The sequence below is a fragment of the Dreissena polymorpha genome, chromosome 3 (genome assembly GCF_020536995.1).
Source record: "Dreissena polymorpha isolate Duluth1 chromosome 3, UMN_Dpol_1.0, whole genome shotgun sequence".
NCBI classification, from domain to species: Eukaryota; Metazoa; Mollusca; class Bivalvia; order Myida; family Dreissenidae; genus Dreissena; species Dreissena polymorpha.
The window spans coordinates 27,940,646-28,012,734 of record NC_068357.1 but is presented as its reverse complement, the minus strand read 5'-3'; the positions used below and the strand labels follow the sequence as shown (position 1 = coordinate 28,012,734).

General features: G+C 33.6%; 2 protein-coding genes across 3 annotated transcripts; one reads left to right on the top strand and one right to left on the bottom strand.

The window, feature by feature from the left end:
* Positions 1-27,946: 27,946 nt before the first annotated feature.
* LOC127873424 (probable serine/threonine-protein kinase kinX) lies at positions 27,947-40,060 on the bottom strand. 2 transcript variants are annotated; one of them, XM_052417283.1, is made up of 6 exons: positions 39,938-40,060; positions 35,300-35,356; positions 31,317-31,376; positions 31,011-31,061; positions 30,293-30,877; positions 27,947-29,112 (listed from the first exon to the last, which is right to left on the bottom strand). In XM_052417283.1, exons 1-6 carry the CDS (start codon positions 39,950-39,952, stop codon positions 28,579-28,581), a joined length of 1,302 nt encoding a protein of 433 aa, XP_052273243.1. In that variant the 5' UTR covers positions 39,953-40,060; the 3' UTR covers positions 27,947-28,578. The 2 variants fall into 2 exon arrangements, with proteins under 2 accessions (XP_052273243.1, XP_052273244.1); XM_052417284.1 differs by lacking the exon at positions 39,938-40,060 and adding an exon at positions 35,984-36,204.
* A 7,428-nt stretch (positions 40,061-47,488) lies between these two features.
* On the top strand, positions 47,489-66,584 carry LOC127873430 (uncharacterized). Its single transcript, XM_052417295.1, has 10 exons — positions 47,489-47,696; positions 48,454-48,516; positions 48,989-49,039; positions 49,400-49,467; positions 49,823-49,873; positions 50,105-50,155; positions 50,389-50,439; positions 51,125-51,161; positions 64,723-64,804; positions 66,510-66,584. Exons 2-10 carry the CDS (start codon positions 48,469-48,471, stop codon positions 66,545-66,547), a joined length of 477 nt encoding a protein of 158 aa, XP_052273255.1. The 5' UTR covers positions 47,489-47,696; positions 48,454-48,468; the 3' UTR covers positions 66,548-66,584.
* Positions 66,585-72,089: the final 5,505 nt, after the last annotated feature.

Below are 72,089 nucleotides of genomic sequence, written 5' to 3'. Positions count from 1 at the left end.
GCCATATTGCCTTGTATTACTACTTTACTACCCAAACGGTTGTCAGTCTATTGTTATGAGGCTGTATACGATGCGCGTTGAACTAGCGCCAAACTTTTTACCGAAACTTTGATATTAAGAGCACTATAAACGTTCATTTGTGTTGCATTTTGACCTATTATCCAAGTGATTTACTTTTCACCCTATCATCCAATTTTTAAGATGAAATTACGGTGTTTACAAAACCAACCAAACCGAAAGTGAAACTAGATGCATTACGTTTCGCGATGTAAACATTAAATATTTGTTCAGTTTGAGGAAGCGAATCGATAATAGACGGTGGAATATGTTTGCAATACAGACTATCATTGCCGATTGTAGTACTGGCTAAAAAATACCTTTTATGACAGGTCATGTATAGAACGTTAAGGTTCATGTAGAGGCTTCATTTTGAAAAATGTGGGACCCCTAGCATTGAACTCAAATTTGACTAAAGGAAGAGTGCCACATTGATAATGTATACATATATGCTTTAATGGATATTTTTCCTTCAAACTGCTACCAATTTTGTACATCAACGTATCATAACATCCACAAAATCAATCAAAATACAAAGAGATTTTAACACTAAAATATACATTGTGTTCAAAAATCTGAATCATGTTTATTCCACGTATTTCGGCGGAAAATTATATAACTAGTGAATGATATCGACATTGACGAGGGCAAGTTACGCTTAAATAGTAAAAGAAGTTTGCATATCTAGAAATATCAAAACTCGAACACATGTCATTTCATCACCATGGGGGCAGCCATTTTTAAATTAATAAAATAGAAAGAAACATGCTAAAAACTCACTCATCGCCTAATTGACATTCCATACGGTTGACGATGACAAATGCATTGGATTGTAATCTTTCCGTTGATGTTTGCAAACTGCACGATCAGACCTCATAAACACTCAAAAGAATAACTATGTAAGAAGCATTTCACCAATGTTTACAATCGTTGTCGAATCACATATACTTTATTATTGCGCATAAAATAGTACGCTTACAGACTGACAGAAAGATCTAGATTACTCCGTTCAATTCATCACGGTATACTATTCTATTGATAATATATAATAATACATCGCTTTAACAATCTAAAAGTAGTAATAATTCTTTTAAACGGAGTTTTTAATAACGAAAGTGAAAACAACGGAAGTTGGTTGGATATTCTGTGAGATGCACTTCGGCTCCAGAAAAACAATACAAATTAACTAAAAAGACGTGTGGGGGACAATTTTCAGCTGGAAACTATTTCAAATAGGGTAAGTGATGATATCTCTACGCGGTCATTTCTGTTATTTAGTGCGATCTCTTGCTGATTAATGTTAATAGTTGTTTTACAAGTTGCCACCAAACTGTCAAAATAAGCATGTGTTTTCTCAGGTATGTGTATACACATACCCGGTTTTCTCACCACTGCACGTGGTTTCGACCGATTTGTTTTGCACGTTTTTCTACGGATCACAGCGATGGCCACGCTTTCAAATGGGTAGAAGGAATCGAAATATAAAATCAATCGTTTTGCCAATTTCTTTATATTCCTTTACAATTTTATATGTCGTCTGCAATCTATTTCAATTTGAGATGGTTTAAAATTTGCAATTTGGTTGAGAGGTAAATAACAAAATTGTTAAGCCTTTGAAATAGAATTGTGACTCTTATTATCCACCATACCTGGATTGTTAAAAAGTAGTTACGTTTTAGTTATTTTTAGAACTATGTTTAGGATATTTATCCAAAAAAGGCAGTTGAATAAAAACTCATTTGTTGTTTTATGACAATAATTTTCTGTGAAATGTTGCTAACTTGACCTTGTATATGTATATAGCTTTGTATTTATTCAACTTAAGGTAGTGCATATCATTCCTAACTTTAGATTGAGATTTTGTAAATAAGTGTAAAAAAGTATTGGTTTTAAACCAAAATACGAATAAAGCACACAAATATTGAATGTCAAAAATGTGTTTATGTTATTCTATCCGTCTTTAGCTTTAAAATGATATATAGTTTGACCATATTGTACCACATTCAATGAAGAAAAACCAAAGCGAAGTTTTAATGAATTTTATCCCCCCCATGAACCTTAATCAAAATATTGTCCATAAATCACTACAAATGTCTGGGTTGATCATTAATATAATTAATGCACGTTTCTGATCTAATTGCCTGTATCTAGTTGTAATTACCATGATATTGATTAAATTAAAACGTTTTTTTCATAAATTAACATTACATGTTTTATTTTTATCATTTAGGTAATATATAATTGTATCATTATCATCATTAAATATTCTGAAAATAATCTAAATTATCATGATTACTTTAAAGTAGAATTTTTAAATTTTCTCATTATTTTTTAATGAATTTCCACATTTGCTTGATTCAAAATAAAATGTATTTATAAGGGTTTCAGTTTTTAATTTTTATCCAATTTTTAGTTCGATTAAATTTAAAGTACTAACTACATACATGTATGTGAAATGCTCTTGAGTTCATTTCCTGGGCCTAGAACCAGTACTTGGGTCTCTTGGAGATTTCTTAAGAATGCTCCCATACTGGGGATCAAACCAGTGACCTCCAGATCATTAGGTGGACACCACATCCATTACACATCAGCGACCTTTAATTAGTAAATTACTTTAGTATTGCAGCATTATATAATATAATGTTGCTACATATTTTTGGAAAATGATTAATGTGCAGTACTAAATAAATCTAAATGCATACAATTTTAATTGTGTATATTGTGTGATTATTAGTTACAAATTTACTTTTTACAGGTATACTGGATTATGAAAGACTGATAAACATAAAATTGACAACTCATCTCCCCAACGATACTTTGTGTGGCTCATTCTCAGAACAAACCCATAGTCAGTGAGAAAACTACAGTGTAAAAAGACCACTTGATTGTGACAATTATGGCTGACCAAGCAAATGTTATCATTTAAAATAAAGAAAACTTCCAGTTCAATATACATTTTATACCAATTATGACATTGACCAACACAGAAAATAATTATAAGGTTGATTTGCCCAAAATTGACTGTTACAATTGGATACTGTTTTAAGCTTCACTCTACTTTGTCTGAAAATAAAAGTCCTAAATGATGTAATAGAAACATACATATTTAATTTTTAGTTTTACAAGTATATATATATATATATATATATATATATATATATATATATATATATATATATATATATATATACATATATTATTATATCTTTTTATCGATGGGCAATCAATTTAAGTTTAACTAATATATATATATATATATATATATATATATATATATATATATATATATATATATATATATATATATATATATATATATATATATATATATACATACACATTATAAACATGTGTATGCTTTGATTTTTTTCTATTGAAGCCAAATAAAAATCCCATTAGATAGATAGATAATATCACAGCAGTATTCCCAGTTTGTCTGCAAGTACTGCAGAAATCATGGATTATTATTTTACTGAGTCAGCCTTAATCTTTAGTTTATAGTTGTTAAAACAGATTAAGATGTGCATAATACAATTGAGGATGCATCAAGATTAAAAAATGGTACATGTATAAATTAATAAAGAATCAATAACAATCAGAAACTGTGCATTTTTTTCAGTATTGTGTGAAATGATATGAAGTAATTATGTGTTTTTGAAATATGATTTATGTGAATTTGAATAAATATATACAATTTAGTGATTTTCTCAGACAAAACTTTTAATTACATACCAAAGTATTCAGAATGTATTATTGTAATATTCATTCGAATTTTTTAGTACAAAAAGCACTTTTCCATGGCATTTGTATTTATAGTTATTGCATATTTTATTATTCTGACAGCATTTATAAACTGTGTTCATGCAAGCATGAACACGGTTTCATTTTTTGAGTATTTAAACAAGAGGGCCATGGTGGCCCTGTATCGCTCCACTGCTGAAAAAAAGGCTGAAACAAATTTCTCAGCATGTGCAAATTCTTAAATATAGGCCCTATTTAAGCACATGTACACTTTTGTGACCTTCTGGGCTGGGTCAAATTTAACCCCAGGGGCATAATTTGAGCAAACTTTGTAGAGGACTACTATATCTCACTTCATACAAAATGTGGTAGCCCTAGGTCCTAGAGTTAAGGACAAGAATATTTTTAAAGTTTTCACAAAATAAGCAAGATATAAGCGTATATAATGTTCAATTTTGTGACCCGCGGGTCGGGATCAAATTTGACCCAAAGGGCATAATTTGAACAAACTTGGTAGAGGACTATACGATGTTATTGCATACCAAATTTGGTAGCCATAGTCCGAATGGTTTTCGACAAGAAGATTTTTAAAGATTTCACAAAATAGGCGCTTTATAAGCGTTTATTCAGTTTTGTGACCTCCTGGGGCAGGGTCAAAGTTGACCCCAGAGGCATTATTTGAACAAATTTGGTAGAGGTTTATTAGATGTCCGTACATACCAAATTTGGTAGCCCTAGGCCCAATGGTTATGGACAACAAGATTTTTAAAGTTTTCACAAAATAGGCCCCATATAAGCGTATGTTCAGTTTTGTGACCCCGGGCAGGGTCAAATTTGACCCAAGGGGCATAATTTGAACAAACTTGGTAGAGAACTATTACATGTCACTACATACCAAATTTGGTAGCCCTATGCCTTATGGTTAAGGACAAGAAGAGTTTTAAAATTTTCACAAAATAGGCACTATATAAGCATATAATTGATTTTGTGGCCCCCGGGGCAGGGTCAAATTCGACCCCTGGGGCATAATTTGAACAAACTGAGTAGAGGACTATACAATGTCACTACATACCAAATTCTGTAGCCCTAGGCCTAATGGTTATGGACAAGAATTTTTTTTAAGTTTTCACAAAATAGGCATTATATAAGCATATGTTCAATTTTGTAACCCCCGGGGCAGGGTCAAATTTGACCCTAGGGATTAAATTTGAACAAATTTGGTAGAGGACTATTAGATGTCACTATATACCAAATTTGATAGCACTAGGCCGGATGGTTATGGACAAGAAGATTTTTGAAGTTTTCACAAAATAGGCCTTATATAAGCATATGTTCAATTTTGAACCCTCGGGGCAGGGTCAAACTTGATCCCAGGGGCATAATTTGAAAAAACTTGGTAGAGGACTATAAGATGCCACTACATACCAAATTTGGTAGCCCAATGGTTATGGACAAGAAGATTTGTAAAGTTTTCACAAAATATACCCTATATAAGCATATGTTCAATTTTGTGACCCCCGGGGCAGGGTCAAATTTGACCCCAGGGGCATAATTTGAACAAATTTGGTAGAGGACTATTAGATGTCTCTACATACCAAATTTGATAGCCCTAGGCCCAATGGTTATGGACGGGAGATTTTGAAAGTTTTCATAAAAATAGGCCTTATATAAGCAAATTTTCAATTTTGTGACCCCCGGGGCAGAGTCAAATTTGACCCCAGGGGCATAATTTGAACAAATTTGAAAGAGGTTCACCCCAGGAACATTCCTAAGAAATTTCATCAGAATTGGGCCAGTAGTTTAGGAGAAGATGTTTAAAGGAAAAGTTAATGCACGGACGCACGATGGACACAGGACCTTTGGCCAGTGGAGCTAAAAATCAAATTAAACATTTAGTTTTGATGTGAAATCAGTTTTTATATGCAAGTGTCGATTTCACTTATAAATTAAAACAGCATATTATACATTATTGAAAAGATTATTCCAAGCTTGATGTCATATTTCAACTTTGCATAGTGTAGTTAATTGAACATTGTATTTAACTGTATGGGCAGCTATATTTTTTAATTTATGTATGTTGTATTATACAAAATGCATTATTTCTACCACAAGTAGACCATATAAGGCCTACTGCTACTAAATAGGCACTGGTATGAATTTGACACTGTTTTTGATGCTCATACAAAACTTTAATTTTTACTTCACTTTAGTATATTAAATATTTTCAAGTTTTTGTTCAACATTTTTTGCAAAAGAGTGTCTTAATGCATTTGAAAATATACTTAAAACAAACTAAAAATGCATTTTAACATACCTTTTTCCTGGTAAAGTGTATTTGGGATGATAAAAAATACACTTGAAGAGTATAAATGCTGAAAAAATGCAGAAAAAATACATTTGTTTCTGTTAGAAATGTGTCTGGTCTGCATTTTTAAGTGTATTAAATGCACATCAAATGCAGATAAATACAATGCCAATACTGTTACATGTATTGTAATAGACATAAAATGCACTTGTTCTTGTAATTAAATGCTTTAGTGAATTGAAATAACCTTTTATAACGTTTTAACAATTCATAATACCTTTTTATATAAATTTTCTTTTGAAATGTGACACTTAATTGATTTTTGCACCACTAGTAAGAGATATAATTTGTGCTCATAATGCTTTATCATCACACTATATAATATCATTTGTTGTATGAACATTACCCGTAAAATTCATGTGAAAGCTCAAGAGATCAATAGCAGCGTGCTATACCCTGCTCCTTTTTACATGACTTGATGGTATTTAGTCCCCAATTCTACATGGCCAAGGGCAAATAAATGTGCAGATTTGACAAATAAGTCATAACTGGGATCCAATAGGCAGACTGTCATATTACTAGTATTTAATTTAAATCATGATCTGAATTGCTCTTTGGCAAATCTTCGTTGGTCACAGTATTCAACTGAATTTTGTTCACGTTGTAGTGATTATATTTTCAATATTTATCAGACAACATCTTTCTTCAAAAGTTTAACATGATTGCTTGGTTAATTTAGAAACAAGATCAATGCATCATAACATAAAATGAAAAAATGTGTAATAGTAAAAATGGCAGCAAAAAAGCACTATCTGCCTTAAATCTGAGACGTTATGTTGATGTATTGGAATTTCTCATAAATAATGTGTTCCATAGTTGTATAATTGTATAGTCGCATGCATGAGTGTTGTCAATGTCACAATACCAATTAAAGCCTATAATTTACTAAAACAATTTGAAGTTTGATGTGTGTTTTTTTCAAGATCTTATATATATATATATATATATATATATATATATATATATATATATATATATATATATATATATATATATATATATATTGTTGAAAAGTTAACATGCAATAAGTTTACTGTAATTAAGTGACAAATAGTTTTACTGATTTGGTTGGATGCATATATGCAGATATATCATGGTTTGTGCAGAGGACAATAGCAAAAACAAGAGCTGTCTCCGTAGGATGACATACGCCCCCGATAAACGCTTTGATAGAAGTTATGAGCATTTTTCAAAACCTAAACGCCGACCCAAAGTTCAAGGTCAAAGGGGTCAAAATTTGCGTGTGTATGGGAAGGCCTTGTCCATATACACATGCATACCAAATATGAATGTTACATCTGAAGCGACATAGAAGTTATGAGCATTTTTTCGAAACCTTAATGCAAAGTGAGACGGATAGACAGACGGACAGTGCGATCACTATATGCCCTCCTTTGGGAGCATAAAAATGTGTTTCACATTGTTTTGGTAAATAAGTAATGTAGTTAAAAGAACAGAATCATCAATTATAAAGTTATTAATTATAAAGTGTTGCTGGCATATTTGATGCATTCATCTAGCTATAAGAAGGTCCCTGTTTTATCCCCACTGGCACTGAGCGAGGGTTCTCAAAATCTTTAAACAATATGAATAAGTACATATAGGGTCGAGAAAGACTTGTTGATATGGGGGCTTAACACCTGCACCCGATTGTATAAACAGTTAAACCGGCGGTTAACCACATACCGGCGGTTAAAAGTCGGTAACATGTTGGTAACTGGTCGGTAAGCGTTTGTATAAAATTTGGCTAGTTATACCGATCGGTTAAAACCCAGTTAAAACATACCCTGCTTCCCTAGGTGGGTAAGTACAAGTAACCGAGAGGTAACTTACACAAAATGGCCGCGGCGCGCGACATTATAAAAGATAACCATCGACGACCTTCACAATTTCTACGAGTAAACAACAAATTGCAGCGACTGACACTTTATTTGACTTATTTTACAGGGCAATACGATTTCCGACTTCGGACGACGAATTTGAGGACGCACAGAACGTGTTTCTTATATTCTGTTATGGGTATGCCGTGTGTGATCCGATGCATCAATGGCGCCCATGTTAAAATCATTTCTCCGAGAACAGGGAACAACAAAAGTACAAACAAAAAACAAAACACGTTCGAACTAGTATCTAACCTTTAATAATCCTTTAAAATCCATACATAATCCATTTAATTCAATAATTGACGAGTTTGCATCTAGGGTCTTTGATAATTATTCTAGCATAGTTAAATAAAGACCCTTATGCCATCATATCATTATATTCAAACGAGAACTCAATAAACTTTCTTCTTCGTCACACGCTACGTCATGTACTCTATGTACAGTACTGCTGTTAAAATGAACCGAAGCAGTTTATCAAATGTGTCGTGTTCTGAGTAAAATGGGCATAATGCATGTGCTTAAAGTGTCGTCCCATATTAGCCTGTGCAGTTCGCACAGGCTAATCAGGGACGACTCTTTCCGCTTTTATGACATTTTTTTGTTAAAATGAAGTCCCTTCTTAGCAAAAATCAATTTTTGGCGGAAAGTGTCGTCCCTGATTAGCCTGTGCGAACTTAACAAGCTAATCTGGGACAACACTTTACGCACATGCATTATGCCCAGTTTTCTCAGAACACGACACAAATAATAGCCGTTGGTAAACTCGGTTGCATTTGCAGATTTCTTCATACAAAGATATATTTAAACTTGAACAATGTTTTATTTGTCTATGGTAAATTCCCTTATTGTACAAGAAAGTAAGTAAGTTTATTGTAAACATAAGCCAAATTAGAAGAATAGTCTAGCATGTTACGACGACCATGTATTATTTTTATGTTACATCTAAAACAACTAGAAGAATAGACGTCTTTGTAAGCACTCTCTTGCAGTTTGGAAGTACCAGGGATTCCGCTAAATGATGCAAATCCCGAAATCATTATCAATTTGTCCCTGGTCATTTTGATGAACTCATAGTTAAAATTTACACTTTATTTTATTGTGAATTCATTTGTAAATGAATTTGATAAAAAAAATACATGTCGCTATTTATAAGCGTGACACTTCGCGCGAAAATTACGTCATTAGAAAATGCATTGTGGGAATGTTTTGGTTAAAGTTACCAGTGGTTAAATTCCACTATGCGCGGTTAGGTAACTTTGCGGTATATCGTGTTTATACAATCGAGTTACCTTGAAGGTTACTATACCTGAATAACCGCAAACTTACCTAGGTTTGAATGTTACCGAGCGGTAACTTTAACCAGCGTTTATACAATCGGGTGCTGAAATCAAAGCGACCCAGGTTAAAGGCCGAGGCCAAATAAATAAACCAGAGGCCGAATGAGCCTGCTTTACTCTGAACAAGTATTGTTTCTTCTCAGAAAACTGGCTTAAGTGTCTTACTAAGCTTTAGACTTTGAGTTTCAGTGTAATCTATCTAAAATAAATTGGTTAAATTAAATAATAATTTGTAAAAATTAAACATTCTGCACAAATTCAATTATTTACTGTACCTGTGTGCATGAATCATTTCAGTCTTGATGGTTAGTGAACTATGTCAAAAGCACCATAGCTATGAAACACTTGTATTTTGAATATTGCAATGTTCCACAGAAATGATGCTGATGATAATTCTACACGATCATGACGTGAAAAATGATGAATCATTAGATATATTTCTAAATTCCATTTCCAGCAACAATTCGGTTATTCCACTACTAGTTCACATGCTTCGTACACAGTTGAAAATAACACTATTCCACTTAACAACCGTGACACATGTACTCAATTTTTCAACTTTTCGCAATTAAAATTGTCTTCTACTGTTATTGTTGTTTTTGTACTTTTGAAAGTAGTTCGAAAGATGGCGACTATTAACCCAGAGATTGATTTATGAAATAAATCGTCTGCTGATCCAGAGTGGTCCAGAATTATGCAAAGACTGACTTCTCGAAAGTTCCAGATTAGTTGATTGGCCTAAACATGTCACGTGCTAAAATTAAGAGTATTGATTGGTTGAATATAATATTTAAGTACCCGGCTAATACCCGTACTAAACCGTGACACTCACGTACAAAATAGAGAGTTGGGGAGTCAATGACATAAAAAAAATTATGTTGGCATAAAATGTTATTTATGTATTGCCCAAGGTCGGGGGAGAGATAACAGTCTAGGTCGAACTCGATTATGGGAAAAAGGGAAAACAGAAAACTATGTTTGAATTAAAACTGGGCATTTATTATAAATGCCATAAACTGACAAATACATGATTACGTAATACATAATCAAAGCAAACATATAATAAATGTTTTCCCTTATAATCTTGTTTGTAAGAAAAACATAAAGTAAAATTGAAACTTTATGTATTTAACCATATGTATGAATCTATAAGCTCTAAATTTGGTAGACTAAAAGTAACTCCACCTTCATAAGTGTTAATTCACAAGACTATTTTTACCTTGATATTGTGTGTTGCGGAATCCGCAAACTAGCCGTATGATTACAACAAAGGCGTAAACTTTAAAATTAATAAATCTGACGCTAATTATCATGTCAAAAAATAAATTAAAGTAAGCGAATTGTCGTGTAAACAACATATGTGAAATTCACACCTTCATGGTATGTAAAACTAAACCATAAACGCTCTGCGTAACATAAATTGCATTTAGGCATATAAAATAAACCATGTATCTACACGTTCCGTGTGATGTATAAAATAAAACTCATACACATGGCCAGCAAAGCTAAACCATGATAGTAAAGCGTGAGTTATGAAACTAAGCACGCATACGTGGAAGATAACACTAAACACGTGTTCGTAATTTTCGTGTGATGTGTAAACTAAATCACACAATCATAGCCAGCAAAGCTGGTCAAGCTAATCTATGATACAAAATTAAGCGTGAGCTATGAAGCTAATCACGCTTTCATGGAATATAAGACTAAACCATGTAATTATAATTTCCGTGTGATGTAAAAAATTAAATCACACAATCATAGCCAGCAAAGCTGGGCAAGCTAATCTATGAAAGAATGTTAAGCGTGAGCTATGAAAGGAAGCACGCCTACATGGAATATAACACTAGACCATGTATTTGTAATTTTCGTGTGATGTGTAAACTAAATCACACAATCATAGTCAGCAAAGCTGATCAAGGTAATCTATGATATAAAGTTAGGCGTTAGCTATGAAACTACGCCTAGATGGATTGTGAAAATAAAATATGTACAGAATTAGTGTGAAATGTAGACCAAATCACACCGTACTGACATTGTTGCTATAAGTTAGAGTGTTAACTCTTTAATAAATGAGATTCACTAATAAATTAGGACACAAACGTTACAGCAATTCTTGCATAAAATTAAAAAAGCAAGAACACTTCAAATGTAATTAAGAACATTGTAATATAGCCACATACGCTATGTATTTGTATATAGATATATATATATATAATATACATAATATAAATATAATTATATATAATGAATAGATAATTTTCTTTTGAAATTATCTATATATGAGAAAAGGAAAGATAGTATCATACGTATCTCATGAATGGCAAATAGAACCCTTCAGGGCGGCGACCACAGCAGCTCTGACATTTGTAATGAGGCGGAGCTGACCGGCACTGGACAGGTGACACTCATCGTCTGCAAAATTTTGTTGTTTGGAAGCAGGAGACCAAAACCCCTTCATACGCCATAGGTATGAACGACCATGACCAGTGCGATTGAACATCTCTATCAGATGGGAATTCAGATTGTCAACACGTGCATTGAACCAATCCACGTCGACTGGATATCTTGTATGAGATAACGGAACCTGTCTGTGTAAAACTTGTAACACTATGACTTTTCCCACTCAAATCACAAACAGAAGAGTGTCTATTTAATTCTCAATATCCCGAGCAACACTTTCCGGAGTAACATCCGAATTGTAGATGTCGATTGTCCCAATGATCAGCACAAGAATGTCTGGGCTGAAATCACTAACAACTTCCAGATGTCTCCTCAATTCCTTAACTGTAGCGCTCGGGAATCCGGAATATTGAACAAGAGCATTTCCTTGCAAGTTTAAATCGTGACGCTATGAGCTGTCATTTTGAATGTAGTCCTTTAGCCTTTTGACGAAAGAATGACCAAAAAGTTGCACTTTGAGGCCCTTGACCACAGCCATCTTTACCGGAAGTGAATGTTCTTTGTTCCGAAATTCCTTTGTTTGTGTACACCACGCCATCGTGACTGATCCAACCTTTTCCATCAAATTTTCTGTAGAAAACGGGGTCGCCGCCCCCAAAAGTTGATATGCAAAGTATTCCTTATACCAGAGTTCAAAATAATACGTAAAATTATAACCTTTTATTTGACATATTATGCCTTAAATTACAAATCTTAAATCAGTGAAAATTGACGTGAAACTTCTAACGTCCAGAATTATGCAAAGACTGGCTTCTCGAAAGTTCCAAATTAGTTGATTGGCCTAAACATGTCACGTGCTAAAAGTAAGAGTATTGATTGGTTGAATATTATATTTATGTACCCGGCTAATGCCCGTACTAAACCGTGACACTCACGTACAAAATAGAGAGTGGGGAGGTCAATGACATAAAAAAAATTATGTTGGCATAAAATTTTATATATGCTTCACTGTAAACTATCTCATGAAGTGTCTCTTTGTTTGACAAACACATATTCTTCTTGTAACTGAATACATTTCCTGGTCTGCAAAATTGTATGAACTTGAATACACGCTAGTGTATTCTATTGTTGTAATAAATTGCTCTTTGGTCTTGTGTTAGCGATGTCTCGCGAAGGCTGCTTCCAGACTGTATTGGATCGATTCGCAGATCAAACAAACACAATAACTCGTAGAATAGTTTTTAATTCTTTAGTTAATTATTTTTTGTATCTTTATGTTTACCTATCTTTTGGACTATTTGACAAAACAAGGTCGTCAATTATGATTACACAAACGGTTAAATATTATGATTATATTTTTGTATTCGTATATCAACATTGTTACTTTAAAAGCCACTCAAAATCAACGAATATTTTGTACAATATTTCGAAAAAATAAAGTTAACACATAAAAACTAAATGTTTCTTATAGGAAAAGCTAAAATTTAAATGCTAGACGTGGTCTGGTAACATAGATTAAACTCAATACAAAATATTCGTTTTTATTTGTGTGTGTCACAATTTGTGAATTTCCGGCTACGATATCCGAACATTAAGGAGCGACACGAGATTGACTTCGGAAGCACGACGTAGTTCTCATAAATACGTCGTTCTATCCGACGCTGCACGAAGCCAGTCTCGCGTTTGCACGTAAATGTTCGGATATCGTTGCGGAAAATTAACATGGAATATATTTTTTTACAAAAAATAAAAACGAGCATTTTGTATCTCGTTAAATCTCTGTACCCATACCACATATAGCGTTGAAAATTTGGCTTTTGCTATAAGGGACACATATTTTTTATTGGGTTAACTTCATTTTACGAAATATCTTGCGAAATATTCGTTGATTTTGCGTATTTATGTTAGTTTTAACCTCTTCATAACGAGACCTTACACACGCTGGTTTTATTGAAGAAGCTCTTCGGGCTTCCACAATGCTATACATGTCAGATTACTTTTTTTTTAAATTAAATTAACCAATATTGTTTGTCTAATCACAATATTTTTTAGTATTATTGCCAGTGTTGTCAGTTTCAGTGGCTCTTCACTAATATACTAATTTGCTTCACGTTATGGATTGAGATGTGATGATGTAAATTGGTTATTTAAGATGGCTGACTTTTTGCAATCTCTTGCTGTGTTGGTGGGTTTAAAGGGCGCAAACACGACAACACGCTAGAACATTTATGTGTGTCTAGTTTTGGCTATTTTCCAAGACGCCACTAGGCTAGAACGATAAAGTAACACAAATTGTGCACCCGCCAGAACGTCAACACGGGACATAAATATCTAATTCTTGCAGCGATTATAAGATGTGTTTGCCACTCTGATATGTCGTTCTGTCTGATGTGAGCCAAAACGACCAAAAACAAGAACGAAAACAACGCGCGCTGACAATTTAATTATGATATTTGTAGAGATGTTGTTTCGCCGTATTGTCGAATGTCGCTCAGCATGTGCAAACACGAAAGGACGTCAAATATAGTATATATACGCACAGACATGACCCATGAAGATTTGTATGAAGCGTATGCGTCTAGTTTCCGTTCAAACCGACCAACACGTCAGCAAAATATGGCTAAACTAAGAAACCATAGCACACAATACGATTGAGGAAAGCTTATCTCACAAATTTAGTGGTACTTGTATTACGTCCATATAAAACATGCGTCTCATAAGGATTTCCCACATTATGGGAACACTTGTTGTTGCATGGGTTCACGGACCTTTAGGTGTCAGGATCATTACTTGTCAACCATGAGTAGAATTTGAAATTACTTGGCCGATGTAATGAGCATGATGAGGCATAATGTTGGGTGTGAGCCTTAAGGATCGATTTTAAAATAACTGCGCAGTAGTGAACCTTTGTGGGAAGTAGTCTGACATTCATATACCAGGTTGCTAGGTCAAGTTAATACAGATTATAGAAAATTGTGAATAAAGAAACAACTAATGTGTTTTTCTTTTCTATTGACCATTTATAGAGTAACATGCAGTATATACAATTCACCAATTGTATTTAAATAAGAAGATAACTCGTGCTTAATGGATATTTGAATATTATTACAAGCATAAACAGCATAATTAAATCACTTGCAATTTACAAAGTCTACCATCCATTTAATTTTCACAAAATGGTCACCCTGCCCCATTTTTCAGGCCCCTTCCATTCTTTGTCTGGCTATGACCCTAATAACGTAGCACAATAAGTGTTCATATAGATAATATGCTGATAAATTCATTTTGCTCATATAATTTTCTTTACAGAAATGATTGTTAAAGCTCCATCACATAATAGAGCATAACTTTCTTGTTACCCTTTCCTCTGAATTAAAGTGAATATGGGTATATGCTATCACCATAAAACCAGAACAGCCGGCGAGTAATTGGAAGGCTGTTTAGGTTTTATTCTGTTTGCTGCTTAGTGCGCATCAGTATCGTACTCTTAGGGTTCGAAATTTAAAACTTCAATTGATAAACAAAGTTTAATTTGATTTCCTAAGGGCCTACACATTTGTCAAAGTGCGTATCTGTGTGGTAAAGGGTTAAATCTAGACATTGTTCAGGAGCATTGTGAATATCGGTTAACGCTCCACTGTTATTGTCCGGCAGGTATCAAACCGTACAAATGTTACCAATGCGCAATGAGCTTTGTTCAGCCGTTTCAGCCTGCCTCCCACATGCGCACGCACACAGGTACCAAACCATTGGTGTGGCCAATGCAGCTATGCGGCCGCGTGGAACTTTCAGCTTTAAGTCCCCGTTCATAGCTATATATATATGGGCAGAATCGTAAGAATCACTGAAAATCCGGTTGAATTCGGTTGAAAACAAACAATATAGCGATTTTTATTTTGGGTCGAGTACGGTAAAATACTAAAACAACTTAATTAATATTAATGATTCGAAAATCTAATTCAACCCTAAACAAAAAAAAAATGCGGATACGGGCGAATTTAGCGAAGAGAAGGTAAGGCCACTCCAAATTGATTTGTTGGTCTACGGATTTAAAAAAAAAAGTTGAAGAGGCAAGCGAAAAAAAAATTGTTTTTTGAAAACAGGAAAATTCTCGAGCGAGCGAAGAGCGAAGAATATAAAAAATCACATTTCGATAGAAAACTATTGCATTATCAAGAGATACAGTTTTAAACAGCTATATTTTACATTCAAATCAATGCCTATACAAAGAATATATATCGACCTCATATTTATAGGAGTAAGTTGCATATGACCTTTGACCACAAAATATACATGTAAACCATATCATTGAAGTGAGGGACACATGTTTACCTACTGCTGCTTAGATTTGTTTGAAGTTTTAAACAGTGAAAGCTGTGAAAATGTATACCATGTTTCAATAGCACTTGAAGAGGGTCAATCATCAAAATGATAATGACAAAGGTCATGCATATACTTCATTGTCGCTACCTTATTTTAAAAGGGGCCTATCGATGGCTAGTACGGTATTGTATTTTTCTGAAATAAATTTATGCATTACAAAGAACTGTTTTGATGTTTCTGAAATACACGGACCTAGCTGTTAAACATGTTCCGTCAATCATGTATTTTAAAAATTATAAAAGGTTGTCCCTGTGAAACTTTTAGAACCAGCATTGAATGAATTTATGTTTAATTATGTTCACTTAAAATTGTGTTATAGGAAAAATTTGCCTACATATAGGAAATACCGTCCATATACCCATTTAATGAAAAAAAAGTATTAAAAAAAAAACTTAAGTTATGTTTCCCGATGTTGTTTGAACACTTTTTGGTTTGATGTAATTGTTCTAAACAAAAATAAAGTTTTGGCAAAAAGTGTTGTTTCTTATTAGCCCGTGCGGACTGCACAGGCTTATCTGGGACGACACTACGCATATGCATTAAGCCCTGTTTTACCGGAAAAAGTCTAATTTAATTTAAGGGCTGTGTTAAAAAAAATTGTTTCTTACCTAATATTTTTATAAATAAAAGCCAAAAGAAACTGTACAAATCATATTTGAAATATGATTTGTACATTTTCTTTTTCTTTTTTTAAATATTATAATTGTAATGCCAGTAGAGGTGTCACCCATATATTAATCTAAGGGTTAAATTTGTACATATACATCGTTCTGTTTTGGAAATGTTTACAATTATCAAATGTTTTGTCATTATAATGTGCCTAGAAATTAGATATTGATGTTTCATAAATTTCTTTTATGTAAAGTTTTATTTTCGTAATTGGTTGTATCAGATTACAAACATCTGACGGCATGTCTGTATTTTGTTTGTAATACATCAAAGTCCTCAAAATGTAAACATATAAATTGTTTATGTCATCATAGGAGCTTTATTTCTATGCCATTGCATGTCAGTATTAAATATGAAACAATTTTCATGTTCAACACTCTTAAAGCCCCATTCATTACCAATGTTCTTGTAATTTGGTAAGAACAATTTAAATTAAATGTTGTCTATATGATATCTCGGCTAAGTTCTATACTCTTTCATGTGGGGTCAAGAGCTATGTCATAATTATAACTTGAGAATTCATAATATTTGGAAAGTCAGATTTGTTGCACATTTATCATGAAGTTTGCAATAGCTATTATTTAATTCTATTAAAATCTATGTTTTGTTTGAAAACGGTTTCAGTGGTTTAAAGCATTGCTGGCAGAGTTGGGAAGTTCTGTGTGTGTGTCTTAATTGAAACATTATGAACAAGAAACAACTCACATTTTTGCATAATCATTTTGCACCTTGATCGGAACTTTTGTTTTTATATTATCATAAATATCGCGGGAGAGTTTAAACATTTTCCCGAAATAAGTACTTGACTGCAATAAGGTAACGCCGTTTTCTTGGAATGATATGATAGTATGTGTTCCAGACTTTTTGTGGTCGCCTTTTGTCCATCATGTGTTGTCCCTCTTGCGTCGGAAACATTTATCTTGTTAACAGTCTAGAGACAACATTTATTGTCAGAACAAACACATACTCTCCTCTGAAACCTCAATGTAGACGTTAAGTATTTGGTATGTCGAATCAGGTCCTCTACCATGTTTCTCCAAATCATGCCTGTGCTATAAGATTGTCATCATCCTGTGGGTAGCATGTATCCGTTAATTCCCAACCCTTATACAGATGTTTGTTAATTGTTATGTAACATTATGTGGTGGTCATCTAACAAGTAAGTTCAACTCATGCCCCAAGGGTCTAAAATGTCCCTGGCATGGTATTTATCAAACACAAAATATAACCACCACTAGCATGGGCAGCTTTCCTTGTAGCCTATAGTATAAACTTGTAAATACTTTAAAAGTCATTGTTTTCCCAATAAAAAAAAAACTTTCTCGGAACATTTGTTCTAATGAAATCTTTACTTGTTTCTTAAATTGTCAAAATTAAGTGTTTACGACAGGAACTATTTCTTTCGTCCCTTTCTTCCTCACTAGTCTTCTTTGGCCAAGCTATATTTTGTCCCACGCACAATAAAAAACATGGTTTAGCTCACCTTATCAATACCTGCTCATGGTGAGCTTTTGTAATCACCTCTTGTCCGTCGTGCTTAGTCCGTCGTGGGTCGTCAACATTTATACTGTTAAAACTTTAGCGGCCACATTTATTGTCCAATCTTCATGAAACTTTGTCAGAACATTTGTCCCAATGGTATCTTCAGTTTTGAAACTGGGTCACATAAGTGTAAAACTAGTTCACTAGATCAAATTAAAGAAAAATATTGTTGACACTGGAAGTCACATTTATAGTCGATTCTTCATGAAACTTGGTCAGAACATTTCTTCAAATAATGTCTGAGCTGATTTCAAAAATGGCTACGATTCAACCAAAAAATGGCTACTTTGGTGCGGGTCAGTTTTCATTTTATGTCCATAATGAAACCTTAATTAACTCTAGAAGCCACATATGTACACCAATCTTCAAGAGACAAATGTTCCTATGATGTCTCAGTGGCGGAGTTTGAAAATTGTTGTGGTTTGTAAAAAAACAACATGGCCACCAGCCCCTCGTGTTTCCAGTCTCCAAATTTCCTTTCAATTTATCATTAAAGATATGTGTATTTAAAACCTCTGTTTGCTTTAAACGGTTCTACATTGTTCGGTGAATCGTAGTAGTTATAAGCTACGGCCTAATTTTCTTGTAACATCGGCTGTTCGCAAGTGAACACAAATATTAACCAATTTAACGAACGAATAATAATGACTTAAGAACCTAATTGTCAGAGAAAAAATAGAATATATCGTTATTCTAACTATTACGCACTTAAGTTACACCTGTCCATTTGAGGAGATATAAGTTCATCCCTTCACTGATGTAACGGATATAAACACGGTGAACCATAATCTTCATCAGATATTTTTACTAGAAGCACGAGGCCCTACAAGTGAACAGCACATCACAAAAACTGGCCCTTGAGTCTTGACGCAATAAAAAAATTAAGAAACTGTGGAAACCGGGCGATTCAAACTTGGATAAACCGGTTCTCTAGGTCCAGTACCTCATACTCGGCCCATATTCAGACATAAAAATATTGCGTTTGAAGAAGAAATTTAATAGGAAACATCAAAATTTAATTTCAACAATAATGATGGTCAAACGGGAAACATTGCCCGAAAAAGCTATGGGCTTACAATTTCATATCACTACAAAATATCAATTCTACATTTATAAATAATTGGTTTAACGGTGTAGAGCCGTTTCGTCTCCACGAACGGAAAACCACAGAACACGTGTTTTTTGACATTGTAACTTGGCAGACGGAAGCTCGTTAAGCTTATACGCATTTATTGTAAAATGTGTCGCAAAACGTCAACGTTATTTTCAAGTCTTTTTTAAATAAAAATTAAATAAATTGAACATGATATAATTTGACTCCATGTTATTATGAATATAGAAAAAATATATATCTTAAAATCTACAGATGTTTATTTGTTTGTTTACAATTATGTTTGTGCCTAGTTATGTGATCAAGCATCTAATACCAAACTTTCTACATATATTAGCTGAACATACACAATAACACCCGTGTAATTAATGAATAATATATAGTTGGAAGGAAGATAACACATAAAATAGTTTATGTCACTTTGAAAGTTTCTATCAATTACATTAAAACTATTAAGACAGAAATAATTTAGAAATTAAAACAAATACAATACATTTGATCTACTGACACAACTTTCGTTAACAACAATGTGCATTTTACAACACATGCATTAAAGTTTAACATACATGTATACAAATGTGAAAAAATCACCCAATTGGAGCAAAAAGGTACCATGTGCCTTCTAACTTTAATGTCACATATGACCTTTTTGCTCCAAGGGGGCGAAATGATCTCACGCATACATTCCTTCTTTTAAGATCCTGTAAACATGAAGGTTCTTTGGGTCTCAGCGAAATTCGCTGAGTAGTTTAAGAGGATTTGAGTGCACACAAAAGTCGGGGACTGTATATGTTAAAATGTCTATCATTGTGAACAATAATTAGTGGTTTAAATATGACCTAACCACTGCTGTGCTCTCATTACCCAGATTCACAAACTAATTCTCAGACTTAGCCCAAAGTATATTACGGGACCAAATATGTTACAAACGAGCTTAATGTTGGGCCTAACGTCATTTTGTATTCATCATCTTACAAGAGTATTTATTAAGAACCGTTTTGTTTATGACATATGTCGTAAATATGCCTTACATATAAAAATAAAGGTCTGAACTATTTTCTTGAGTGATTCTGTCCGACCTGCGGGTGTGTGGCTGATTACGGGTCATGGTCAATATAATACATCATAGATACATGCATTTCAAAAGGCAAACAAAACTCAAAGAATATTGCAGTTCCACACCCATGTTCGTGGTACCGTTGGTATTTTTGTTTGTTGTGGAATTGTTGTTCTGATGGCCCCTCTGAAGGCAATGTACGATCAAGCAAACTATTATTATCAGCCTTTCTCGTTTCTATTTCTACAACACAGTCTCTTTGGTATGACCCCATTGGAGGCAATCTACAGTCAAGCAAATTTTGAATCACAGCCTTTCTCATTTCACTTTCTTCAACAAAGCCATCTTTAACGTAAAGATATAACAGCGGCAGAAACTTGTAGGTACATTTGCATCGTTCAATCTGAAACACTTCGACAATACACTCTCGCTCGATCTGTCCTTCTATAACAACCTCGATGAATCTCCTGGCGAATTGTAGTGCTCTATCTGTTTTAAGACACCGAAGAAGCGCATGCAAATCATGTATTATTATCCCACGTGTTTTTGCTAACTGTTTTGCATCAATCACTGCAATACGAATACGACAGGAACGGTTGTTTAGTCTACCTTACTTAACAGCCCCTGTCAATGTCTCTGAGCATGAAATGTACTGCGATTGATGAGCATAACTACTTCTACTGCCAAACGAGACGTGTTCGGTCAAATCAATTCGCGCTTTTGGGTCTTTCGCTCAAATCCCAAACCGCACCGGGTCTTCATCTTCCCTTAGTAGTCGGAAAAAGCGAGGTATTTGTGCTTTTTTGCTAGAATTAGTGTCATAAAGCACAACAAACTAACAGACCTATGGCTTAACATTTAAATGTAGATCTAATGGACATACTTTGAATACATGTTTGAAGGCTTGTGTTACAAGGAATATCGATGGATACGTAACAATTCATACGCCGTAACTGCTTAAAATGCCCGAGAAAAGATCACGCCGTTAAATATTTACACTTTTTAATCAAATATAATAAGGTCGGTCTGCGGAAAACCCGGTCTTTATGTATGTGCGTCAAGTATCGTCCCATATTAGCCAGTGCAGTCCACAAAGGCATTCTGGGACGAAAGTTCTGCCTACTAGTAGGCTGGATTTTGTTTAGATAGACATCCATAACACAGAAAGTAAAATAAAACATTTTTATAAAATAGTGTTTTTCAAAATATGACACTTGAAGAAAATAAGCTCAAGAGTTGTAATAAAAAGGTAAAATAAGTAAATATACTCTTGATATTTCACAGACGCAGCGAAATATAGGAGAGGAAGTCACTTGATTAGTTGGTTCAATTACTTCATGTTGAAAAATGAAAATAGTATGGGGGCTGCGTACCTGTTAGGCGAACATTTTCTCTTTTTCTAATTGTAAATGTTCAGTAGTTGATTCTATGAATATTTTACGTTTTTTGTAACTTTTTTCCAATAATATGAACTTTTTTCAATTTTCGGTGTTGTCAGATGACTCATTTTGGTAGGGAAAAGGCACTATTTAAAACATGAAATACTAGTTAGAATATTCTCTAGGTCTAAGTTGTTGGTATGTGCTCTATTGATGATTATTGCTGAATGTAGAACGGTTTCAATGATTTGCTTTCTATGTATTCTGTGTTTGTTTTAAGGTTTGAGTAAGGAGAAAACTAATATGATTCTGAAAATATTCAGAATATAATTAAATTATACTATATTCTTTCACTACGATATTTTTAACAGCTTTTATCACAATAATTAATGTTTGCATGTTTTAACATGAAGCAGTAAAGAGTGTGGTAGAGAGGTGGATAAGTTGAAACATTTAAATTCCACAAAAGGGCAAGAATCAATTGTGTTGTTTATATTAATGCTTTATGTGCTATTTGATATTAATATTTAATATTGTTATATTATTTAACTTGTTTATTTTCGTGAATCAAGAATCAAGAAATGACCAAGTTTTTTTAAGTGTTACCTATTACGTCGTTGTATCATGAACTGTTATAATTAATTTTGCATTTCATTAATGACTTGACACTCAATATGTGCTATTATTTCAGATTTGTTAAAGATTATCTGTTAACCTTATTATCATTTATATGGAATATTGTAAATTTGTGTGGAATCTTTCTAAACTTTTTTTTAGTAATTATATATTCTTTTCAATATCTAATTCAGACACATAGAACCCATTACATGGTAAAAATTTGTCTCCAACGTGTTTGAATTATTTTTATTTGAACCGTCCACTCATTATTTTTTAAGGAATTCGTGTGTCATTGACACATCTAACGGTCGATCGCACCGGAAGAATAACAGTGCTTGTCCGGTGGAAGGTTGTTTACCCGGGCAGAAGGACGATTATAATGCGTTTTGAGGGTCAATTGTTTGTAAGGACGGTCACAATTACGGCCGATTTGACGGACATTTGTTCGGTCATTTGACGGGGCGCTTGGTTTGTCGTTTGGTTATACCTTCCTTTTGAGAGAGATGAAGAGAGGCGCTCATATATTCACATATATATAAATATTTAAATGTGCGAAACAAGGTATGATAGCTGGTTCATCATAACCTGTCTCGTGTCTAATTCTTTCTTTCTCCTAAGATAAGCTTGTTTTTCTTGACTATTTAAAACAAGGTCAACATTCAATTATTCATAGTATTCTACACTGATTAGACATAATAATAGATGTTCCTTTCTGACTAAACTGACCTTATGCTTAGAATATTGCTGATGACAACATACAGCTGATTTTTTAAGCCTTCGATTCAACTTTGGACCGTACTTATTTTACGAATGGAAATTATTTTATTCAGTTTATTTTATTCCAACAACTATTTTAAAAAATGCGAACACTTCTTGTATACTGTCTGAACTATATTCAAATTATCTTCATGCAGTAGCATACATTTACCAAAAAAACACATTGTCTTTCTCCGGCTCAACATTCTGTTCTATAACACTCGTCTCCTCTTGTTCTGTTAAATAAAAGTTAAAGAAATATTACAAAATGACACTCAATTAAAGGTTGAATAATTACCACGTTTATTAAACGATAACTATTTCATAAAATGTGTCAACACTTCGCATCCCCTATATTTTGGAAATATTGCACATTGCAGTTAAACAGTAAATTTTCACACGTATTGAAATTCAAATAACATCTTTTTGTTTCGTCTTACCGTTGTTCTTTGCTAGGCATCACAATATACTGTAAATTCAATAAGAAACCGTTTACTGACTTAGTCAAATAGAAAATCCATTGTTATGGTGCAGGAATCATCTCATATTAGCCTTGAACATAAAGTCATTTTTTAAACTTAGTTTGAAGAAGTTGGATTGCATAAGATTAATTCCAAAATAGATTTTAACCAAATTTAAAAAAGAACAACGCTGGACACAGAAAATACAGAAACAGAAAAAGTTTCAGGTTCAAAATTTCCGAAAATTTTGAGCTCAAATTGTGACATTAGATTTGTGGTTCTTGTGCGCAACGCACCTTCTCATCATGCTGAGCACTAATGCCACAGTTTTTTAAATCTGTCAATGCTGGAGAAAGTTTTATTCCAGGCAAACTGTTCAGGATTGATCTCCTCAATTTTACCTTAAACTTTTAATTAAAGATATTGGGTTTTCTGCAGTCATTAGATAGTTTCTGCCTTACAACCTTGCTTTTTCGATTACTTGTCACCGCGATGTGTTCGTGTTTGTTTTGCAAACTTTGTCCCTTGTAGATGTCGAGGATCATAAAATACATTAACTCGGTTTCTATTATAGCCACCGCGTGTTTGCGTTCTTCAACCATGAAGTCCCATAATTTTTCAGTTCAAAATAATACGTTCGACGGTTTTAAGGGGACTATAAGATTTTCAAAAAACGATCCCAAACATGTGGGTTTATTATGGTTATAAAGCTCGTAATGGAATTTACATTTTAAAGTAAACATTTTTAATTCCTTAATATCTTACAAAGCATTTTATCATTTCTGCAGTTATTTGATTTGACTTTATCATAATAAGCAATTGAAAATACATGTGGATCTTTATAAAGGCAAACAATTTATCTTTATAAAAATATTGGAACATGATGTGTTTTGCGAGTGTGTTCACTCTAACACCTTGTATATTTAACTTTAAAGCGAGATTATACGATTTTGTCAATTATTTATGAATTTATATCAAATTTGTAAAAAACTTTTTAAACATATATTTCCATATAAATTAAAATAAAAGTTAAGAAGAACATGTGTCGAAAAATGCGAAATTAGCCAGATGTTAAATTCTGACATCGAAAATGTCTGTACAGTCGAATTCGCCAGCATGTATATCATGCGTGTAAAATTTTGAATCGAAATTTAGTTTTAGTGCAGATTCATTCATACGACACAAACACACAATTTTGTTTTTCGGATCATTTTAATTTCCTGCAACGATATCTATCCATACAACACACGAACACTAACTCCGATCCTAATTAAAAAGACGAATGCTTCGGTTATAGTAGGAAAATATGTACGAAACATCTTTGTCGCTAATTTGTCTTTGCTGCGTTTTATGAAATTCGTCTTCAATGGATAATTTTTCTTGCCTATTTTGTGTTATTGCAACATATTTTTATCAATATATTACAATTTAACACATATAAAAACGTATAATCTTGCTTTAATATATTAAAATGTTAATGGCTATTAAAACACACATTTGATCAAGATTACCCATAATTTAAAGAGTTATCGGTTTACCATCTTCTGTTGTCATAACTTCTTTCTTTTCCACACTCTGCTTAACTTGCTTTTGCTGGATTTAAACAAACACTAATAAGAGTAAAGAAAGGATTGCGGAGATATAACGACAGATCAGTTCAAAGGATAATGGCCAAATCTTAAGTACAACTATGCTTGAAACATTTAGGAACCTATTTTCATTTCAAGAATAAACAACAGCGAAAAACAGTTTAAAACGACTGTCTTAAAGAAAAGCGATATTCTCGCTGTGATATTGTTTACATTCACGTGTGACCCTTAGCTCGAAATAGCTTTATCACATAATGCCTTCTGAACATTAACAAACGTTGATACACAATTAGACTCGATGCTTTAAATGGCATACGACGCGGTGTGACTGACTAATGCCTTCATAGCATCTTCATTTAAGCAGGTAAGCTACGTTTCATGAAACTGTATTGAAAAGAGTATACCATATGGAGCAGACAAGATAATGCTCTGGAGAAGCGAACACAATAAACTGACTTATGCTTCGTCGCAACTAAAGAACTTGATTTTTAACATAGTTTAAGCCGAAATAATAGTTTCGCAGTCTTTTCGTTGTATTATTTCCTCATATACAAGATGAAGAAATTTTATAAGCACACGCTACATTACAAAAAATATTTAGCTGCAATTTTAATTATTTTTGTGTTCTTTCTTAACTTATGCATGAGGCAAATCTAAGATGAGCGTTTTCGATTATTCATGATATAACAAACCTGTTCATAAATGACTTTATTCTGTGCCTTCTTTTACTATTAAAAATACGGAAATAAAGTACTCATCAAATGTTAAACATACATATCGAATTTTTGGAAAGATAGCACCATTTTTGCAAGAAGAAAAAACAAAGATCGAAACCAAATAATATTTCAATAACCAGTGACTGTTTTACCCATTAATGATTCAATTAAATTTTAAACGAATTCAAAATCAAATTAATCTAACTCTGGTGTAAATGATCGGAAGCCTTTTTTCAGATAAAATTTTGCCTACCAGACTCAAACATTAAAACTTAAAGTTAGACATTTACCTTGATTGGCATGACTTGCTTATGCTTCCGTACGTGGCCTCAAAATACACAACAAATGAACAAAGGTTTATGAAAATCATCGTGAAATGCGACCTTCAAGTGTAACCTTGACTTAACTAACACATGCCTTAAGAACGTCGTTAGTTAGAACTTTCGTGAAACCCCTTCTAGTGAAAAAGGTTATATGGAACAGACAAGTCTTTGTCACGAACAGAAGGCAAAATGGGTCATGGATATTTCTATAACAAACTTACGCATGTGAACTTACCGATTCTATTTTCTATCATTGGTTTTACAATATAGTTGAAGGGAACATTATACATTCTGCCTCTGCTAATACAAAAATACAAAATGGCCTTCTTAGTTTCAAGATTTTTCTAATGTTGTATCAGTTGTATGATGCACGTGACTACGATACGAACTAGACCTAACTATTGTAAAGATTAACACTCTGACCAGGTCTCGTTAAGATTGAATCATTTAAGTTGCTTCTGAAGTGATACGAAGGTTTTTCAGAGATTTGACAACTTTATTTAGTTTCTGAACGCATTTTACCAATTCTTTACAAATTTCAAAGACCTAAACTGTTTTACTTGTGTCGCAATATGGACTGTTAGATGGCGCAATTTGGTCCGTTGCATAAATGGCTTTCATGATAAAACTTTACATTAAAGTGTTTTTCTGTATTTGGTACCATAAAAGATTAACCAACCTAACAGGGTACCGCACAACTTCCTAGTAACTTGACTATAAACATAGTTTTATGGATCAGGATACATGAACAACTAAATTTATAATAATACACATATATGTTCACTATATAATCATATGTAATGTCTCCTGACTTGGTGCGAATTTTATTCGTATTGGAAAACCAGTAATCAATATTAATAATACATGGTGATACTGACATTTTGTAGCTATCATATCTGATTGTGAACGCATATTCTAACATAAAAAGGCCAATTAAACCTAAAACACGAGCTTAGGTTTTCATGCTGAGCAAATAAAAGTATCTTTATCAGGCACTTACCTTGTGTACCATTTATCCCATCATTTTCGATGTATTGTGGGTGTGTGTTTGGGGGTAACGTCGTAATGAAACTTTACAAAATGACGCCAATACACTGCGCGTGGTTGCTGTATTTAACAATGTTGAATACTCAAATTAATTATCACATTTGGAGGGATAAAAAGATCATATTGCCTATGATGGCTAAAATAATGCGAGTAAAATGAAATAAAAGATGCAGAATAACAATTCAGTAGGTAAAAAATTATAACTTAAACAAATGTACAAATCGTACTTCTTTTTTCTTAAGAAATATAATATTTTTAATTTAACACACTGAATGCGAGAATTGAAATAGTTTTAGCAGTAGGTCGTATACGTGGTGTTCACCCAACATGTGCAGCATCTGGAATCAACCGTTTCAACATTTTGTAGCTGAACTTACACAATTACACTAGTGTTATACATAGATAATAGATGGTTTGAAAGAAAATAACAAATATATTATAAGTATAAGTACTCGTGTGAAAGTTTCGATTTACATTAAAAATATTCAGACAGTAATAATTTAGAAAGTAAATCAAATACAATACATTTAATCTGCTATCGCAACTGTCATTAAAAACAAAAGGCATTTAACAACACATGCATTAAATTATACCAAGTATACACATTTTACAATTGTTCCAATCCCATTATTCCTCCTTTGAAGATCCCTAAACATTAAGGCTCTTTAGGTCTACATGTGTTAGCGAAGTTTGCTAAGTAGTTAAAAAGGATTTGAGTACACAAACGATTCGGGGACTATGTGTTACAATGTCTCCCACAGTGAGAAATAATTAGTGGTTAAAAGTGACTTAATCTGTGCGGCGCTCTAGTTTCAAAGATTCACAACTAATTCTCAGACGTAGCACAAGCAATATTCCGGAAACAAATCTGATTGAAGGGAGCTTTAATGTTGAGCCTTACAGTACTTGTTATTCACCATTTACTATCCAGTATTTTGTACAATCCATTTTGTTTATGGTATACGTCGCAGAGATGCATTACATATACTAATGCAAAAGCGTAATTCGGACTATATAAAAGGTGTGGGTCAAGTTCAATATTAAACATAATAGATACATATATTTTAAAGGAAAACGCAACTGAAAAAATATTGAAGTTCCAAGTATATGGTCCCGTTGGTATTTCCTATTGTTTTATACTTCGTTATTCTGATGACACCTTTGGAGGCAATTCACAGTTAAGCAAACTTGGAACCTTAGTCTTTCTTATTTTACTTTCATCAAAAAAGCCGTCTTTAATGTAAAGAGATACTGGCGGCTGATAGTTGCCTTTGTATCCTTCAATCTTAAACACTTCGACAATACACTCTTGCCCGATATTTCCTTCTATAACAACCTCGTCGAATCTATCTGCAAGTCGTTTTGCTCTATCTGTTTCGAGATCCTGACGCAGCGCCTTCAAATCATGTATTATTATCCCACGTGTTTTGGATAACTGTTCTGCATCAATGACTGCAATACGTTGAAGGTTGGAACGGTAGTTTAGTTTAACAAACTCAATAGCTCCTCTCAATGTCTCTGAGCAGGAAATGTACTTCGATTGGTGGTCATCACTACTACCAGACGAAACGTGTTCGGTCAAATTCACCAGCGCTTTCGGGTCTTTAGCTTGTATCCCAAACCGCATCGGATTTTCATCGTCCCTTAGTAGACGGTAATATCGAGATGTGTGTGCTTTCTAGAATAAAACGGTTGAAAATTACCATACGCATGTTTGTAAATATTTATGTAAAATTATTGTATTATCGAAGCACACAAATAAACTAGCATATGGCTGAAAATTTAAATGTAGATGTATTATACTAACTTTAATATGCATACCTTGTATGATTGATTGGGAAACAGGGATGGAGAAGGGGTGATACGTAATAATGCAAACGTCGTAACTTATAAACATGTCTGGGAATAGATCACTCTTTGAAATATTTATAAACGTTTAATTTAACATTATTGAGATGGTCTCTGCAAAAAACGGGGTTAATATGTTTGCGTAAAGTATCGTCCCAGATTAGCCTGTGCAATCCGCATAGGCATTCTTGTGAGACACTTTTCGCCTAAGCAGAACCAAGAGACATTCTTATAACGAAACATACCGTAAAACGGAAAATACTTAATCGGATTTGTTTGTGCGGACTACACGGGCAAGTCCGGGACTAGCGTTCAAAATGGTACTCGCTTTTGCCAAAGATCACGGATCGGGTCTCATATTCAGAAAATGTAAGGTACAGGGTTTCTTTGTAGACAGATTAAACAAATACGATATTTTAAATCCTTATAAGCATGATTTCCATATCACATTAAGCATTCCGAAACTTATATAAACATTTTTTATGGACAAATACATTACGAATTCCTTACACGGACGTTCTCTATTAAATATATATTGACTTCAGGCTTGAAACGACATTAAGAAGATTGTTCTCGTGCTTAACATTAAAGTAAGAGGAGCTTTATTTTAGGTTGGAAATGTGTTGTTGTTTTTTCTGTGCTTTTAATCGTTCTAGCCAGTAAATTGCTTCCAATTATCGGTTAACTGTCCTCCTGTCTAACTTGGCGAACATTCCATATGTGATGCCCTATACGAAACGCGTCATTAAATGCGGTTAATTTTCTGTATAAACTTATTTTAATTCTAACCTGACTGGACCCAAAAGTCCAGGAAGATATTGTTTGACCTGTTTGGATCCTACCTGAGACAATACTTAACGCACATGCATTAAGTCCGGTTATCCCAGAGACTGGCTTAATTATACATTTTTACGATATGTGCTGTTTTTTAATTCCATTGTCAAAATATTGGTGTGTTTTTTAATTTCATTGTCAAAGGATGACCTTTCTTTTATAAAAATCAAACTTACTGATTCTTCATCAGCTCGTACTGGTTCTTCATCTGCTCTAATTGGTTCTTCACCTGCTCTTACCGATTCTTTATCTACTCTTACTTGTTCTTCATCTGCTCTTACCGGTTCTTCCTCTGGTCTTACCAGTTCTTCATCTGCTCTTACTGTGTCTTCATCTGCTTTTACTGGTTCCGTATCTTCTCTTATTGTTTCTGCATCTTCTCTTACTGTTGTTACATCTTCTCTTATTGCTTCTTCATCTTCTATCAATGAGTCTTCATCTGCTCTTACTGGCTCTCCATCTGCTTTTACTGGCTCTTCATCTTCTCTTACCGTTTCTACATTTTTTATTACTGGTTCTTTATTTGCGCTTTCTGGCTCTTCATCTAATTTTACTGGTGTTACATCTTGTTTAACTGATTCTTCATCTGCTCTTATCGGCTCTTCATCTGCTTCAAACGCTGGCTCTTCATCTTCTCTCACTGGTTCTTCATCTGCTCTTACTGTTTCTACATTTATTCTTACTGGTACTTCAACTGCTCTCACTGGTTCTTCTTCTGCTCTATCTTCCTGTTCAACAGCCTCTGCTTCCTCTTTCTCTAACTTATGAAAAAAGTATGAAATACAATTAGCACGTGCTAAATTGCCGCACTGCGACAAAACTGTGTTTCCGCATTGGAATCATGTATCTTTATTTCAAGTACGAACATTTCGTATAATTCATTTTATAACGTACCTTTTTGGCAGTGATTGTTTCTTCATTCGCTGACTTTGCTTTCTTTGCAAGCTTTGAAAACACCAGAATATAATTATTTGTCCTGATTTACAAATTACACAATGAAACCAGATGATTACTACAAAAAGGATATGATTAATTAAAGAAAAATAAAGCCATACAATTCTTCTAATATTTTATTTACCAATGCCTGTGATTACGTGTCTCTTAAAGATGTTTATTCTTAACGATGAACGTTTGAACGAAGGAAAAAATCTTTGTTGTTAATTATTGGCATATTTTTTTTATAACTGATGACATACTTACTGGTTCATCATCTCCTGTTGTTCTGTATGCCTTCTTCTTTCTCATCAGCTCTGCATTTCTCTGGAGCATATGGGAAACAGTAACCTATCACTTAGAAAGTATTTTGTTCTTAGTCCTAACTAATTAAATACAAAGTATACATATACTATCAACATACTATAATATGCATGTTTGAACTAGTTTTTTAAAATGTTATGATTTCAATAATTTAAAAAGTTTGATTTTTTTTTTCATTTTAATTGCCTGAAAATGATCAATAAAATTAACATATTGTCAATCCCGGAAAGGGAGAAATATTGAGACAAAAAGGAAGGTATACATGGGGCAGAGTAGTTACATGTTTAATGCCTCATCAATAATGAAACTACACTATGTACAGGCGCATATATTTGTTATATAAATATAAATTTAAAAAATGACTTTGAGAATTTATGCAATTATAATTGTAATTATTACCATTCTATCCTTTAAAAAAAATATGTAGCCAACTTAATATTGTCTAATACATATTTCCTTTATATATGACATTATATTGGATAAATTATAAAAAATATTACATAATACGTTGATCGTTCTATAACAGATTTTAGTTAAACAATATTATTTATCTTAGTAAGATGTTATTCGTGAACACGATTATTTCGTGTGTTTTTATCGATTACAGTGTCAATTACTGTGAGGTCATGTTCTAATTGTGTCTTTGTTCTTCCCCCCATACCATGGTTTTCTTACTTTCTGAAAGGCATATTTTAACTTGATATTTTGCAGGTTGCTGGTTTTAAAGTCAGTTGAGTCAGTAACTATTATATTGGGGGTACCATCAGAATATTTCCATTGTCATTAAAGTTATTACAATTTGAGCGAGGATATGATAAAAACGTTATTTTTCATTCGATATTTTACGAAACATGCACACATTGTGTATAATATAATAAACGATCTGAAATATCATTGATACTTAGCCATATTGGATCTTGTGTGTTTCATTTTTGTCTTTTTGTCGCGAATGCTGTAGGAAAAACTAGACCTTAAGCCGCGCGCTTATACGGGTTTTACTTTCAAACATAGGTTGATTTGTGCATTTTTTTTTCTTAAAGCTACAATTCTACATAGCATTTACCAGATCGGCTTTACAGTGGGTGTTAGTAGCTATGGCAGTTACGTAACTTTTAACTAGGGAAACCCCAACATTATACACGCCGTCCATACACCGTTAGGACTAAGGATGTGTGTCAAAACAAAAACTTTGTTTTTAACTCAATTTTGAAAAAAACTTTCATATATTGTGAATATTCTTATAATATTTGATACAGGTGATAAAATACTATACTGAACAAAATACACTTGAGTTACTTAACCTTTTCGTTTCTTACGAAGAACCAAAATTTATTTTCATACCGCTTGTTACTTAGGTCTGTGCTGCCAACATATCGAGATGCCTATATAGGGCATCTTTTGTTTTATTTAAAATGATAACTTAGAATTGCGCAGGTTGGCTGCACAGCAGGCGTATGTTCTTTTGTGAGAACAGAGTGACAACAATTTATAGTCCTGAAAAATATAACGTTCTTTAGTGCTGCAGGTGTAGCACAAAACAAAGGAAGAAATGTACATATTGAAAATTCAATGCAACCAATTATACCATAAACAAGGCAGACACAAGTACAGATACATCCCTTGCAGTGATACGCATTACACCGAGTGTGTATTTGGCATTTGGGCGGCCTAACAGCCACATTTCATTGACAGTCTACACATTATCTCAATAAGATTTACATGATGAATGCAAGTTTTTTTTATGACAATTATTTCAATGCCACGGTGCACATAGAACACAGAGGAAAAAAAGAGTTAAATATTAAATCGTAAAGTGTGACATTGGCCTTGAATGTACGTTTCTGGCCCTCTGCACAAGGCGGTTAAATGAGCACGTTTAGCATCGTTCCGTTACAATGATTCAAAGTGTTCAAAAAAAAATACGTAGGGTTCACATATCACAGACAGGTAAATAAATACTATCAATTTAACCTTAAAAAGAGACCTTGGCCGGGAGATTGTGTGAAAGGCCGATTCTTTCTGTAAATAGTTAGCATGGTGTAAATAACATAACTTTGGAGCAAAATTTCATGGTAACAAGCAGAAAAACCGATAAAGGGCATTCCTACTACACCATCCTACTTCGCAGCAGGGGGGGGGCTGCAAATAAATCCCAAAACATAATGCTTTTAAACTTTCAATATTGATTCTTACTTGTATAATAATTACAGTTCCAGTCAAACTTACTAGTTCTATATCTGCTTCTTTCATCTTTTTGGCAGACTTGTATTTCTCCTCCTTAGACTAATTACAAATAAAAACAAAGTGAAATATTTGTGTCAAAATGCAATAAATTGCGATTAAATGTGTGTTTTTAAATTAGAATTATGCATCAAGTTTATAGAAACACACGTTTTAGATTCTTAATTATATTACACACGTTTTCGAGAGAGACTGTTTCCTTTATGGCAGACTTTGCATTCTGCTCATGTGTTGAATAGAAATGTATACATTTGTCATTTTTGAAAAACGACACATTTAAGATTGTAAGATGAAAGGGGGCTATGATGGCCTAGAATTTCGGAAATAACATTGTGATGCTCAGGTATGAAATTGTTTCTGTTATTTAGTTAGCACAATAGGAAGAGTTATAACATCTAGAGCCCGTCCATTTTGACCGAATAATCGAGATTTGAATACATTTGGCAGAAGACAGCTATATAATGTTTCATATGTGATCACAAACCACTTAGCATTGTGGTTTCATGAGAATTTAAAATCAATTTCTCTATTTAAGTCTTTATATAGTATGTTCCCCATTGGGTGTTGTCAATTGTTCTCTCAGTATTAGAAAGAAGATTCAGGACCACTTCTTGAACCTTTATAACAAATATCTCGGCTCTCAGCTTGAAAGTTTAGCAACAGACTATTTCGAAAAGTTTTATTTATGTACGCGTAGGAAAATAAGTTGCCCCGGGCGGGTCCAATTTTGACCCGAGACAAATGATTTGAAAAAAAACTTGGTAACGGACCATAATGTGATGTTACATGACCATACGTAACTTCTAAACGTAACGTGCGGTTTCAGATGAGAATTATGTAAAAGCTCTCATTTTATACATACAGGGGGAAACAATGTACCATCAGAATGTTGCCAATTATGATCACAAGGACATGGTTTGAACAAACTTTGTAGATGGCCAAGACACCATGTTATATAGTAAATACCAAACATATTTACCTGACTGTTTCAGATGGGAAGAGTTTGAAAGTTCTAACTAAAACATATTAAAACATTTAGGAATAGATAAGCCAAAGGGCGGGTCACTTTTTACCTCAGGGGCATGATTTAAACAATCTTAGTAGAGGACCAATATAATATGAAACATCGCAAAAACCAATACGAAGGACGACTCTTTATGCAAACGTTGTCTTAAGGTGAGCTTATAAATAACTGTCAACACGAAAAGCAATATATGAAACCTTATCAATTTCACTTCCTATTGACTTTGATTATGTGTAATGCATTCCTGATTTCTTGAACGTATCTGTTCAATCAAGAATGCAGAAAATAATCTTGGATGTTAGGAATAGGCAGAAAATGTTGAATCAGGATATGATAACTTGTTCACTATTATCTGTTTGTGTCTAACTTCTTTCTCCATGCTAAGTTTATTTTTACTATATTATAGAACACGGTCAACATTCTATTATTTTAAGTATTCTTGACGGAATATAGCTGGACATGGACAGAGTTTGTTTTATTCCTGCCACTTTGTGAAGAATAAAATTAGTTTTTTGCTAACTTTTATTGTATATAGTCTCAACAATATTGAAATAATCTAAAACAGTCACATACATTTTTCTGGAGTAAAATTAACTTTTAATGGATTTGAACATTTTGTATGCCCTTGTTTTTACATCCATACAGGTATAGGGAAACTTACAGTTTCTTCCTCCGGTTCAGCATTCGGTTCTATCAACGGCGTCTCCTCTTTCTTGGTCTAATGACAATTGAAAAAAAAATAATACTGACAATTTATAACAGGTTAAACACTTCACAGAACCATGACATTTTAATAATAATACATAATTTGTTCACTTGTCTCATCCTTTATAGTTTGGAAATAATGTATAGTGCAGTTAAGCAATTACTTTTTACAAGTATTGAATTTTAAATAACATCACTTTTTACATCCGTTTGTTCGGCATGGCAATGGTCTTTATAAGAATCACAACAAAATGTTAATTCAATAAGACACTTTGTACTGACTTAGTTAACTAGACTAGAACTTCCACTGTTATGGTGCAAAGCCTCTCGATTTAGCATAGAAACATAAAGTCATTTGCAAAACTTAGTTCGAAGATATTTGATTGCATGAGTTTAACAACAAAAATAGATGTTTACCAAGATAAAAAGAGTGTCTTTGTCACATATATACGCCTGTCATTTAAGCGTTGTTTAGGTAAATATTTGATAAATCTTAAATGATTCATCTTATTTAAACTTTGCCCTTGAATTGTCAAATTGTCCTTTGACCATGGGACCAGCTACAGTTCGTAACACTCTGTCTAATCATGGATATCAGTTTGGTAAATTATTTGAAAAAATAATCATTTTGAACATTGACCTTGGAGTATCACCTTGGCCTTTGACGTAGTGATTAGGTTTTTGCGCGCGCCACTCTTGCTATGATAGCCACCTCTTGTTTTCATTCTTCAACCACAAAGTCCCATTAGTGTTCACAGAAAATGACATATTTTACTGGTTTTAAGGGGACTATACACGTTTGAAAGGAAATAACACAAACTTATGGTCAATTATTAACATTTTAAAGCACATATAATTAACAATATTTAAGAAAATTTGTTTTTGTTTACTCGCTACTTTACAAACCTGTTCAATGGAAAGTGTATTTACAAGCACTGGCTTTGCATGCTGTAGACACAAACATATATTTTGGCAATTTTATACTGATACGAAAGTATTTATTTGCCATTTTATGACGATTCAAAGTATGTTTTTGCCATTTGATACACATACAAATATATTATGTGCTGCCCACAGGCAATTTAATAATCAATGGGCGGTGCGCTTAAATTTTGAAACCACAGTCCCCGGTGCGCAGTAACTGCAACTAGCCATTCTGCAACTAGCAAAGATTGCAGTCGCCTTTTGTCTCATTCATGAATTTTTTGCTACGTTACGTAGTGTCGTGATCCTTATTTGGTAAATTTACCAGATTAATGCAGTTTGAGTACTGCCGTCGCTTGTTTTATATACCCAGATGGGCTTATTGCTTTTTCTTTGTTGCCAAATCAAGACCCAAACATCCAACGTCCTCAGGCCCGTAGCCAGGGTTTTGAAAAGGGGGTTGCGAACTTTCCCATCAACGATTATTATTGAGCAACGAAGTGGCGAAGGGGGTATGTGCGGGAGAGGATGTCGCCCTCCTGCAATTTTGGGGTTTAGGGATTCTCCCCTAGAAAATTTTGAAAATGAAACCTAAACTCCTGGGATGACTTTTTATCTGTATTTAGAGACTGAAGTCATAAGGTATTTTTATATGAAATTTCATTTTCATTGACCATACTCAGTGACTGATCGACATGAATATGATATAACATACATGTATTCCCCACAACCGTTTTTTTCAATAACCACCTTTTTCGATGTTTTACCCGACACTAGTACGCGCGCACTTACTTCGTTTACATATGCAACAACACAATTATAGAATGTAAAATCAACAATAAGAACGGTAGAAAATATCATTATTTATTGGAATCTTGATAAAACTGGTGTGTTTTACCATTCTAAACTTTTACCATTCATAAATCGAGCAAATTAAATGGAAATATTTGACTATTTCAACCAGAGGTCTAGCATTGCCCTAAACGTGCTAATAGTGTATTGTACAACAGACACTAATTAACAAAACTGGGTCTTCTCTAAACTGCATCAATACTAAACAGAAATCAAAATATTATGTCTGATCACTTTTATTTCGTTAAACTAGTTTTTACAAATTAGTTATCTTTTTTATAAACATATTTCAGAAACATATAAGAATTAAGGCTTTATAAAGACCCTATAACCACAAAGTACTGGCCCTATGGTGTCAAAGTCCTTAACAATGTATACCAGGACGTTGAAGAAAAAAAAGGTATTATTTGCCCATTATGCTCGAGATCCGTCACAGTTAATGAACATTTAACGTTAACGTCCACCTGATCATATGTTTTGACGTTTAAAATTCATTATAACAACTGTTTAAGAGTAGGACATATTTCCAAGTGTCAAGTTTGACATAATTAAAACATTGCGGAATGTTCTGTATGTGGAGCAGAACAGATGCCATTAAGTGTTGGTAAACTACAAAAAGTTAAATTGCTTTGTAGAAATGATTTGTTTTCTTGTCATTCAACAAAAAAGATCCGGTCTTGGGCATAGCTGATATTTTTTTTGCTTGAAAACCCTTTAGGGGATCCGAAAATGGTTTCACAATGTGTAAATTAATTGTTATAAATCGTGGTATAATGCAAAATTATTAACCAGTGACTCATTAGTATTCGGAAATAGTCGACAGGGTTTCCTTTGATATCAGTCATTTTCAGTCATTTGATATCAGTCATCGGAAGCTGGCATAACATTCCGTTAATAATAATCTAAAATGTATTTTCTTTTTTATAAGATTATTTATTCAAGTTAATCAAATTGTTTTCCAGCTATCGAGATCATTGTCGAAAAAGGTTATTAGACTGGGATTTCAACCCACAATACGTTGGCTTCATCATTATGTTATACAGTTATAGCTTTGACAGACATTAATGACAAAAGTGAAAAAAACAATCATTTAGTACCAAATATCTATACATAAGTATCGATTTTATACCGATTAGAGTGCCAGGTTTATAATTTGCATTATACAGAAAACACTATCTATTTATTTATATATAATCTTGGAAATGACTTCATCGAGATATTAATTATATGATGACCTGTCGGTTGCATATTGAATACAACATTATTGTAACGCTTAAATACGAAGACTCACTGGGTTCCTGGAAAGGATAAATAACCTTTTTTTGTTTAATCGACAAAAACATTGGGCGCAAACGCACCCAACGCCCCCCCCCCACCCCTGGCTACGGGTATGATCCTGAGTTATATAATTATATGATGACCTGTCGGTTGCATATTGAATACAACATTATTGTAACGCTTAAATACGAAGACTCACTGGGTTCCTGGAAAGGATAAATAACCTTTTTTGCGTAAAATAAGTTTGGTGCAACTTATAGTACATTTTTGTTTAATCGACAAAAACATTGGGTGCAAACGCACCCAACGCCCCCCCCCCCCCCACCCCTGGCTACGGGTATGATCCTGAGTTTTATTACGCCAAAAATTAATATAACCACGTGTTATCTGTCAAAATAATGATTAAGAGCGTCAGTAAACAAATCGAAGAAGCTCGCACATTTAAATCCCGAAGATGATCTAGGCCAAGTGATTTGGTTAAAACATAAAAAAAATTATTGTCATAAGAATTGCTAAAATACATTTGGTAACCAAATCAACATACACAGACGAAACAAAATATGAATGATTTTGACCATTTTGATTATTAACATACACAGAAGGTTTGGTTATTTAATACAATTTCTTTAACTCTCTCACGATTTTCAGAAAATGAATTGTGCATCTTTCAAGAAATCTAAATTTCATTCCGTTGTCGATTATTCATCGTAGTAAAATTTTAACATTACACGATGCGCACTCATTGCGTTAGGTGATTGACGCACATTAGCTATATACATGAAATACAACGGATACACCCTTAATGTAAGAATGAAATGTGTTCGACAGAGAAGAGACACTATTGCAAGCCAAATAATATTTCATTTATCGGTGAGTGTGATCAGACTATAGAATTCATGTAAATAAACAAGTTCAAACATACAACCTGCACGTTTGATTATAACCTCAACTGTTTATGACTGGTTTATGCGTTCTGTCTTTTAAAGTATATATGGGATATCAAGGTTTCAAGAAAAACTCATACGAAAATAAAGACTAAAACAAATTATCTTCACGTGTGACCTTAATCTTGAACGTGTTTAAAATGCCAATACCTTCTGAATAATGACCGAAATATTTTGCCGGGTTTTATTTCAACCAAAAATCCTTAGAAGGCATGGTTTGGACACAAATGATAGCTTTTATAAATTCCACTTTTATTTGTTAATCTTACTTTGGGCCGACGTGACTTGCTCATGCATTTTGCGTGACCTAAATATTTAAACAAGTCGCTAAACAGTTTATCAAGGTTCGTTTAAAGTTTAAACACAGCAAAGCAATAGGAGATAAGGAGCGGAGACGAAAGGGAAACGAAGGCGCACAGACGGACGAATGGCGTGGCAGCGAAATATTAAAACTGATAACTGCAGCTTTTTACGTTCATGTCCAGTGTTTAATCAATCTGTTTATGCGGAGTACTAGAAGAGTATATTCAGTCGTTATTTAAATTAAACTTACGATACATTTAAACGCAACATAGCAATTATATAATTGTAAGTACCTGTTGTAAATCCATTTTACGAATTTAAACTATGAAGACGCAGAGAGAATAACCTTGATTTAATAATTAAGTCAGTTTCGTTTTTGAAGGCTTTTCCAGTCGATACGAAATAAGGTTATCAAGATAAACAACTGCAGCACCCGATTGTATAAACAGTTAAACCGGCGGTTAACCACATACCGGCGTTAAAAGTCGGTAACATGTTGGTTACTGGTCGGTAAGCGTTTGTATAAAATTTGGTTAGTTATACCGATCGGTTAAAACCCAGTTAAAACATACCCTGCTTCCCTAAGTGGGTAAGTACACGTAACCGAGAGGTAACTTACACAAAATGGCCGCGGCGCGCGACATTATAAAAGCTAACCATCGACGACCTTCACAATTTCGACGAGTAAACAACAAATTGCAGCGACTGACACTTTATTTGAATAATACGATTTCCGACTTCGGACGACGAATTTAAGGACGCACAGAACGTGTTTCTTATATTCTGTTATGGGTATGCCGTGTGTGATCCGATTCACCAATGGCGCCCATGTTAAAATCATTTCTCCGAGAACAGGGAACAACAAAAGTATAAACAAAAAACAAAACATGTTCAAACTAGTATCTTACTTTTAAAAATCCATAAATAATCCATTTAATTCAATAATTGACGAGTTTGCATCTAGGGTCTTTGATAATTATTTAAGCATAGTTAAATAAAGACCCTTATGCCATCAAATCATTATACTCAAATGAGAACTCAATAAACTTTGTTCTTCGTCAAACGCTACGTCATGTACCCTATGTACATTACTGCTGTTAAAATGAACCGGAGCAGTTTATCAAATGTGTCGTGTTCTGAGAAAACTGGACATAATGCGTGTACTTAAAGTGTCGTCCCATATTAGCCTGTGCAGTTCGCATAAGGCTAATCAGGGACGACACTTTCCGCTTTTATGAATTTTTTTTTAAATGAAGTCCCTTCTTAGCAAAAATCAATTTTTGGCGGAAAGTGTCGTCCCTGATTAGCCTGTGCGAACTTAACAAGCTAATCTGGGACGACACTTTACGCACATGCATTATGCCCAGTTTTCTTAGAACACGACACAAATAATAGCCGTTGGTGAACTCGGTTGCATTTGCAGATTTCTGCATACAAAGATATATTTAAACTTGTATTTGAACAATGTTTTATTTGTCTATGGTGAATTCCCTTATTGTACAAGAAAGTAAGTAAGTTTATTGTAAACATAAGCCAAATTATAAGAATAGTCTAGCATGTTACGACGACCATGTATAATTTTTATGTTACATCTAGAACAACTAGAAGAATAGACGTCTTTGTAAGCACTCTCTTGCAGTTTGGAAGCACCAGGGATTCCGCTAAATGATGCAAATCCCGACATCATTATCAATTTGTCCCTGGTCATTTTGATGAACTTACACTTTATTTTATTGTGAATTCATTTGTAAATGAATTTGATATAAAAAAATGCATGTCGCTGTTTATAAGCGTGACATTTCGCGCGAAAATTACGTCATTAAAAAATGCATTGTGGGAATGTTTTGGTTAAAGTTACCGGTGGTTAAATTCCACTATGCGCGGTTAGGTTACTTTGCGGTATATCGTGTTTATACAATCGAGTTACCTTGAAGGTTACTATACCTGAATAACCGCAAACTTAACAAGGTTTGAATGTTACCGAGCGGTAACTTTAACCAGCGTTTATACAATCGGGTGCTGATCGATAACTTATTATTTTATGTTCCTTATTTGCTTTTAGGTCTCTACCAACACGTTCACTATGTAAGGGAAAGAAACAATAACAGAACACTATGTCGTGTTGTCATTGGGCATTTTATTTTAAATGCCATAAAACAAATACCACAGTGAACTTACCAGCAACCTCTGGTTAGCCGAACATGTAAAATAACATCAGCGCCCGATTGTATAAACGCTAGTTAAAGTTACCGCTCGGTAACATTCAAACCTTGGTAAGTTTGCGGTTATTCAGGTATAGTAACCTTCAAGGTAACTCGATTGTATAAACACGATATACCGCAAAGTTACCTAACCGCGCATAGTGGAATTTAACCACTGGTAACTTTAACCAAAACATTCCCACAATGCATTTTCTAATGACGTAATTTTCGCGCTTATAAGTGTCACGCTTTTAAATAGCGACATGTATTTTTTGTTTATCAAATTCATTTACAAATGAATTCACAATAAAATAAAGTGTAAATTTTAACTATGAATTCATCAAAATGACCAGGGACAAATTGATAATGATGTCGGGATTTGCATCATTTAGCGGAATCCCTGGTACTTCCAAACTGCAAGAGAGTGCTTACAAAGACGTCTATTCTTCTAGTTGTTTTAGATGTAACATAAAAATAATACATGGTCGTCGTAACATGCTAGACTATTCTTCTAATTTGGCTTATGTTTACTTACTTTCTTGTTCAATAAGGGAATTTACCATAGACAAATAAAACATTGTTCAAGTTTAAATATATCTTTGTATGAAGAAATCTGCAAATGCAACCGAGTTTACCAACGGCTATTATTTGTGTCGTGTTCTGAGAAAACTGGGCATAATGCATGTGCGTAAAGTGTTGTCCCAGATAAGCTTGTTAAGTTCGCACAGGCTAATCAGAGACGACACTTTCCGCCAAAAATTGATTTTTGCTAAGAAGGGACTTCATTTTAACAAAAAATGTCATAAAAGCGGAAAGAGTCGTCCCTGATTAGCCTGTGCGAACTGCACAGGCTAATATGGGACGACACTTTTAGCACATGCATTATGCCCATTTTTCTCAGAACACGACACATTTGATAAACTGCTTCATTTCATTTTAACAGCAGTACTGTACATAGAGTACATGACGTAGCGTGTGACGAAGAAGAAAGTTTATTGAGTTCTCGTTTGAATATAATGATATGATGGCAAAAGGGTCTTTATTTAACCATGTTAACTATGCTAAAATAATTATCAAAGACCCTAGATGCAAACTCGTCAATTATTGAATTAAATGGATTATTTATGGATTTTAAAGGATTATTAAAGGTTAGATACTAGTTCGAACGTGTTTTGTTTATTGTTTGTACTTTTGTTGTTCCCTGTTCTCGGAGAAATGATTTTAACATGGGCGCCATTGATCCATCGGATCACACACGGCATAACCATAACAGAATATAAGAAACACGTTCTGTGCGTCCTCAAATTCGTCGTCCGAAGTCGGAAATCGTATTGCCCTGTAAAATAAGCCAAATAAAGTGTCAGTCGCTGCAATTTGTTGTTTACTCGTCGAAATTGTGAAGGTCGTCGATGGTTATCTTTTATAATGTCGCGCGCCGCGGCCATTTTGTGTAAGTTACCTCTCGGTTACTTGTACTTACCCACCTAGGGAAGCAGGGTCAATCTCCACGCAGAGTTGTCGTTCCTTGCTCTCACATACAACTCTGCATAAGGCTCAGCACGCCATTTTGTCTACCAAATAGCTAAAACCGAACAAACGCATACAATGTATATTTGTGTGGATATTTAAGATCGCATGCATTTAATTAAGAAATATGACTTTTTAATGTACGATAAATCGTGCAAAAACTTGTGAGTTTTAATGCAACTCTTTGGAACTATTTTATTGCCTATTTACACAGATGTAATCATTCCACGCACTTCACAAATGTAAACAATTGTACATATTTTTTATTCAGTGACGTTAGGCATTGTTTCGACGTATTTATGTATGTTGGTTTCTTAACATAAAAAACATATCAATTTTATAATAATTAATTAAGACTGATATAAGATATCATGGTATGAGATGGTTTTCTTTAATGCAGTTAATGCAATGTAACCGTCGTGCAAGAGATTGTTTAGTATACTGTAACCTCAATGATGAACGCTTGGAATGATCATGACATGAATGAGACGCTTTCATAACAATAGTCCGTTCTGAGCCCAACACAGAGGTGAATGTAATGTGACCGTCGTGCAAGAGATTGAAGCCGGGTATGTTTTAACTGGGTTTTAACCGATCGGTATAACTAGCCAAATTTTATACGAACGCTTACCGACCAGTTACCAACATGTTACCGACTTTTAACCGCCGGTATGTGGTTAACCGCCGGTTTAACTGTTTATACAATCGGGTGCAGATATATTCTAATGGTATTGATAAAATTTAATCTATCGCCTAGTTAGCAAGTAATTTATTATTTTTCAAACGGTACCGCTTTTAAAACCGAAAGTAGAATTTCCAGACGAATACGTCCATTTCGACAAACGAGATTATTTTAATGTTTTAAAGCGCAAAAAGGACGGATTTCTACCTTGTAACCACCAGATATATTCTAATTGGCATATATAAAATATGTTTCTTATTTATACTTAAATGTACTATGCAAAATAAGTTGTGTGGCTTTAAACATATAACAACATGTTATTGTTTTCGCGTTTTTTAATGGATTTTTGTTTAATGGATTGTGATAATATTTTTCTGTACATTTTTGGATTATTTAATCTTCGCTGATTCTCACCACATTTCCCGATTTGTTAGTTGTTCCCAACGACAACTAAGGTTAATAGAGGTGTTTTGAAAATATGTGTGCAAAGTACTACTGTTCAACAAATCACTCAAAAATTGAATGCAAGCTGTTTAGTGTTTTCTTTGAGATACACAATTTTAACACTATCCGCATCCGCGCGGAGAATAAGTTTGAGGCGTGAAAGAGTATTCTTTACATAACATTTTTTGCATAATGAAAATAGTACATTGCGAGTTAACTACAAATCGCGTAACACAGTTATCCTTACAGTCACAGGAGAAGTCAGTCAATAGATGCATACGCGGACACGCAGCGGGTTCTGTAAATAATCTCTGAAATACACATACACACGCGCGAAGCGCAGCAGCTGGGGCTATTAAATCGAAACCTTAATAACAGACTATTCATTATCATATCAACGGGAAAAAAAACGGAACAACCCAATACGACATCGGATTATGGACGGGAATAAAACTCGGGTACAGTCTAAATTGGCCGGCTACGTGTTAGTATATTTTCCGTACCCGGGGTAAATTTAAGTATACTTAAGAGTAACAGTACCCGAGCCGACAATTACCAATCGAGCTTTACTGACAGAGTACAGAGTCAAAATGCGAAGATTTCAATCGATGCGAAAAGCTGGTTTGAGCGTCACTAAATCATCCGGGATGGACATAAAGAACTATTGATAACCGTCGATAACACAGTTTTGCTTTAAAGATTAAAAAAACTACCGAAATAGTATAGTGTCATTATAAGTCGGAAATCGTTTAATTATTTAACAACAAATGGGTGCCGTACTCAATAAGTCGGTATGGAAATCGTTCTTGAAAGACTGAATAGGCTACCGAAATTCGCCAGTTTGCTAGATAAAATAGTTTGACTTCAAATTTCTGTCGAAAAGTATTGTGTTTAGATGTTCCATTTATAAGAAACAAAAAGATGTTTAAGACCCGCGTCATGCGAAAATGGGTTTCATGCCATATGCTATTTCCCAGCCTGCGCATCTCGCAGTTTGGTCAGGAGAAACCTAATAAGACCACGAAATATTGCGTGATTTATAGCGGACAGCGCAGCTCCTGACTCATAATAAGCCATTTAGGACACATACGCTGTGATATATATGCCGTTGTATACTTTTTATTTACGAACATTGACCTGTGGTTTGAATGTACGTGCACTTAATAACACACATTTCATGCGGTGAATATGCGACTAACAAGTGATACACAACAAAACAATATAAACCATTGTTTTTTAATTTATTATTTAAAAACGTATTTTTCTGACTTGATTTAAAGTCAGAATATACGTTGAAAATATTTTTTAAGATATTTCATGCTTAAACTAAGCTACATCTTTGTAATAATAAGTGGAGTTTGTGTGAATCATGTATATAATTATGAGAGATTATAAATCCATGTAATTTTCCTTGTTATTTTTTTGCAAAATCTGACTTCTGTAGACAATAAAAAGTAAATTACAATGGTGTATTTTTCGAAGCCGTTCGATTGGTGCACGTTATAAAGTCGAACTTCATATCCTGTGACTGTATTATTAAATACATTCAAAGAGCGAACAACTCCAGTACCTTCAGCGCTTTTATCGAATGCATCCGATCATACATGTTCAATTAAATAGACGTTGAGTGCGTTTTTATCATATTTAAATCACACTTTTATAGCCGCGTCATGCGAAAATGGGTCTTATGGCGTTCCGGCCAGCGTAGCTCAAGCCCAACCTGTGCATTTGCGCAGTCTGGTCAGAGGCAATGCTGTTCGCTATAAAATCACTAAAGATGTTATGGTCTCATTATGTATCCCCTAACCAGACTGAGAGATGCGCAGGCTGAGTGAGCTATAAATATGATGGGCGCATATGGCATAAGAGTCTTTAAAAATCTCATTGTGAATTGTAAATGGCACATTTTATGCTTTTCGATATAAAATTGAATTCAAAAAAGCAAACTGGTAAATAAGGGTACCCTATCCAGGCGTTCAGTTATGATTTCCAGACGTGCTGACCGAGTAGGGCAAACATTTGTGGTAAATAATTAAACTCTTATCTCGACCCTATACTATTTCGATAGTGTTTGTTTTCTCATCTTGAAAGCAAAACTGTGTTTATCGTTAGTAATTTATGTCTTCCCCGGACGATTTAGTAACCGAGTACAGACCCTGATATTCTGCTAGATGGATTTTAACGTGTAATTGTAACTGGGCCAAAATTTGTTTCGTTTGAACATGCAGAGAGTAGTCCGGAATTCCTTACAAAAAACAGGGCTACATTCTTTACTCTGTGCACAGACACAGTGATATAGCCAAAATTCAGGGGATTTATCTTGAATTAGCCTATGAAATATTCGAATATGTTCATTTGTGTCTGCTGGCGTTATGTAAAGGTCATTTAAGGCGAAAAGCTGGGTAAAACAGCTAGGCCAAAAAGCGCATTAGTGTTCAATACTCATGTTAAGGTCAGAGACTGGTTGACACCGTGTCAACTGCTAGGGTAAAAAGTAATGCATAAACAACAAAGTACGGGTCAACAGGGCTATCTTTATGACTACTTAAGTCGTGAGTAAAAAGTATTGCTCGCAGATTTATTTATTTTTATTTAGTGTGATAGGTATTCGTTATTCCAACAATATTCATTTAATATGATATTGATTGCAAGTTTTCTTTATATTTGGTTCTCATTATACCATTTTTATCATACTTTCTATGCTTTCAGAGCGTCAAAAAGGACCATGTTGTTGTTATTTTGTCTAAGTTATCTCTATAACATAAATAGGATGATAAACAATGCACATACATCTCGACCGGTGCGGTAAGACACTCTTTATAAATTTAAATGGCGTGTGGTCATTTCAAACTTGCGATTAATTAAAAAAAATGAGTTGCCTCAAAGATTATGCCATAGCGAACATTCAGATCTTCAGCGCTTTGTTTATGTGTGATGTAGCCTAAGTCGATAACGATATTCGAATTAACATTTAAATAAAATGTCAACAAGAATAGTGTGTTGAAACATTGTCGTGTTTTAAAGTGTTTATGCAAAGGATTACGTCCGTATGACATATGTATGTTTCTGTTATAAAATTTGATTTGTAAATTACAATCTATAGTATGTTATAAATATAAAACATAGACAGAGACGCAACGCCATGGACTACAGAAACTGTCAAACTTTTAGCCACACAACATTTTTGGCAAAGTAAATGTAAGTATAATAAGAAACATATTTTATCGATGCCAATTAGAATATATATCGTGGTTACAAGGTAGAAATCAGTCTTTTTTGCGCTTTAGAACATAAAAATAATCGCGTTTGTCGAAATGGACGTATACGTATTGAAATCCTACTTTCGGTTTTAAAAGCGGTACCGTTAAAAAATTGATAATTTACTTGCTAACAAGGCTATAGATTTAATTTTATTTATGCCAATTAGAATATCTCTGGTGGTAACAAGGTAGAAATCCGTCTTTTTTGCGCTTTAAAACTTAAAAATAATCGCGTTTGTCGAAATGGACGAATACGTATAAATCCTACTTTCGGTTTTAAAAGCGGTACCATTTGAAAAATAATAAATTACTTGCTAACTAGGCTATACATTTAATGACAATTTTGCACACTTTCAAATTGCATCTATATGTATTGATTAACATGTATTTGATTTCAAGGTGTGTAGCTTTAAATATTAAATAGGATTTGGATAGAGCGCTAGAGAAAAAAACTTATTTTTACATGATGCCTCACTTATGCATGAGTAGTCCTTTCAAGCGCCAAACCAGACATTTAACATTACACAGTTACTGTGAAAGAGTTTGCACCATTAAAATGACATTAAAGCTGAGGGTTAACTTTCAAAAACTCTTTTAAACAAGTCTGCAAAAGTTTCTGTCAGTTATGAATCTTCTGTGAACACGTTAATATCCCACATCTTTTAAGTATTATCCATGTTGTATTTGGAATCAAGGAAAATCCAATTAAGATGAGAGGGAAAAAGAAGGCAGATACAAATGCAAATGCTAGTGAACCAGTAAGTATAGCTTTATTTCTAAACATCACCAAGCGTTTAAGTTGTTTATGTGTTTACTTAAATTGGGTTAATTTGTCCTACTCACATTACTATCATTGCTGTAAAAATACATTGAATTAAAATGATGCGAAATGCCATTCTTACTAATTTTCACAATAATCAGTCTTGTTAATTACGTTTACACATGTTATTCGTCACACTGTTAAGTCATCGGTTGCTTGTCATAAATAAAGGATGGCAATGCATCACTAAGGTTCGCTTTTCTGCTGGTGGAGCTGGAGTTTCACTTAATGTGTATTTTGTTAAATGACCAATATATGGCAAACCAATATTTTTAATTAGTTCGCAAACATTCAAGCATTAATGTTTAAAGAAAGAGAAAAGAAGAAATGTTTTCTTTGGCAGCTGACCGATTGGACTTGATATAGAGATGTATTTTATGGCAACCGAATTAGGTATTCTTAATTTCCAGAATGGAAAGAAGGCCAAGCCAGCGACTGAAGAAAACGTCATTAATGTAAAGGTGTGTTACATAATTAGTTATTCATATCGTGTATTATTGAAATTAATGTTGGACAATTTTTGCTATTGAAAATTTTCGTCAAGTTTCAAGCATATCGGGAGAGTGGGCATAAAACGATGCCTCAACGTTAATAACGCTCGTCTTCAACTTGCGTTCTTCCGATTATGTTCGGATGTTACTTATTTATTTGTTACGCATTCAAATTCTTTCCACAAATGATAAGTGTTGCATGTGCGTTGGATAATCATATAATCAAAAGTATTAACATGCATGTAACCGTATGATGGTATTATTTTTTTATTTTTTTTCTGATTTGAATATAATCCCTTTCAATTGAGTGGTGACTATTTGTTAATATAGGAAAAGCCAGTACAGCTGAAGGGACAGAAAAAAGCAGAGAAGACAATAAAAATGGCAAACATAGACTAGTAAGTCAATATTTATTAAACATGACTTCCAATTACTATCCCAAATTGGAGTTGGGTTTGCCATTGCTTTTAATAATTGTAAATATCAAGAATGCATTATTTGGAGAAGAGCGATTAAAATCACTAAACAATAAAATATTTGTATTGTCCATTATTATTTTTTTGCTGCAAACGAGATTTTTTTCGTCGTAAACATATCATTTTTAGGTTCGGTGTGTAATCGTTAGTATTGCAAATATATACCTTTGTATGTGTATTTAATGGCAAATATATACCGTTGTACAAAGTAGCAAAAAATTCATTTGTATCAGTATGCTATTGCAAACTAACATGTAATTTATTTTTGTACTTTAAGTAGTGAAAGAAGGCAAAGCCAGCGATTGAAGGACAAGTCTCTGTTGAAAACGTTTGTAATTGAATTATTAGTTTCCATGTTTGCTTTTTCGCTGCAAACAACGATATTTTTTTCTGTCGTAAACATATCATTTTAAGGGTCGGTGTATAATCGGTAGTATTGCAAATATTTTTATTTTATTTTATTATGGCAAATATATACCGTTGCACAACGTGGCATATATATTCATCTTTATCAGTATGAAATTGCAAACTAGCATGTAATTTAATTTTGTATTTTAAGTCATGAACGAAGGCAAAGCCATCGATTGAAGGAAAAGACTGTGTTGAACAGGTTCGTTATAAAATTTTAAGTTTCCATTATTGCTTTTTTGCTGCAAACAACGAGATTTTTTTTCCGTCGTAAACATATCATTTTTAGGTTCGGCGTGTAATCGGTAATATAGCAAATATTTACCTTTGTATGTGTATCAAATGGAAAAAATATACCGTTGCACAAAGTGGCAAATATATTCATTTGTATCAGTAAATTGCTAACTAGCTTTTGATTTATTTTTGTATTTTAAGTAGTGAAAGAAGGCAAAGCCAGCGATTGAAGGACAAGTCTCAGTTGAAAAGGTTTGTAATAAAATGAAAAATCCAAGAATGTCTTAGGTATGCTGTATGCATATTTTAACACTACAATACCACAATTTTATTGCGGCTTACTGTGTTTTGTAATGTACCGTAAGCTTATAACATTTCTTCAGCTTTACTAAGCACGGACTGTAGAACTTTATACTTTTGACTTAATTAATAAACAACACTAGAATATTGAGTTCTTAAGTTAAAAAGCATTACGCAAACGTAAGTAATTTCTTCGTTCTCCTCTCCAAAACATTGTTTGCTCCATATATTATATTATTCTTCAAGAAGTTTCACGAATCTTAGCATACGCGTTTAAATGATGCTGCTATGAAAAAGCATTAGTCAGTCACGCCGCCGTATGCGCCCATTAAACAAGTATCTTGGTTTATCTTTATTTTATTAGACATTGTTAATTAAGAAGGCATTAGGTGTTCAAGCCATTCCGAGGTCAGGGTCACGCGTGAATGTCAACAATACAGCGAAGACTATAGCGGTCCTTTGCCGAGTATTTTTGTATCTTTTGCAGTTTGTTATTCTTAAATGAACCTAGGTTACTGTTGTTGTTTTTTAAACAGTGTTGTGTTAAAGATGTGGATATCCTCCTCTGAACTGCTTTTTTATGACTTGGCCTAAAAATAACATCCTTTCTATACTCATATACACAATTTTAATCCAGGAAAAGCGAGTTAAGCACAGAGCGGAAAAGAAAGCAGGTAAGATAGCAGAAGACGGTGAACCAGGAAGTCTACCAATGTTAGGTATTTTTTTTAAATAAATTAAAGTTGATGTTGTTTTAAAGTCAATAATATTTTTAATATAAACAGACAATGTTGAGAAGTGATCACAGTCAATCGCAAATGATATAAAGTATCATGTTCAAATGAAAATGTTGTTTGTTTAATATAAATCGCCGTTTTACCATTTTACATAGAATCAAACAGGAGCAAAATGTGCTCCTAAGTAGGGTGCACTGTGTTTATGCAGTTTACAAACATAACTTGTCTCAATGTTTTGCAATCGGTTCCTTGCCATAGATATAAGACCGCATTGTAGAATTTCTCGCAAGTTGGGGCAGCTATAGTTTCACTTTATGGGTATTTTATTTTATGAACCATATATTAAATCACACAACTTTAAATTAGAACACAACCATTTAATCATGTTAAAAGATTGAGAAAAGAAGGAATATGATATATTTATTGCTGCTGACAGATTGGACTCGTCATATAGCTGTATTTTCTGGCAAACAAACAAGGATAAGTATAACTTTAATTGCAGCGTGGAAATAATGCAGATTCAGCGACTGAAGAAAGAGTCAATAATGTTAAGGAGTATTAGATAATTAGTAATTTATTGCGTGTATGATTGGAATTATTGGTGGATACTTTTTGCTCTGGGAACAAGCATTTTTATCAAGGGAAGGAAGCATATGTTTAGATGGCATTTAACGATGTTGCAATGTTAATAACGCTCGTCCGATTCTGTCTTGGTATTAATGATTTATTGGTCAGGCTTAAAATGATCAGTCTTTCAAATCAGTTGGATTATAACAGCATCAAAAACGCGTATATACATGCATGTAACCGTATAATGGGATCATCTTTGGTTTAAACACTATTTATTTAGTTCATTGAAAGTACATATAAGCAATACACTACAAACATACATATTATATTTGAGCAATATGCTAGGCAGGTAGACTTGCAGTATTGCTTTACATAAAGGCTGTAGAATACAATTGGACAGAATTGAGAAGGAAGCTCGAGGCTTATACTATGTCTCTCTTCTGTCAGTTAGAAGCGCTGCTGTAATGGTGTAAACAACCAAACGTATAACAACTATTTAAAGACATGTCAAAATTACGAACAATATATTACAGTGATAGATTATTGCATACTGGTTAGAAATGTAAAATTAATATAAACTATAATACAAAAATTATAACAGAGTAATGTAGATAGCATAAGAGCTAATAAGTGGAGAAGGAAAGGGATTGCAGTGGAAGAGTAAAGTTTCAGAATTAGAGAAGTTGCGGTAAGAAAGGAAGCAGTTGCGGGAACGGGGCATCGTTAGCAGAATATGGTTTGTTCCTGAGATAGAAATAGGTTAGAATCTATGGCTATCTCGGATGTAAGACTGAACATGTTTGAATATTAATGAATTTACTTCATATGAGCCGTCTTTAACACCGAAAAGAAGAAGTTGCAAAGTTATGGGTAAGAATCTAGACAGATTGTTAAAAAGGATAACTCTTTTTTCTGCATAAATGGGGCAATTGAAGAAAAAGTGATATGTGTCTTCAATCGCACCGCATTGACAATATGGACTTTGTACAATGTTTTTTGAGTACAAATGTTCATTTAAACTGCTACAATGCATTCGTAAACGCGCATGTAGAATATTAGATGTCCGCTCCCCATCGTAGAAATGCTGGGGAATTATTTTCTTATCTTTACTAAGATTTGCTTTGAAAGCAGAGAGAGAAGGAGCCGTTCTCACCGATTCCGGTAAATTGTTCCATAAGTTTATAGTTGATGGTAGGAAAGATCGAGTAAAAAGTTGTGATTTGCATTGGATACTGCGAATGTTGTTAGAGTTACGAAGTGGATAAGCAGATCTTTTTCCCACGCTAGAGGGGATAAGTGTGCACAAGTATGGGGGTGCTAGTAAATTATACATTTTATAGAAGTGAGTTAGTTTATGTTTTGTTCTCCTATTTTTTAATGGTTCGAGAGCAGTTTCATTGTATAGGTTTTGCAAGGATGCCAAACGTGTCCCCCCGCTGATTATCCTTGCTGCTTCCTGTTGAATCTTCTCAAGTTCTATTTCATCTTGTGTATTAATGTTATCCCAGACTATATCAGCGTATTCAAGAATTGGTCTAATAAATGTTGTGTAAATCGATAGAAGAGACTTTCTATCGAGCGTAAACTTGAAAGTTCGCATTACATTGAGTCTTTGCCATGCTTTTTTCATGACTGATTCAATATGGTCATGCCAGGAACATGTATCAGAAAAAGTTAAGCCAAGATGCTTGTGAGACGAAACCTCAGTGATTTGGCAGTCGTTGAAAAAGAGAGGGGGATGGATTGGGCGGTTGATTTTTCTAGATACAACCAAAGATTCGGTTTTGGATGGATTGAAGGTTACCAACCACTTATCAGCCCAGGAATGAATTTTTGCAAGATCAGTGTTAAGATGATTAGCCGCATCAACAGGGCTGTCGACGATGATATATAGCGTGGTGTCGTCTGCAAATAGGCGAATTGGACAGTGAATATCTCGTACAATGTCATTTATATAAATGAGAAAGAGGAGGGGCCCTAATATAGACCCTTGAGGGACACCAGCGTTTATGGGTAATGGGTCAGATTGGCAGCCAGAGATTACAACACACTGGGTCCTCTCATGTAGGTAGTCTTTTAACCAAGATAGAAGATTGCCCGAGATACCACTAAGTCGGAGCTTGTGGATAAGTCCTTCATGCCATACTCTGTCGAAGGCCTTAGAAATGTCGCAAAAAACGGCTCGAACCTCTTTACCTTCGTCAAGGGCTTTACAAAAGGAGTGATACACAGAGACTAATTGGTTGACGGTGGAATCTTTTGGAATGAAGCCTGATTGAGATGGGGTTATGAATTCAATAGCCCTTAAATGGTTAAAGATATATTTGTGGAGAATTCTCTCGAGACATTTACTTAAAACACTTAAAAGAGAGATCGGTCTGTAATTTTCAACATCCTGAGGATAAGACTTTTTGTGAAGTGCACAAACAGTTGCTTCTTTCCAGCTCCGTGGGACCCTACCATTACTAATAGAAAAATTAAAAAGATTTTGTAGGGGACCTGAAATCTCGGATGCAATTTGCTTTAGAACTTGACTATTTATTTGGTCTGGACCTGATGCCTTTCCCGTTTTCATCACTTTAATGGGATCCAAGACATCTTGACGGGAAATAATTAGATCTTCAAGGACGGGGTAATCTGGCTCTTGGGAATGTAGGTTGTGCATATGCGTATTTGGTGTAGTTAAAGTAGATTGAGATTGGAAGAATGAATTAAGAATATTTGCTTTATCAAGGGGTGACTCATATATGGTACCATTATGAATTAAGGGAGGCAACTCGTTTTGTGTGGTGTTTTTATTTGTGATTTTTTTTATTATTTTCCAGAAGTCGGATGATAAGTGTTGATTTTCACGTATAAGTTTAGCGAGATTTTCAAAGTGCACTTTTTTCGCTGATCTGACAAGATTATTAACAATATTACGTTGTTGGCGAAAGATGTGCCAGTGTCGGTCTAAATTAGTAGCCTTGGCTTTTTTGTATGCTCGTTTGCGGCGTCGGATTTCCTTACGAATATTAGTATGTAGCCATGGAGGATCGGCTGTTCTTATTGTAACTATTTTGTGCGGGATTGTAGCTTCGCAGAGACTGATAAGTTGACGTGTGAAATTTAAAGTGTATATGTCAATATTATTATCACAACAACTGTTCCAATCGAAATTCTGCACAAGTTGTCTTAGATTAGTGTAGTCCCCATATTTATATAGCCATATTTTACGTTTAAAATTAGATCCAGCTATTCTATTAAAGTTTATGACGCAGTAGACTGGGCAATGAAATCGAAGTTGCTGGTTAAGAAAGGGTTCTCTAACGCCGCTTTTTAGAACTTTCAAGGAAGGTGTTACTATAAAAAGGTCAAGAATGGAATTCGAGGTTTCAGTAAAATGAGTAGGTTCTTTAATAATCTGTTTGAGATTATACTGTAAAAGAAGGGTCTCCATTTTGATCCTGCACTGTGGTTTATTCATGTCAAGATTAAAATCACCTGTGATAACAATGTTCTCAATACCGGTGTCAACGGCTAGTGAGATCGAATCGTTTATGCATTCTAGTAGATAAGGAGAAGAGTTTGGTGGTCTGTAGAAAGAGCCAGATAAAAGACGCCTTCCCTTTATACGTAGTTCGACCCATAGACATTCTAGATCATCAATTTGTAGGTCAGGTCGCTCAATGGCAAAGAGATCGGATTTTACGTATACTAGAATACCTCCATGGGGATCATTTCTTCTATCCCGTCTGAACGGCTTATGATAAGAAGGAAAAAGTAGGTCGTCAGTGTCAACTGTTGAGCTGAGCCAAGTTTCAGTAAACACTATAATATCAAAATTGTTGAGATCGGCATACAGAATATCTTTCTTTGCGAGGAAGCTCTGAACGTTGTAATGAACAATTTTTAGATTATGTGCAAATGCATCATTTATTGAAGATGAGAAAGATGTACCCGATGAAGAGGATGACATATCAAGGGAGCTGTCGGGTCCAGGATTTGGATGGACATCGCCTCCTCTAAGAAGAAGGATTGCCAGCCAGCAAACTAACTCGAACATATTCATGTGTTGAAGCCCTTTACTTTTCATAGTCCGAGAGTGGAACAAACCTATCCTCATCCTGTACACTCCTATGTCAGTGTACATCGTTAAATGCTGAGTTCAAAAAAGAATTGGATGAGGAAAAAGCTATCGTGCGCCCGGCCCGCAAGAAGTGAAAGAAGGAAGGAGGAATAATGAGAAGAGAAGAATAACAAAAATAAACAAAAAATTTGGTCATGTTGATGTTATAAAGAGATGTTAAAAACTCAATTGATAAATTTATATTATGGGCTGTATAAATGATACAGAAAGTGGAGCTTATATTGAATGATCGCGTAGTAACATAATAGTACAAGGATCTACGCAACATGGGCTTAGCACTTGGGCAAAACAAAAAATGACAGCTGTTTACAAAGCTTGAATTATATGCTACTGCGGCGTGTTAACGGGATAGTCTGTGTTTGTACAATGTGCACGATTTCCGCAAGCTGAAAGAATACATGTGCACTAAGTGTGTGGCGAAAGATTGTAGATTACTATTTAGGCACAAGTTAGGAGTGAGTGATCGTGTTAATTGTGTTATTTTTTTCTTAATACGAGTTGACAAGTAACTTCAGGTGAAGTTGATATCGAAAAGTGCATCTTATTGGGTGATTTTTAATGAAATGTGTGTGGTTGCATTTTCAAAATAAAATAGAAAAGGATGTGTGTTTTCACCATAGTGTTTATATTCATTTTCCGAGCTTGTGGATTTATTTATTCGTGGATGGATTACCAGTTGATGTGGGCTTTATTGCACACCACAGTTGAAGGCAACATTTGGACATATATTTACAAGAAGCAAGTCTGGTAAGATCTTACAAATCATAGTAGAAAGTATATGTTTGCTATTTGATATGTTGGATAACTGCTTGATTAATTGACCTAGCATATGGATTTACTTGCAATCAGTCAATCAAACAACACAATAGGTCTAAACAAATACCCTAACAAGCAAGATAAGCTATCTGGCAGCTGAGCTTCGAAATATATGAGTGGTTGTGAGTACACAAAAGGTTAAGTTGCTGTACATCAAAATATAAATCAACCAATAGCTGGAGTTCAAATATGTAAGTGTTGAGATTTCAAAAGTAATAATTAATTATGTTGATGTACAAATATAAAATTGGTCATCCAGTATGTGGGGTTAAACTGTATAAAAGCAAGAGAGTACATAGGTACATAATTTGTAAGTTGCTGTACAAAGTGAGATAACTCAGTCACCCAGGAACTGTTCAAGTTCATATTTGATTGATAGCAAACAGTCAATACACACATGCATAACATATTGTCAATTGACTTATAAAACATATCCATTTATCATATACACCTTAAATATATGTTAAGTAAGTTAACACCTATATTATGTTTAACTATAAGTGCAAGAAAATACACAATCAATACACACATGCATAACACATTATTAAATGACTTGAACATCATTACCATTTACTGGGTACATATAAATTTCCAATAATATTTACTTAAAGAGGTATCTGAAACATTTACCAGTTTTATGTTCAAAACTAAATGCTTGGGAATAATCAATACAGAAACATGCATGCATAACATATTGTCGAGTGACTTGTACAACATTACCATGTGTCATATACACCATGAAAGATTTATCATATAATATACATACTATGTACATAATTACCATTTGTTATCAACTACTGATAACCATCATTTACCTAACACAACTTAAATATGCACCATTTTTATGCATAATTTTTATACACCATTGTCATAGATTATTATTTTATAACATGATGTCATCTGTTATGTACTCCAGTACACTATTAGCATTTATTTTCTAATAACCTCAGGCTTATAGAAGCAAGATACATAATTGTCAATGTGGATCGCTACTCAATTGATTTGATAAATAATTTGTTTTTAATTTATGCACATTTTGAATGTAATTATTGTAGTATCAGTACCTACTTTCAGTTTTGAGTTGTTTTTTATTCATTGTGTGCAGTGAAATAATTAGATGACTCACTTTTGTCATAATCTTGTAATGTTACAAGAGAATGGAAGTGGGTCAATGCTGTTTTGAGACAGAAAAACAGTAATATCAAACAATCTTAGAAATTGAAAGCGAAAATGTCCAAGATTATTTGAATTGTTTATTAGGTAGTGATTTATTTATTTTTTGTAAAGATGCTAGCTTATATTAATGTTATCGGATTGAGTTCAAAGTTTGTGATTGCATTTTTATAAGATGTGCATAGCCACAGATTAATTTTAGAAATCTATTGATCTAGATATATCTTGTGTCAACAATGAGGTCAAAAACAAGTTACCTGCCATGTGTAATGGTTCATGGTTTATTTTAGTTTGATTTATTGTGTGTGCCTATGAAAACAGTTATGTGGATGATATTGTGCATGAACCTAGCAGTGATGCAATTTATTATCCAAACAGATTGAGGAAAAGTTTAAATACAGTATATGTATAATGCCAACAGCAGGTCTATTAAAGGTGTAATGCAGAGTAGTATTGTTTGATGGTTGACAATAGATATATCCTTATACAATAATTTCTTAACATGAGAAGATATTAAGATTTGTTTTAGAAGTTACATTAATAATTTTGAAATAATATAGTATTTTTTAGAGTACTGATAACATATAAGTTACGTTGATAACCCCTTAGGGAAAGGAAATTTATAAATATAAGCAGTTTTTTACCAGTTTAATTTAGAAAATTTGGTGTTAAACTACATTAACATTATTTACGCAAGAAGTAAGCCTGGTTGTGGTATAATACATTTACATGTAAGTGTTATTATTGATTTTTTTTTTATTCAAACTGTAAATAGAAGCTCATGGAGTACACATTTACATTTTATAGGTATATTCATGCAATGTGGCAATGTTAAAATTTAATTTTCATTATAAAGTTATGTTGGTATTGAAGAAGAGAAGAAAAAAAAAGAAAAGGTATTTTAACAATTTTCATTACTTTAACATGATTTCACATATTGACATTTCAATGAAAAAACACACAGTAATTATGGATTTGTTTTTAACATATACATAATTTGCATGTCATGTTTTGCGTTACACAGAATATTCATATTATATTTGGAAAAAAGAAAACATGAGACAACATTTTATTAAATGATCACACAAATTAATGAGAAAAACAGCACCTTGTAAACTATTTACAGTCAGTTAAAAAGTTTGTACTATGGCTTTAGTATTATGTCTTTTTGATTACTTTTTTGTTGACACATTCATGTTATTTATTTGTAATTTTATTGTTAAACATCAATTTATTATAATTATATAAGAAGCTCTTTATGTAAAGTATGACGAGAAATATGGGTACAGTTTAAGTTACATACAATAAGAATAACACACAATTTTGACAATTTACATAACTTTTACTTTATTTGGATGGCATTTGTTACAGATTGGAGTAGGAGTAATCACATTATGTAAGTAAACAGGCAAATATTTGCATTGTTGTAGGTAAAAAGTCAGTAAGTATATGGTAGAATGAGTTTCCTTAACATGGTTTCCCATATTGGCATTTTAGTGGTAAAACACACAGTTTTTATGGATTTGTTCATAACATATACACAATTTGCATGTCATATATTGCATTCACACAGTATATTCACAGTATATTTGAGTAAAAAGGAAAAAAAGAGACACAATTTTAGAAATTGCTTCCACAAATTATTGGAATACAACACCTTCTAAATTATTTATTGTATGTAAGTTATTGTGTAATATGGTTATGGTATAATGTATTTTAAATTACTTGTTTCTATGCATTAATGTAATTCTATGGACAATTTCAATTGATCAACAGAAATTTGTTTTAATTATATGAGAAGCTCTTAGTGTAACATGTGACAACAAGTTTGAATATACCGTTTAAGTTATATAGATCTACAGTTAAAAAAAAAATTATAATAAAAAGACACACAATTTTGACAAGTTTTTCAACATATTACAAATTAGCATGGCAATCGTTACTTTCATTGGAGCAGGAATAATTACATTTTTGTAAGTTAACATTTTAAGTTATATACAATAAAAATTACACACAAATTTCATAATATTTACAAATGTGTATGGCATTCGTTACATACATTTGGTCAAGAATAATACCATTATTGTAAGTAATAGGTTAATGTTTGCATTATTGTATATATGTAGAAAGTGAGTATCTGATAGAATGAGTATACTTAACATGGTTTCACATATTGACATTTTGATGGAAAAATACACAGTTATTATGGATTTGTTCATAACATATACATAATTTGCATGTCATATATTGCATTCACACAATATATTCATAGTATATTTTAGCAAAAAGGGAAACAAGAGACAACAATTTAGTAAATGGTCACTCAAATTAATGAGAAAACAGCACCTTATAAATTATTTACAAATTAATTAGAAAACAGCACTTTATAAATTATTTACAGTGTGTAAATGAGTTTGTACTATGACTATAGTGTAATGTTTTGTTTTTATACTTGTTTTAACACCTTGATGTGATTTTATGGACACTTTTTGTTGATGAACAGAATATAATTACATGAAAAACTCTTTTATGTAACATGTGACAACAAGTTTGTATGCAGTAAAAGTTTGATACATCTAAGATATATAAATTTAATGAACATAGTGAGTTGAAGACTAAGATTTGGTAGACATCAAGTTGAAATAATACATGAACCCACTCTGTATGACTTGGCAACATGTGGTCAATGTTCTCTACTTGGGTTTGTATCCAAACTTGCAAAGGTCCTGGAGGCAGTTTATCCTAATGCTTTCTTTTTGGTTGGAGACTCTGATGTATAGACGAGTTAACGCGTGACGTCACACGCACCTGCAAACTTTAGACTCCGCCCACTGGTTGGCAAAAAGAGGTGGAATTCTTATAAGCGCATATAGAGAAGGTTGACATTATCATCGTTTTTATTGATACTCATGAACTGTATCAAATATAATTTTACTATTTATGTCTGAATAAAACATAAGCATGCGTGGAAATTCATTTTTGGAACGATTATATTGTTGTTATTATTTGTGTTTACTAAAAACGAGCTATGGAGTGGAACGTACACTATCTACGAGCTCGTTATGTGGTTACCACAAAAATCTCTACTAAACGCATCTTCACGTCCATTTTAGATACAAAATTTCAAAAATGGAAATTCTTTTAGAATAAATTAAATTTAATGAAAAAACACAAATAAGGATGAAAACAAACATCAAATAGATCGCTTTTTGTGCGCAACATATAGTAACTGATTTTAATCTTAATATATCTGTACAGACTTACCTTGTTACACAACAAATAAATTAATAAATCTCATTGTTTTATTTAATTGTGCACACCAATTTTGACACTTTTATCTCGTTATGATCGGAGACTGCCCAGACAATTACACAGAAAACATGCCGGTGTCATAAACATAGTGACCAATACTTTAATTGGGTCCCTGCATAGACCACATGTGGCAGACTTTATGATACCTCCATGCCATTTCTTGGCATATTGAGCAGTCATATTGAGCAAGCCAAATATTAAAGCCAAAATACGTAACATTTGCTTTAATAAATAATTTAACATATTAAAAAAAGAAGATATTTGTCTGAAACGGATTAACAAGAACATGCGTATTTATATGTAAGCCAGTTTAATCATAATAATACAGTGCTTTATAACTTTAAATTTAAAATATTGTTCAATATTACTGCTACACAATTGATGTATTTACCGCGGGTACCGGCAAATGTAAACTCGTCAATTTAGTGTAAAGATTGTACGTTCTTGCATTGCACGTAACACCATCATGAAACCAAGCAATCACAATGGATAAACAATATTTATGTAAAATAAATTAAATTAATATATATATTTATCATAAAATTCTAGATTGTTAAATGTATCACTCCTTATTACTTGTTAAGAGATTTCAATATACATGCAAAGACAGATCAATTTGCACAAGATGCAGGTTTTATTTTCATTTGTATATTCAAATTTATTAATATTGTAATTCAATGGAAACGAAACGAAAATTCATTCTATGGAAAAGAAAATTACCACAACATTTAACGATTGTAATGTATTCCGTTTTTAATGGCTTTGTTTTATAATTGATCAAATGCGCCTCTTATAATACACTTTCGATCGCTGATGAGCAATAACAATATCCACACCGTTTATAGTTATAATCAAATTAATATATGTTTTATAAGTTTTTAAATATCATTTTTTAAAGTCTTACTATAAAAAAGAATACGGCTAATTTATTGTTTTGTTGTGTGGTATTGTCAGTATTTAGTCTTCCGACCACGTTTACTCTGATGCTAATAACTAATTTGTATTTTTATAAAGAGGAAATTATACATATGATGAAACATTTATTTATTGGTACTAAATATGATATATTTGCACTATTGTATAAGAGTTGTAATGTTTATTTCGGATTTTTTTATCGTTTAATTGACTAAACAAAAGCCCTTTATACATGTTTTACGTTACTGTAACCAGTGTTTTTGCCAACCAGTCAGTGCGCATGCGCGAAAAATCCCGAATGTAAACAATAACAATTAACTCGTCTATAGAGTCCCATCGAATGACCATGTGTCGGACACTGGAGACTGGGGGTCCTTTTTCAATTGTCGGCATTGGTATGCTATTTGTCTCCGGATGGGTGTAAGCTGCTCATTTATAAAGATTTTGCTTTTGTTGAGTCTTAGTTGCTTTCTGGATTTCATGAAATTAGACTTTGCCTTGTAGTTTGTAAACTTGCAAATTATGTCTCTAGGTTTACCGTTAGTACTGTTCTTTGGTCCATTCCTGTGAGACCTATCAATATCATTGATGTTGATGGAGCAACCACTGTCTTTCGCAATGTTTAGAATAATCTCATCAGTTGACTCGTCCTGTTTCTCATCGATGTTGCTGATCAAAACACAATGTCGTCTACTGTATTGATTATTGTTGTCCACTTCAGTTTCAAGATCAGCCAATTTAGAATTTAGTTTTGCAATGGTGTTTTTCATCTCTACAAGTTCATTCTGCAGTGGAACTACGTGTTCTGCTACTGTAGCAGAGACCATTGACTGAATCTCATTTCTCAATGACATGCGGAGAGTTTGTACTATTCTTTGTATGTCGAAGTCAGTTATGAATGAGCTTGGTTGACCGTGTCCTTGGACAGGGGTTGACTGTATGGTGAAACTCAATGAGGTCTGAGGAAATGACCCTAGTGTATAGTTATGGCCTAACTCAGGTGAACTCATGTTGTCTGTAAGGGCTCTGATCACCGTAATGTCTGCGTTTGTATTAGATGGATTGGACATCACTGGCTCGACTAGGGGGGAAAAGTAATTTGACGTGGGTATGTCTATGTCTAAATCAGCCCAACCACCACACGAGCTGTCAGTGTCTGACTCGGAAGTCGGTTTGCTTTTTTTCTCAGCTTTCGCGATTTTTTCCTGTTCAGGGGAGATAACTTTTCTCTTCCTTGAACTTGGTCTTTTGTTCCGTGTTTTAGGGCTATTGTTGTTAACCGAAGCGGATTGATTACCTGTGTCAGATACACCTTTACCCATCTGAATAGTCTGCTTTATAAATTCATTGAGGTTTTAAGTTGGTTTAGTGTTAAATTTACATTTCTTTTTGCGAATTCAAAAGATGCAAGTGTTTACACCGGAAGCGGAAGTATCTTTATACGTTGTGTTCATTTTGATTTATGAAGGAATACAATCCTGTTGAATTAAATAGTGAATAATTGTTTGTGCAGAAAAAGCCAGTTAAGCTTAAAAAGCAGAAAAAAAATCAGATAAAACATTAGAAACGGTGACCACAGACAAGTAAGTCACAATTTATTGAAAAGAGCATCCAATTAATTGCACTAAAACGGAGTTGAGTTTTCTTTAAATTATTGTAAATATTTAAGCAATAATTATTTATATAAAAGTCATAACACTCACTGATGAATGAAATACTATAAGGCTTCCAATATTGCATTTAATGCAAACTACGATCACTTTTACATAAAAATTTCCTTCTTATGTTCAGCTTATTAGTGTACTTTTTCAAATTTACACATTTGCATGTGTATTGAATGACAAATATATATATTTGTATCTGTATTAAAATGGCAAATATTAACATTTGTATCAGAATAAAATGGCAAACCAGCATGTAAAATGTAATAAATGAATAATATTTTTTTTGTATTTTGAACATTAAAAGAAGGCAAAACCAGCGATTAAAGAAAAAGTCATTGTTGAAAAGGTTTGTAATATTACGAATAATTTAAAACGTTTGTATTAAAGATGCTTTATGCATAAGTTAACGTTGCAACACATAATTGCATTGCAGCTAATTGTGTTTTGTAATGACCCGTATCCTTGTTACACTTATTCAACGTTTATAAGAGAAAATAAGTGTAAGCAAAGACTATTGCTTTTTACCTAAAATCTTTTAGTTCACCAGCATGATGATTTAGTTAATTCTCTTGTTCCCTCTATATGGTATCTTATATTTAAAGGATTTTCACGAGACTTTGCATACATGCCTAGATGAAGATTCTCAAATGACATTTAAAGAATTTCCTTTAAGTTTTATCAAAGTGTGCATTGTTCATTTGATGACAGAATCACTCGTAAATGTCAATAATATCACAGCGATAATATAACTTTCACAAGGACAGTTTGCTGTAGGTTAGTCTTGGCATGATCATAGCTTCCTAAAAATAAACTTGGTTGTATTTAATATGTGGACATTTTGCTTTGAATGTTTCTGTCGTGCCGAGTCCTATTGATATCGTACTTTCTTAACTTTTATTATTATTGCTTTTTTATCCAGGAAAATCCACTTAATCAAAAGCCAGAAAAGAACGAAGGTAAGATAGCAGAAGACGGTAAACCAACAAGTCTACACATGAATGGTAATCGTTATAAAATTTGTGTTTACATGCCGTTTTCATGTATTAAAATAAATTAAATTATTTGAGTTATTTTAAACTAAACACATATTTGATAAGATTTACCATACATTATTTACTTGTTTGCTTAAATATTTAAATAATCTAAAATGTTCATTTTTATATAATTTATGCATAATTTTAATCGGGAAACTCATATTGTATAGCAATTTTTGCACTTTGACACAAATCATTCACATTTCTTGAACTATCATCAGTCAAAGGAAACGTAAGCAAAGCCTGTCGAACCAATTAAAGTATCAGTATTAGAAACCGTAAGTTGAATTATTCTCGAACTAAAACATACATGCGAACATACATGCGAATAAATCAAGATTTTACGTTTAACATTATAATACTGCTAACCACTCATCCGCCCCCCTATCCGCTGCGAAGCAGAGGGTGTACAAGGAATGCCCTTTGTGCGTCTGTATGACAATCCCCATTAAACTTGGATCGAAACTTATGTTCTTGACATATTGTGCATACAGACAGCATGAGACTGTCACGCCGTCCCAAGGTCACAAACACAATTGTACAATATTTGCATAAAGAATTAAACACAATGTACAGGCCAATCTCAATTGATAAACTAAGTGATATGTGAACACTCCTTATCTCTTTAAAACTTTAACGGATTATTATGAAACCTCATTAAGACCGTCCTGTGCAATGGCAATATCCAGAATGATTAACAAAACAATGTGTAAGACCATTTGATACTCTTGCATTGGCAAATTACATAAATTTAAACTCCACTGTGACACTGCAATCGATAATCTGATTACACTGCAAAACGTTTAGACGAATTAATCGTGTGCACAAAGTGCATCTTGCTGAGAAACAATATACTTAAATCGCTTATAAAATAATCGATGTGGAATCTTTGCGAGTGATTATAAAGTCACATCAGGACAAAGCATGAAGTGACGAGATGGGATATAGCGAAATTGCTTATTACAGTAATATGCTCCTTTGTTGTCTACGATTATAGCTACGATCGATGTATCTTTTTGTTTTTGTTTCACTGAGTCTTTAATATTACCATATATATGAATATAGCAAACAACAAAATATATATCAACACAGAAATTCTTGTTCATATCCCTTTAAGTCACGTGTGAAAGATTTGAACGTTAGTCAATTGTGAAGCTTTATTGAGGAGATAAACTGATCTTTCTTAACCTAAAGAGTTAACCCTACGAATAGTTTAACAAGCTTCTAATTAACTTTGATATAAGGGTAGACGTGTAATTACTACAGTTATCATTGGATACATTCAAAAGTCATTATGCTACAAGTTTCATTTATAAACTTTTTATAAAACGTAGCCGCCTGTATATAAGATAATTTCAATATTATTGAGGCTATACAATTAGTGTTCGCAAAAATAATTGTATACATTAAACGTTTAACTTCTCTCTCCGTGAGTAACTTCTCTGCCCGTGCGTATCTTAGTTATGTCCCGAGCTTGTGAGAGTGTATATTCATCATTTTCTGGCAATAAAAAGTGTTTAAAATTGTAAATGCTTTAATTACACATGTTCAAAAACTCTTTAAAACATACAGATAACAGCATGTTTTTATTCTATGTATACTTTGTATTGATTGGGTAGGCCCATGAACAGAATCCTTTCTTACTGAATGGTTACTGTGTTATATGCTCCAGAAAAATCCAGAGCAGGGGCGAAAGAAGAATGCACATAGAACAACAGGAGAGGGTGAACCAGTAAGTATGTCTTCCAAGGTAATCATTTACACTAAAGTTGGTCTAAGTGTTTAATTCGTGCAAAAATGCAATTGTTAATCCTACAGAAAAAAACATTGAGTGAAAGGTGAGCGAAACATCGGGTAATGAATACATTTTATTGATTTTTTACTTTATTTATTTTTCTCTTCTCTGTCATGAACATTTTGTTCTTCAGTGTGTAATTTGTATTTATAGACGACCATATTTCTGTGTATTTTAAGCTATCAAAGAAAGCAAAGCCAGCGATCGAAGAAACAGTTTCTACCGGAACGGTAAGTAATACGATGCATTATTCGAAATGTTTTTATTTGATATATTAGATGCATGATTTTAATTGATGCATGATTTCAATGCGGATACACATTTTAATCGCAGTGCGGCATTGTGCTGCAGTATATCACTTGCTAATTATATACCATCAACATGTTTTAGTCGGAGGAAGTACATGTAGATGCAAAGCCTCTCGAACCGATTGAAAAAGCAGATGAAAAACAAGTAAGTTGAATTGTGATCACATACAGGTAAAAGTCATACGTAAGCATCGAAATTTTCAATACAACACTAAGTGTAATTGATATCTCGTTTATTACTATAATTGAGCCAGAGTCTGGTCGGGTTGGCGGATTTAAGAAGTTTAAACAGAAAATAAAACTGCATTTAATACCGCATCTTAAGCGCATCACATATTGGCATGTTCGCAAAGTCAGACATACAGACAGTTTATCTATAAGACGTAGTAATACAACTAATCGTATAATGACTTAAATGCTGAAACATGCTTATATTTATTACGTCAACAACACATTGTTGAAAATAAATGTTAGTATTGTATGGCATTAAAGCCATTATTTTTACATCAGTTACTGGCTTCAACGATAAAAGCCCAGGAAAAAACAACAACATACGTTCAGCCTAAAATAAAGTAACTCTTACTAAGATGTAAAGACAGGGAAAACAACTTATTGTTGTTCGCTTTAAATGCCGTTTCAAGCTTGAAGTCAATATAGATTTTTATAGACACATTCCTTGTCAGAGTTTCGCCATTTATAAGTCCAAAAATATTTTACCATATTCGGAATGCCATACATCGACTTTCTTTAGTTTGGTGAGTTCACTTAGTGTGGAATTAAACGAATGCTGAAAACGATTTAGATGACACTTTTACTGTAATCATTTAATCAGTCTACAATTAAACCCCTACCTCCTCCTTTCGAGAATTAGCGACCGGACCATTATTCGTTAGCAAAAGCTTTATCCGGAATCCGCGGGTATTTTTTCGATCCTCTAATCTGATTAGTTTTAGGATACCGTTTTGAGCGAAGGCCAATCCGAGAGGACAAATTCAGCTCTTGTGGAATTCTTCGTGTTTAGGGTAAACGAAAGTGCGGCCTAGGCGGAAAGTATCGACCCAAAACACATGTGCGGACTCCACTGGCTAATCTGGGACAACACTTTCAGCTTTTATGGATTTTTTTCGTTTAAAAGATGTCTCTCCTAACGAAAGTCCATTTCGCAAGTGTCGTCCCAGAATGCCTGTGCGTACTTCACCGGCTAATTTGGGATGATACTTAACTCACGTTCATTAAGATCGGTTTTTCCCAGAGACCAACCCAATTACTAGTATATTTGATTAATGCCCAGGCATGTTTATGAGTAATGACGTATTGTTACGTTTCCACCCTTGTCCATATTTCCCTGTTACACAAGCATTCGCAAATGTTATGCATATTAAAGTTAGTCCAATATAAATGTTCATCAATAATATGCCAGTTTCTTTTTGAAACGTCAATAATTATCGCTAAATATTTACAAATTGGTGTATGTTTATTTTCAAACGTTGTAGAAAGATCAACAATCTCGCTTTTTCCGACTACTTAGGAAAGATGAAGACCCGGTACGGTTAGGGATATAAGCTAAAGACCCGAATGCGCGGGTAAAAATGACGAATTATGTCTCGTGTGGCAGTAGTGGTTCCTATCGATCACAGTACATTTCCTGCTCAGAGACATTGAGAGGGGCCATTGAGTTAGGCAGACTCAACTATTATTCCAATCTTATTCGTATTGCAGTCATTGATGCTAAACAGTAAGCCAAAACACATGGGATAATAATACATGATTTGAAGGCGCTGCTTCAGTGTCTCGAAACAGAAAGAGCACAAAATAACGCCAAAAGATTCGACGAGGTTGTCAAAGAAGGTAAGATCGGGCGAGAGTGTATTGTCGAAGTGTTTCAGGTTGAACTATGCCAATCCAACAAGCGGTATATGCCGCCAGTATCCCTTTACGTTAAAGAAGGAATGAATGACGAAAGTGAAATGAGAAAGAAAAGGGTGCAAAGTATGCTTTTTTGTACATCGCCACCAGAGGTGTCATCAGAACAACAAAGTTAAGAAAAACTAACGGGACCATGTACTGAGTAATAACTCACACATTCTAAAGTCCGAAGTTAGAAAATTATCTTGTGAATCTAGGTTAATAGAGCGCCGCACAGATAATGTCGTAGTTGAATCACTAATTGTTCTTTGTGCAAAAGAATTGTAACATATATAGTCCCCGAAATGCGTGTGCACTCAAATGCTCTTAAACTAATTGGAAAAATTTGCTAGCATTCGCAGACCCGAAGTGCGTTCATGTAAAGGGATCTTAAAGTAAGAATTCTGCGTGCGAGTTTGGCAGAATCGTGTCACCGTAAGTCCTGTCCTGATCTATGTGTACGTGTTTTACATTTATACATGTGTTTTTGTATGCCTTTTACTTTTAGTGACAGTAGATCAAATGTATTGTTTTTATATTTTTAAATAATTTTTGTGTCAATGTTTTTGACGTCAATCGTTGGAAACCGTCAAAGTGACAAAAATTATATACGTTACATATTTAATTTGTTATCAGTTTCCCGACTGTTTATTATCCATGTACTACACTTGTGTGATTGTGTACGTTCAGCTAATAAATGTTCAAACGTTTGGTTTCAGATGCATACTCACTTTACTAGGCATGAACATAATTGTAAACAAATAAATAAAGAGCTGTAGATTTTAAGATTAATATTTTTCTGTATTCATACCATGCAGTCAAGTTATGCAATATACAGTTTTAAAAAAAGTATTTCAAATGGTGTTAAAGTTTTGCTGCATATTGTACACTAAAAGCCGTAACAAGATCCTGTATGCCATTTTTAAATGTCAAACCAGACGTGGTCCGTGTTTTTTGTGTTTGTACGGACAGAAAAGGCTTTAAACTTTTAAACACATTATAAACAAATAAAGAATATATATTGTGTAATGATATGATATTTTAATTGGCGTCCACAGCTTTTCGAGACAGCTCATTATGTTTGACCATCTTCCTAATACGTGTTGCGCTGCTACTAAACAAAACAAGGCTTATTACAAGGCGCCCCTTTCCTGAATGATGTGCAGTTTTTGTGATAATTATATATACGCTTTAAGTAAATGAAAACGCAGTCATACAGCGCAACGAGTACTACTGAGCTTATCGAGACTAAGACATGGATAGGTTAGTCAGGGAACATGCTTCCTTTTCCTTTCGTGTAAGTTAAAGTCCAGAAACCGGGTAGTAAAACTGTAGCAGCCTGAACATATACCTACCAGATGGATACAAGTGCAGTACCTGGGAAGCACCGATGTAACTGTTTTAGCATAGGCTAATCAATGTTTCAGCACCTGGGTAGTGAACATGTAACTATCAAAAGCAGTTCTCACAGTGGTCACCTCTCCAGTATCTTGTTTTAGAAAATGCATATACCAGAGCGAACGATACGCTTAATGTATATTTACTAAAATACCAAGGCCATACTCCACATGATCATAGCCCGCCTACAGTTGATGCTGAGTTTTTGTATGAGAGTAGGGATTATGGACATCATCAAGTTCACAATGCTATAAACACACAAATTTACTAGCCTCTTTAAGATTGAGCTTACACGAAAAAGTAGCCTACCTTCATTGTGTTTGCCTCGTTTTTTTAACTTATATAAACATTACGCATTTCAATTGTCGACATGGTGACTGACCTTAGATTCGGTTTGTGTTGTTCCTGTTTATAATGGAAGTACAGGACTAGCCATGTTAAACTGTGCTGGATTATTCAGGTGTTGCGATTCTTGATTTGTTAAAGGAATTGAGGTTCGATCTCTAATCCAGACGGGCCAAAACACTAGAAACTGCATATTGTCCTTAAAGCGAGATTATACGATTTGTTTATATGTGTTAACTTGTTATATATTGATAAAATATGTTACAATAACACAAAATATGCAAGAAAAATTAAAAATTGAAGACGATTTTCATAAAATGCAGCAAAGACAAATCGAGCCGATTGTGACGAACGTATTTCGTACATATTTTCCTACAATAACCGAAGCATTCGTCTTTTTAGTTAGTGTTCGTGTGTCGTTTTAATAGATATCGTTGCAGGAATTTAAAAAGAACCGTTAAACTAAATTAGAATCATATCGTACATACATGATTTACATGCTGGCGAACTCGACTGTACAGCCTTTTTCGATTTCAAAATTAAATATCTGGCTTATTTCGCATTTTTCGACACATGTTCTTCTTAACTTTTATTTCAATTTATATAAAATATATGTTTGATATGTTTTTTACACATTTTATATAAATTAATAAATATTTGACAAAATCGTATAATCTCGCTTTAATTGCAAGCTAACAACATACAATGAAGTTCTTCATCCCGATTTTATTTCATAGCATTTCATAGCCATTCCCTTCAAAACAAAACAGGTCATATATAATTATACAATCATTCAAGGAATTCCGGATCATCGGTAGGTACGGATCACAGATAAAGTCATTTCACATAATATACTTTTTAATCATTATAAATATATAATTCTCTCTTTTGTGACTCGAAATTAGTTCCTTATTTCTTTTTCAAACCGAATAAGGAACTAGGTTATCATGAAATAAAACTTTGTAGAGATATACTGAGATTAATGTTTTTGATACCCAACCTACATTTAAAATGAATGATTTTCATTGACTTATTGGCTTCTTTGGTTCATTATATTTTTATAGTAAGAAAATGTCAGTTCCTTATTCGATTTGAATAAGGAATAAGGAACCAGTGAATAAGTCGAATAAGGAACTGGGTAACCATTAAATAAAACTGGGTTGAAATGTTTTGCAATAAGTATTTTAAATTTCCAACTTACATGTACCATGATTATCATTGACAATTAGTAATGTTTTGTTACTGTAAAATTACGTTTGAGTGAGAAAATCCCAGTTTCTTATTATCGTATTCATAAAACTTGTTTTCAGCGTTAAGGACCAAATAAAATATGCACAAAAAAATGTTTAAGAACATTTCCAGATAACACACACAACATCTAAAAAATAAAATATCCGAAAGTGATCTTCCGAAATACAGGCTTCCGAATAAGCAACTAACGTAACACAAATTCCTTATTCGGAGGCCATAATTTCGGATATTTAAATTCGGTTCATTCTCG

Coding starts and splice junctions, on each gene's coding strand:
- LOC127873424 (XM_052417283.1), bottom strand. Junction 31,062..31,316: donor CAACAGGAGATGATGAACCA/GTAAGTATGTCA, acceptor GTGTTTTCAAAG/CTTGCAAAGAAAGCAAAGTC. Junction 30,878..31,010: donor AAACAATCACTGCCAAAAAG/GTACGTTATAAA, acceptor TTTTTTCATAAG/TTAGAGAAAGAGGAAGCAGA.
- LOC127873430 (XM_052417295.1), top strand. CDS start 48,469: ATGAGAGGGAAAAAGAAGGCAGATACAAATGCAAATGCTAGTGAACCA. Junction 49,040..49,399: donor AAAACGTCATTAATGTAAAG/GTGTGTTACATA, acceptor TTGTTAATATAG/GAAAAGCCAGTACAGCTGAA. Junction 51,162..64,722: donor CAGAGCGGAAAAGAAAGCAG/GTAAGATAGCAG, acceptor TTTTTTATCCAG/GAAAATCCACTTAATCAAAA.